Source organism: Camellia sinensis, chromosome 2, assembly GCF_055761805.1.
Source record: "Camellia sinensis isolate YWXY chromosome 2, ASM5576180v1, whole genome shotgun sequence".
Lineage (NCBI taxonomy): Eukaryota > Viridiplantae > Streptophyta > Magnoliopsida > Ericales > Theaceae > Camellia > Camellia sinensis.
Genome location: NC_138962.1, coordinates 143,847,003 through 143,919,091, shown reverse-complemented (window position 1 = coordinate 143,919,091; position 72,089 = coordinate 143,847,003). Strand labels below are relative to the sequence as shown.

Genomic DNA, 72,089 nt, shown 5'->3' with positions numbered 1-72,089 from the left:
AGTTTTGGAGCACGTTGAGTTTCTTCACCTTCTTTCCTTGAGCTCCGAATTTGAGGTAGGGATTCCTACTCACTCTTATGGGTTTTAACCTAGATTTTGAGCTTATTGTTTAAATGGTTGATTTTGGGACTTAGGGTTTCAAAATGTGTTAAAGAGGGTTTCGTGATTTTGGACTCATAAATTGTATTTTGGGTTTCAAAAGGGTGTTATTGATGTTGGTTGTTGATATTTAGACCATTGGGTCAATATTGGGAAATGGGGTAGAAAACCCTAATTGGTTGCATAAATTAATTGGTATGATTAATTTGGAAAAATTGTGGTTATATGGAATTGAGTTGAAATAATAAAATTGGTTCATTATATGGTTGAATAGCGAAGTTAGATTTATTAATCGCTTACCTTTGAAAACATTGATATTTTATCTATTGGAGCTTTTATTATCTGTTTAGAAATAATTGCTTGGGCTACCGGTGGGGGGTAGTTTTGATTGTTGTAGACAATGCATGATGATTAGGCAAACTAAAACTAATAAATTGGATATGTCATAGAGTATGACGGTTGATAGAATACATTAACGTTATGTACTGATTGATTGTGTATATGACCTTTGTGTATATACGTTGTGTGTGTGGAGGAGGAAATAGGGGATGTACTCCACGGTTTAGGGGAAGATAGGGGATGGACCTCTAAACCGGATGTTGTTTGGGAGGAGATAGGGGATGGACTCCACTGATACAGCTCATATGCTTGTCAGATAATGTGTTGATATAGCTCATATGCTTATCTTTGGAAATGTTGATACAGCTCATATGCTTATCATTGGAAGTGTTGATATAGCTAATATGCATATCTGTTGAAATGTGGATACAGCTTGTGTGCTTATCTGTTGAGATGTTGATACAACTAGTATGTTTATCTATTGTAAAAATGGGAAAGGTTTAATATGAGTCACTGTCTCATATAAGTAGTTGGCCAGGTTCTGAGCCATTGATGAAAATCGTGAAATTGATAAGAAATGGAAATTGAAATGAAACATGAACATGGTGGTCATGAAAATGGAAATGGGTTATGAATTGGTTTATGGAAATTGAACATTTATCAATTGATAACGTCCTAGTTATTGCTCATACTGTGTTTAGCATATCTCTGCTAGGCATTGGCTCACCCTTTATGGGACATTATTTTCAGGTACAGGTAGTATGCCACTTCTAAGGACATAGCTTGGATGATGATGAGAGTTGAAGACTCCTTTTGTTTATTTTGTTTGTATTACATGTATATCAAGCCAAGGGCTTATTTTGTGTAGAGTCAGTACTCTTCTTTTGTGTAACCAAGTGTTGACTTGGAAAGCTGTAAGCCCATAGGGCATTTGCTTTTGTTGTTAACATGTAATACAGTGTAAGAATTTTTATGATGAATAGAAATGGTTGGTTTCCGTTATATCAATGCATGTCTAAAGTGTTGGGTTTTATGTATTTTTTTTAGGGCGTTACACTTTTACTTGATTTCCATAGTTCAAAGACCAACTTCCTCATGTCACTTGGAATAAATTACAACCTATTTTCTGTTATTTTAATTGAATTTATTGTTATTCATTCCATTCTAAGGATTTCAGTATAGTTTGCAATAATTGAAGTTCAAAATAATTAGTGTTACCACTATAATTTCTGCTACTACAATGTTCACCAAATGCTTGATAAATTGTTTCTCTATTTGATGTGTTTGATGTGTTTATTAATTCACAAGGAATGGAAGGTGAGGGGGAGATTAATCAAATGATCAAACTTTTGGTTCAGGAAAAAGTTCTCATTTGCTAAACTTTTGACTGGGGTGAGGAAAAAGTTTCCCTTTGCTTGACTGGGTTGAGTTTATGAATTTATCTATTTTTTGGATAATGTTCTCTTTGCTAATTATTTTTATTATTATTTATTGTTTTTGGGAAAAACCAAAAAAATTAGCAGTTTTTTTATTTTTTGTTTGCATTATTTCTAAATAGGTTGAATGCTCTCAATTGGATCTCAGTTGTGAGTTTATGAAATCTTTCTTTTGAGATTGTGGTTTGAAGATTTTTGAAACGGATACTCCTTGCATTGTAGTGCCAAAGATATCTATGAAGGTTATCAAAGAAAAAGCGGGTGCATAAAATATTTGCTACATAGATTAAAAAATAGAGAGGGTGTGTGGGTGTGGGATGAGGGAGAGTAGAGATAGAGGGAGGCAAAAAGTGAAGATAAATGAATAAAATGGTGTGAGACAAATTGCATCTTGAAAAGTTATCTACCTATGTGCTGAATTCCATGTCTCTAAAAGATAGACATTCTCAATTTTAGGAATTAAATATATTTGCTGAATCATTAGTGCTTGATGATGAAAGGAGGCATTTATAAACATTAGGGCTTGATAATGTGTTTAAGAGCTAAAATCTAATAATGTGTTTAGAACTTTCAATTAGTGCTTGATGTTTTCAAATTGGTGTAATCCATAGACATATATGTTTGATTGGAGGGTTAGCTGATTACTCAAAGAGAGGTGGTTTTGTTGATTAAGGTTTAGTTTCTTCTAATTTTTTTTTTTTTTTGTTTGTTGATATTTACTTTCTATTTTTCTCTTTCTTTGTAATTAGCAAGAGAGAAATATAATATGAAGAGTCTGAGACTTAACCTTAAGAAAGTGAAATGAGTGTTGTAACTAACTAATACTACTGAGACTTAAGTGTAATATGTTAATGACTTTGCTAATCATACATTTTATTTAACTAATTGATACATTTTTCTTGCTACATTTTGGATTTTGATACACTTTAATTTGCACAATGGGGGTGAGTAGCAATGCACGATTTTTCTTTCCATGCCTTTTCTTTTTAGACATTACCTATCAATAATTGACATGAGAGATGGTTTGTTAATATTGCAATCACTAATATTATATTCTTTTTAAATGTTAGCCGAAATTCAAATGTGACAAACCTCTTCAATTAGAACAAGAAAGATTGATAGCTTGGGTAAGTATAACAGTGATGGTATAAGAAATGAATAATTTTTCTCTGAAATTATTTTATGAATAAATTTTTCAGGTACTACATAAAAGTTGGACAAGAAAATATTAATCTCAACATTATTTCCACTGTGTCTTTAAGCACGAGCATATACACTAGTAATATAATAAAATAAAATAAAATTGCACTACACACATGAGAATCTTTTTGGGGCAACCCCAACACCAAACCCAAGAGACGCTTGCACCTCGTGAAAATGAATTTTGTTTCCCATTGTGCCACTGGTTTGAGATTTCCCTCAAAGTTTAATCAGTTGCAAATTGCAATGTTATGACTTATAAAGTCAAGAGAGACAGAGAGACAGAGAGAGAACATAAACACTGCGAATTGATGCTGCTCAATTTTGAAGTGACTATTCTTACTCTTACTCTTATTTATTCTCTCACTAGTTATAGGATTGAAGTTGTTGCTAACCGATTCTGTGGGCTTTTGGACAGATTGTGATTGTGGACTTCTGTCACAATGGGGACTGTGATTAGTAAAACTGCAAATGGCATTGGAACTCTTTTATGCTATGTTTGGTTGGGAGATTTGGGAAGAGATTTGGAAAGGGAAATGGAAAAGGTAGGTGAAATGTGAATAAATCATGCTTATATTTCACATAGTTTCACGCACCTTTTTTCTTTTCTTTTCCAAATACCTCCCCAAATCCCCCAACCAAACACAGCATTAGGAAATGCCTTTGTAGTTCCATTAAAAGCTGTTTTTGGAGGATCTTGCGAGTAAGGATGTTTTTTTGCCCCTCAAGTTTTACTTCTATTGCTCTCCTTGACTAATGGCAAATATAATTCTCATTAGCATTGTAAAATAAATTGATGTATATTATTGATTGATGTCTGTTTTGATGTATTGTATGTACATTATATAGGAGATGGAGATGTGAAGTGGAGGTGGAGTGGTGGAGTAGGTGAAGTGGAGTGTGTAGTGGAGTAGGTGAAGTGGAGGTGGAGTGGTGTAGTGGGTTAGGTTTAGTGGAGTAGGTTTAGGTGTACATTAACAGCCCCCCTCAAACTCAAGGAGGATAGGAACTAACCAACTTGAGTTTGAAGAGAGTAACAAAACAGGAAAGTAAACTGATAAATAAAATAAAACAGGATAGGAGACACGGTATGGTCGTGTCAGACCGATGTAGCAGACAGTTTATGGGGTCATGTCGGACCGTTGTAGCAGATACTGTGTGGTCGTGTCAGACCGATGTAGAAGACAGTTTACGGGGTCGTGTCGGACCGTTGTAGAAGACAGTTTACGGGGTCATATCGGACCGTTGTAGCAGACACTGTGTGGTCGTGTCAGACCGATGTAGAAGACAGTTTACGGGGTCATGTCGGACCGTTGTAGAAGACAGTTTATGGGGTCATGTCGGACCGTTGTAGAAGACAGTTTATGGGGTCATGTCGGACCGTTGTAGAAGCTGACCGGAATCAATGTCGGGACAATTTATGAGGTCATGTCGGACCGTTGTAGAAGCTGACCGGAATCAATGTCGGGACAGTTTACGGGGTCATGTCGGACCGTAGTAGAAGCTGACCAGAATCAATGTCGGGACAATTTATGAGGTCATGTCGGACCGTTGTAGAAGCTTGTGGTGGTGCACCAAGGGGGCGACTTAGGGAGTACGCCATGGGGTGGCTTGGGTGGTTCCCATGGTGTGTAACCATGCTCACCATGATACATGATATATGTATAACCCCCCCTCAAACTCAAATAGGTGTGAAGATAGAAACCTATTTGAGGTTGAAACAAAGGGAGTGAGAAAGTTGACCGTTGTAGAAGAGTGTGTAAATAGGCTGCCCAAAAGAGATACATGTATATATACATCGAGCCCTCAAAAGTCGCGCCCTCAAAAGGTGTGCCCAATCTTTCAAAAGGCGTGCCATCAAAAGGCGTGCCCAATCCATAAAAAGGCGTGCCATCAAAAGACGTGCCATCAAAAGGCGCGCCCAAGTTGTCGGCGAGCACCGAGAGGCGCATGATGCGCGTGTCTGCCTCTTTATCATGGTCTTTATAAACCGAAGCGGAGGCTGAGGCTTGGAAGCATAACAAACCAGTTGAAACCTCTTCGTTCTCTGAGAGCTTGTCGCTAAGAGCTGCAAATCTTGAAACACTCTGTAAACACTCTGTAACCAACCCTTCTCTAAAACACTCAACAACCCATAACATGGCCTCGTCTTCCCGTTCAGCTACTCAGAATATGGCCTCTTCGTCCCGTGGTCTGCTCACTCTCTTTCCCGACCTCAACGAGTCAACAAGAGAGATAACTGGTGCGGTGGCCAGTGAACCTCAACCAAGCGCCTCTGGTTTTGCTCCGTTGAACTTTCCGATGCGATCGGTGGAGCAAAAAATGGCGGTGCAAACGGATATTGAGGCCAATCAGTATACTTTGAAGTCATGTGTGGAGACCATGACGGCGGTCACAAACCTGTCGCACCGGCTGCAGAGTAGGACAAATGAGGTGCAGCAGTTAAACGCCCAACTGGCTCTGCTCCAGCGCATGTATAAGGATGCGCAAGCAGAGATAAGTGTGCTAAAGGCGAAAAATAAGGAGCTGAAGCGGAAGGCCACCGTTATGTTCCGATTTGGAGGGCCGCCATATGCTGCAGTGGAGGAGCAGGGAGTAGTGATCATGCCCAGTGGAGTGGGAAACACGGAGGCAACACCGGCAAGGGCCGCCCAGGACGGAGGCAATAAGAAAAGACCAGCGGCAGAGTAGAGAAGAAAAATCCCGCCTCTGGATGAGGTGGTTGGGTGTGGGTGGTTTTTTTTTTTTTTTTTTTTGGTGTAAAATGGTGATCGGGGTGAGCCCCGACATGAATAAAATGAGTTTGGTGTGCAATTCGTCTTCTTCGTCTGCTGTTTGTTTTTTTTTTTTTTGTTTTTTTTTTGCAAAGAAATAAGAATGAAAAAAAAAGGTTTCGTGGCCCACGGTGTTGTGAAAACCTGCAATGGGTTTGGTATTTTTTATTTTTTATTTTTATTTTTATTTTTTTGGAAAAATAATAATAAGAATAGATTAAGGGCGAAAGCATGTGCCTAGGGGGATTGGAAAGTGAAAAAATGAGAGAGAGAAAGTGGGGTACATGATGAGGAGGATGAGAATAAGAATAAAACGAAAAAAAAAAAAAAAAAAAAAAAGAGGTTTGGGGTAAGGTGGTGGCTGTATTGGAAAGACAAAAGGTAGTGGAGGTAAATATTAAAAGAAAAAGAAAGGAAAAGAGAGGGTGTAAAGGGGGAGAGAGAGAAAAGAGATACATGTGCAAATCAATTTGTGTTTCGTGTGCTTTTCAAAAGATGGAGTAAAATAATAAAAAAAAAAGAAAAAGAAAGTTGAGTGGGCTCTCTCTCTGTAAACTGTGTGTGTGTGAATGCGCTAACCCAAAACTGCCGAGAGAGTGAGAGAACGCCTTCGACGAAGCAACCTGTCTTGCCGAGGACTGCGAGGGCGAAGCGGCGGCGCTGGAAGTCGTAGAAGATGCGGGCGTGGTGGCGAGAGATGTTCATGCCGCCGCCGAGGGAGGAGAAGTCGACGTCGACGGTGGATTTCTTGCTGTTGCGACCTAATACGATGGCGTGGAAGTCGCAGGTAGTACTCGAAGTCTTCGCCCTGGAGATCCGACAAGGGATGGTAATCGATGTGCTGTGCCAGACTGCACAAAGAGTGCACGAGGACGGACTGACTTTTGTGTCCGTCACGGTGGGAGCAAGCGATGCAAATCCGAAGGGTGTGGGAAGAGTGCACAAGGTAGCACTGATTTTTGCAAGGCACACGGAGGAGGTAAGAGATGCTTGTGGGGCCAGCCTGGCTCGGAATTTGGTCAAGGTGATGGACTCTGTAACTCGTTTGCTAGGGGAAAGACTGGGTTATGTACATCACACGGTGCTCTAGTGCAGGACAAACGAGTTCATAGGAAGCAGCAGTGGTGGGATTCCTTCATCAGAGAAGAGAGCAGCTATGGAATTTGTGGCAGCGGAGTGAAGGTACGTGCAGAGGTCCGGTGGACTAGGTTGAGGTCCGGCGGGCAGCTAAGGTGAGGTTGCCGCCCGCTGGGGAAGCGAAAATATTAGGTTCTAAACCTGCTCTGATACCATGTAAAATAAATTGATGTATATTATTGATTGATGTCTGTTTTGATGTATTGTATGTACATTATATAGGAGATGGAGATGTGAAGTGGAGGTGGAGTGGTGGAGTAGGTGAAATGGAGTGTGTAGTGGAGTAGGTGGAGTGGAGGTGGAGTGGTGTAGTGGGTTAGGTTTAGTGGAGTAGGTTTAGGTGTACATTAACAAGCATAATTGAGTGGCCAGTTAAAGATGTCAACACAATCACAATTCAAGCTCCATTGTGTGTGTATATTAGCTTATTTATTCCATCCATATGTGGTTAAGATGATGCAATTAATCCTGATTATAATGGCAAAACTAATTAACCATAAATCATATTCCCTTTTGTTTGAATACTTATCAACTACAAAATCCAGAAATTTTGGGTTAGTGAGCCGCATCTTATACATGTTTAAATTGTTCTTCGTATGCTTGCACTACAATGGCTTTAGATCACCACAAGTGGTGAATATGAAGAAGGTTTTCCCAGATTCTTGTGAGAATTGCATGAGAAATATCCCTAATGTTCACCTTTAATTGATCCCATGTTTGACCATGTTACTTTTTAGTCCAATATTGATCTAATAAATTCATGTACAATCAAGTCATTTCCAGGACTGTCGGGGTTGACATCTACTTTAATTAATCGTGATTTTCTGATGAAACTCATCTGCATCTGAATAAGATCCTAATGTTTTACCTACAAAACCATAATTTCCAAGGTTCATTTGAACATATATGGACCTATTATATTGACTGAAATTCAGAAATTGCTTTGACCAATCAATTCAATTCTGCAGGGGTGTTTGTTCAGGAACATGGGATGTAACTTGTTTTATCGAGCATATGTGCATCTCCCATCTGGTGAAACTGTTAATGGTTTTGGGGCTTTGTTACATAAGTAAGTTTTTCTTTGATCTTCTTCTTCTTCTTCTTTTTTCTTTTCCCTCTGATAGTAATTTAATTGTTGAAATTGTGCTCCAGTCATGATGCTGCTGGTTTAACGTGTGGTTATCTTAAATTTTCTTCTTATCAAAATTTTAATGTAAAAGGGTTTATTTTTTGTGAGTGCTGACCCAATTTATATTTGTTCAATGCTTTTCCCCATGTTTCTCTTCCAAAGCCATTACCAATGTGGTTATTTTGGTTTGGCTCATTCAAGAAACTTAGTTGATTTGTGGATCTTTAGGATAAAATATTTCTCCTGCAAGGTTATTGCTACAAGTCTAAATTAGTTTTCTAACTAGTGTACGTTTGTTTGATTGTTAATGATTGATTACTTATTTATTCTTTGTGCCCAGCTTTGATGTTCTTCTATCTAATGTTCGAGCTGGGGATATGCCAATGCATAGGAAGAAGCCTTTGCAAGATGTGTTGGGCTGCATGTGAAACATACTGGTTCGCATTGGAAGATTTCACCTGTTTTCTTTGTCATAAGTTAAAGAATGTCAAGCAGGTAAACCGTCGACACCGGCGCCAGCGCCGCTTTCATGATGTTGAGTTAGGGTGCTCTTCCAGTGAAGAGAGTACATCTCTAGATGTTGATCGAAGTGTCATTAGGAGGAGGAAGCTAATTAGGAAGAGAAAGGATAGACCGGAGAGCACTTTCTACCCTTTAAGACAGGGTCTCCACCACCACCACCACCACCATCACTTAAGGTTGAGGACCAGAGAAGTGTCTGTTCATGTTAAGGGCAGGTCTCAAGGAGCAAAGTACTCAAGACAGCTTCAAATGAGGAAGCTGAGTAATATTCGAAGAGAAGCAGTATTGTTCAAGAAGAGAAGGTTCAGGTGATGATCATAATATAGCAGTAGTTATATGGCCTTGTGTGTATGGAGTCTATGGACTGCAGGTATTATTGTCTGATTTGTGAGGAATGGATTGGTAAAAGAGGACATAACATATTTGATTGTACCTCTATTTAGGGTGTATATGAATGTTTCTATTCAAAGCGGAATGCAAATCTCAGGATTCAATTGTAATAATAGCTTGTAACTAGAAGATTTTTTGATATCATGTATCAATAGATGATGTTTAAACCTTTCCATTTAGTCATTTGCTCAAGTTTGTGTTGGTCAATGTGGTAAAGTTTTTATTGACAATCTTGCCATTTGTTGAAGAGCGGCTCCCAGTGATCTGTGATTTTATTTTTGTTTTTTCAAAGGGGGGGGGGGGGGAGCCTATTAATGACATAATTATCTGTAGTTTTTGTCATTATCTTTCTCATACCCAAGATCAAATCCAAACCATCCATTCTGCCCTGGCTTCCTCGTCATCATTTCAGAGAACTTGCAAGAGAGAGTAAGATTCTTTTTTAAAAAATTAGTCTAATAATGACATAATTATCTGTAGTTTTTGTCCTTTTCTTTCTCATACCCAAGATTAAATCCAAACCGTCCATTCTGCACTAATTCTCTATAAAGAAGCTTGCCCTTGTTCATTTTATAACACTTACAAGAGAGTGCGAGATTAAAGCCTCTGGGTATAGAGGTCATGTGAGATATTGAGTTTGCACTGGTGTTTGTATTCTGGCTTTATCAAGGTTTGGTTCCTCTTATATGCCATGAAGGCCTTTGGGTAACTACTTTACTTCTTCACAAGATGGTTAGGATGTTTTCTCCCATGTTCTTATTTAGAAAGTTTATTTTTTGTTCTTCCTCTTCTTTATTGCATATGCATTAAATGTCATGTATTTGAGTTCATGCTACTCTAACTCGGTCAAAATACTAAATTTCTTTTCTTATGACAATTTTTAGTTCTTTTTGTCTTGGAGAATAATTTTTTCAAATGTTCACAATAAAATTGCCAATAAATAAAGTGGATAGAAATGTTGGAGTTGTCGTATTTTGGATCATTTATGACCCTTTTGAGGAAAAAAGTGAAGAATAGTATTTAATCATGATGCATCCTCAAAGCAATGTAAAAAAAATAAAAAAATAAAAATAAAAATAAAAAAACGGAGGATTATGGTATTAATCTATAGATAAACGATCGAAAAGGTAATTTGGGTGGTTCCTTTCTGGCTATCTTGTATAGTTGGTTGTTGGGTGGGGTGACTCCCAGCCATGACCTTTTTTGGATTCTGTAGAGTTAATGCAAATGTACATGAGCTGCTTCCCTTTGATGCTTCTATTGATACTTATTCTTACTTAGCAACAGAGAGAAAAAATTAAAGGGCTTTGAGTGTGTACCTGAGGGATAGAAAGAGTAATTTAAGACTGCCTTAATGGGTTAGGTCTCATTTAAATATAAAATTTGAAATTGACTAGGAGTGGAGAGAGTAGTTATGATGGCTTTAATGAGTTTTAAGTGTCATCAAGTTATGAAGTTTGGAATTTACTGAGAGAGCTTTGCTACAAACACAAAAATGATGCATAGATTGGGTCACATACAAGATACAAAGGGTGGGTCCACATGTGGGTCCCACACAAGTGAGACCCGCCCTTTGTGTCTTTTCTATGACCCATTTTGTGCACCATTTCTGTGCACTTAGTTTTTCTCTTACTAAGATGAATAAGATTTTTCTTTAACGACAGCAAGTGTGGTAGCTCAAGTCCTGTGTAACAGTTTTTGGACGCACAAGTCCCAATTTGGAATGCAATTGGCGTTCCTACCCTTTTGATAGATCACATCAATTTGCAAGTCGAATGATGATCAGTTAATAAACTCATAAGCAATATGTAACAAAATCAAACCGAATATTGAAATCAAAACATCTCAAAATTGAGAATGTTGGATTTGAAATCTGAAGATCTGGTCTATAGGTAAGAACTGAGAATGTTCTCAATTTTAGAACTATGAATGATTTCAGTTTATAATTATCAAAACTAAGAAATTTCTCAATTTTTTTGGTATTAACTGAGAATATTATCAGTTTTGAGAAATTTCTCAATTTTTTTCATGGTTAAAATCGAGAATATTATCAATCTACTCTTACTCTCTCTCTCGTACCCGCACCTTCTCCTCCTTCCACACTTTCAAGATCTGGAAATCTCTAGATCTCGTTCGAGATAGGCATGACGAGGTCACGACGGTGAGAGGCGGTGATGGCAACGGTGAGCAGGGGGCGACCACGACAGCAAAAAGTGATGGGCGATGACATGGTTGGATTGTAGCAGGGGGTGAAGTGCAAGAGGGGCGAGAAGGTAGAAAGGCGACTGAGGGAGGTCGCCATTGGAGGAAGGAGATTGCTGGTGGGGTTTAGCGCCAAGGTCGCCGGTGGTAGTTTAGTGGTGGTGGCTGGAGAGGGCATGAGAGAGAGAGAGAGGAACAAAATGCTTTGTGTTTTTTAATTTGTAAGGGTAGATTGGTCATATAAAATTAACATAAGACTTATGGGTTTAAAGTTTTGTGAGTAGGACCTAAACTACCATTAATTGTCAAAACAGGGCTTGACTGTACATTACCCTTGTTTAATTAGGTGGTGGTTAGAATTTACTGAGATGAATGAGATTTTTGTTTAATTAGGTGGTGGTTAGAATTTACTGAGAAAGAGGTATGCCACATAGACACTCTATGTGGAGGATAGTTAAATAAGTATTTGTGTATGACAAATTAAGCCATAAGATTCATGGATTTACTGATTAGGCCCTTTTTTGGCTTCTTTTCTTTAATGAATTATTTGTTCACATGAGAGTGAATTCTATATTTTGCAAACCATTTATCGTTAAAGTTTCCTTATTAGTTATGAACAGATTACAGTTGTTTCCTAAATAGGTTTGTCCTATTGTTACATAATGGTTTGCTTGGAGTAAAGTCTTCCACATGGTTTTCTGGATAAAATACAATTATTATTTATCTGAGCATGTTTGTGGAGGCTTGTGGTGGTTGATAGGTGGATAGCATAGAAGATGTAGTCAGATTTTTCTCAAAATAACTTGCTAACTTTGTATTTGTTTGTTGTTTTCTTATTATTTTTCCATATGGGTAGATAGATGAAATGCATGCCAACCAAATTATAATCCCATGACTCATTTGCCAATTTTGATAACAAAACTAAACTCGCAGGTTTTGGTGGCTTTGGTGACATAGTTTTCAAGTTTTGTGGTGATCTGTGACCATTACCAACCAACAAAATCTCCCTTTATCAATAAGCTCTTCAACCCACAGGCATTCCTTGCTTGTTGAAATTACAATGACTAGTTACAGTCTTGGTGTACTCCTCTTTCTTGTACTCTTAAGCTTTTCTCTTGAGAGTCAGCAGCTTCATGGGCATTCATTCAAGTTATCATCAGAGGAAACAGGATCTCATCATGTTGGTACGAAGGGAACTAGATGGGCAGTTTTGGTTGCAGGCTCAAATGGTTACGAGAATTATAGGCATCAGGTGGCATTTAGCTCCCATTCTTTTATACCGTTTTTAAATTTGTTTGAATGAATTGGTAGATTTATAAGTAATAGTGACTTCTTTGAGTTTCTTTTAGGCTGATGTATGTCATGCCTATCAATTACTGAGGAAAGGTGGATTGAAAGATGAAAATATTATTGTTTTCATGTACGACGACATTGCATTCAATGTACAGAACCCTAGGCCTGGTATCATCATAAATAGGCCACAAGGTGAAGATGTTTATGAAGGAGTACCCAAGGTCCTGTTTCTCGATCTTGAATCTTAGCTTCTGAATATTTCTATGAAATTTTACTTCATATTCTTAATGTGTAAAATTTTATTCTTGTAGGATTATACTGGACATAATGCAAATGTCCATAACCTTTATGCTGTTATACTTGCGAACAAAACTGCTCTTACAGGAGGTAGTGGCAAGGTTTTGGATAGTGGTCCAGAGGATCATATTTTCATATATTATACTGATCATGGCGGTCCCGGGGTGCTTGGTTAGTAGCTCAATAATTTCTGTGAATTTGAATTAATGTTCATGATCTTGCAATATTACACAGTATGCCAAGGACTCTAAATGGATTTTCAACTTATTTGAAGTACAAAAAAACTAGTAATGTTTGACAGACATCATTTTAAAGCTACATTAGAACTATTCATCAAAGCTAAACTAGTGGTTTTGATGGTGTTATTTTTAATCAGTGATGCCTTACGGTGATTATGTTTATGCTAATGATCTCATTGATGTATTGAAGAAAAAGCACGAGTCCAATACCTTCAAAAGCATGGTACATCGTTCTTGCACTGTTATTAATTAACAGTATAGCTTACATAAGTTTTGGAGAGAGCTCTTACTTTGTAATGTGTTGTCTATTTATGAAACCTTAGGTATTCTATCTTGAAGCCTGTGAATCTGGGAGCATGTTTGAGGGCCTTCTTCCTGAAGGATTAAACATATATGCAACCACAGCAGCCAATGCAGTAGAGAACAGTTTTGTAACTTATTGTCCCGATGACTATCCTCATGTTGCCCCAGAATATGACACTTGCTTAGGTGACTTGTATAGTGTTTCTTGGATGGAAGACAGGTACGGTGGCCTTGTTTGGTTTGTGTTTCTCAAAAAAATTTGGGAAAAATTCTCTACAAATAAGTTTTCAAAAGTAATCAAACCAAACAAATTTTTCCAAAAATTTTTTCCAAAACTTGTTTGGTTTACAAGTTTTCTAAACAAATTTCTCTCTCATACACATCAAATCAATCACTTTTTCCAAAATTCTCTCTCAAAATAATTTTTCAAAACATCTTTTGAAAAAAACCAAACCAAACAAATTTTCGTACTTTTTATCTCAAAACATATTTCTCAAATACAAACCAAACAAGATCGGTAATTTTGAATATAGCCTCTTATGTTGTGTTTGGTTCACTGGAATGAAAATGGAATGGAATGCAATGCTCATTTTTTTCGCCTTCCAATGGAATGACCATTCACTTACAATGGTGAATGATGATTCCATTTGCAATGTATTTTTCATTATTTTTTTAGTACACAAAACATGAGAACGATAGTGGAATGCTCATTATACTTTATATTAATGAACCAAACACTACCTCAGAATTACTGTTTTGGATGCAAAGAAAACTGAGGCTCCTGGAAACCACCTTTTCTTTCTTTAACGTTTCACTTTTGAACCTGAAAGTGTTTCACTACTAATTCCTTTGCTTTCTGCTTATTATTCTGTATTTCATTATTTGGGCAGTGACAAGCATGATTTGCGTACTGAAACTCTGGAGCAACAATATGAAGTGGTAAAATGTCGAAGTTCTCATTGTATTGGAATTTTTTTAGAAGTTGAAAACAAACTAAATTATAAAAGAGAGAACTTTTGAAGTGTGCATGAAACTGAGTGGATATTCCAATGTACCATGAAGTATAGGAAACAAACCATTTACATAGTGTACTGGGCAGCAATCCTTCATATCCTTTAATATTTTGAATGGACTCCGCCAGTCCAAATGATTTATCATAATTGCATTCACAGGTGAGGAGGAGGACATCAAATGAGTATCCAGAAAACGGCTCCCATGTCATGCAGTATGGAAATTTGAGCCTTAGAAAGAAGTCTCTGTACGATTATTTGGGTACAAATCCTGCAAATGAGAACTATACTTTTATGAGACGCGATTCCTCGATATCAATTTCAAAGCCTGTTAGCCAACATGACGCTGACCTCCTTCATTTTTGGCACAAGGTCTCTTGTATTTTAATTATTTGCTTTATTATTTTAATATTTCATTAAGCTGAAAATTCCTGGTGTAAAAGGTTAAAAGTGGAGTACATGTGTCATTTCCCTATTTTTTTGTCTCTTCGATTCAAAACAAGTTATATTTATTTCTCCAGTTCCGCAAAGCTCCTAAAGGCTCTGAAAAGAAACTTGAGGCTCAGAAGCAATTAATTGATGAGTTAAATCAAAGGTTGCACATAGAACATATTATGATGTTTATTGGGAAGCTTCTGTTCGAATCTGAAAATGGGCTGCTGATACTGGAAACTGTTAGACCTGCAGGACAACCTCTTGTAGATGACTGGAACTGCTTGAAGACACTTGTGAGTTTTACTCATCTATTTCATGCTTTTGTATGTAAATGTTTATAGTGATTTGGTTTCAACTCTGTTTCATGCAGGTGAGGACTTATGAGGAACATTGTGGATCTCTGTCAAGGTATGGAATGACGTACATGCGTGCCATTGCTAACATGTGCAATGCTGGGGTGAAGATGGAGCAGATGGCCATGGCATCAGCTCAAGCTTGCGTGGGGACCAGCCTGATTCATGCAGCTCCCTCTGCAATGAATTAAATTAAGAGTCCTACTACATCAACTATATCTCTTTAATGTTCTTTGAACAGTCTGCGTGCATAAAAAATGAATTGTGAAGGCTATTTGCTTAGCTGTTTGATGATTTCTACCATGGATGAAGCTTTGATTTATGAATATTATTATCAGCTTAAATAAGCAGCATGTTTAGATTTGGTTGGTGTGAATGTTAGAATTGGTGAACACTTTGCAGATTGAGGAGTTGCCATTAAATTGTTACACCTACGGCTACGTCAATGTCACAATTGAGTTAATTATTTGTAGATTATTAGAAAAATTATTATTAATGTCATAGTTTTGTAAATGAGTGTGTAATTTGTGCGGCACTTATCACAAATTACACATATTAGAGTGTATAGATTCTGAATACATATACACATTATATATATGTAAATAAAGTTAATTATACTAAGACACTTCTCAAATATTAATGAATATCACCCTACCTCTCATCTATGAATCCCAATACATATTGACTCCCTCAACTAGTCGTCCAGTTTCTATTATGTCATTCTCATCTTAAAATTGTATTTACCTAGGAGTTATACCTTGATTCGGGTCTGGCCTACACCACAACCTCATCCAATAACCTTCTGTCATGTGACACTTCAATTCAAGATCATGCTATGTGGTTGACGTCCTAGACCCACGTGGCCCTACTTACAGATATGTTTTCACAATTTTTATCTTCTAAATTTCTATGAACATTTAAACAAAATATGAGCAATATTATTGTGAGTCATTTACCGTTTGTTTTCTCGTAAATATACTATTTTGAGGTTTCCCTATGACCTAGAGTATCAAAAAATAAAAAAATGCGAGATAAAAAAATAAAGCATAGAAAATAAAAGTAATATTCAACATACAAAATCATATATACAAAGAAATATATATTAATAACAAAGTCAAATTAAGACAACAGTTCTTGCTGGTACTCGTGTGAAAAATTAATCAATGATTGAGATTTTGCAATTCTTACCAATAAAAAAACAAGAATGAAAGAAAAATAAATTAAAAGAGAAAGAGTACAAATATGTTATCATAACATAAAGGAGATGAAGAATAATAACCAAACCAAACCAAACCTTAACTTCTATCAAATAAGGTCAACAGGAGATGAAGAATAATAAAGGAAATCAAGTGAACATGGGAAAAAATAATAATTTTATAGAAAAACAATTGAAATTAATTTTTATTATGTAAATTAAATTTGAGAGATTTGAGAGAAGAAGACAGAAAAAAGAGAAGAATTAAAGAAAATAAAAAGACACATGACATGACACACTAAGGTAGCATTTGGTTTAATTTTAGAATCATGATTCCAATCAAAAAATTTCAAAACTCAAAACTCTTTTCAAAACTCTATTTTTAAAACCAAAAAAAAAAAATTAAAAATATATATTCTTTAAAATTATTTTTTATTTTTTTCAGAATTTTTTTTTTATTTTTGAAGAAAAATATTTTTTGTTTATTTTTATTTTTTTGAAAAAAATATTTTGTTATTTTTTTTAAGTATTGGCCAAATAAATTGTTATGATTTAGATATATATATCAACAATCCATTTTTTTTTTTAATTTAGAAAAAAAACTTAAATATTTAAAAAAATTAAAACATTTAAGAAATAAAATAAAATATTTAAAATAAGAAAATATTTAAAATAAAATTATATATTTAAAATAAAAAATTAAATTTTCGAAAAATTTAAATATTTAAAAAATAAAGTGCATAGATGTAATAAATACAACGCACACAAAAAAGAATAAAAAAATATTTACAATAAAAAAATATTTATCCTAAAAATATTAATTTAAGTATTTTTTAAATATTTAAAAAAAAAAGCCCAAAACAATTTCAAAGTACAACTCAAAATTAAAAAAAAAAAAAAATTCAAAACTCATAACCCAATAAATTTTTTCTTTTCTAAACTCATTTTAAAATTTTATCTTTCAAAATATAACTCCACATTCAAACCATGATTTTAAACTAAATCAAACAAAAATTTTGTGAGTTATGTAAAGAGTCAATAACAAGTAGATAGGTGAAAAAAATTAAAAATATAAAAGATAATTTGTGAATACATTGATGACCTGTGGCAACTGTTTAGATAGTCACATTGCAAATTTTAGAGCATATTAATGAGAGGCACAATTTTATTTATTTATATTTATATGATGGTTGATTTCGTCATATCATATGATTATTTGACGATGTCAGCAATATTCATCAACAAAATTCTATTTACACACCACATTTATCTCCTTTCATTTTGAGAATTTTTTTTTTTCAATTTTACTTATATGTGAAATTACTTTTAAGGACAAAAGATAAAGATTAAATAGATTTAATTATCTCTTTACACCCATTATATTTCAATCTCTATTTCTTTTCTTCCTTTCTCATTTCTTCTTTTCTGCGATACATCTACTTTCAAAAAGTGAAAATCACAGTGTTTTGATCATAAAATAAAGTAATGGACGAATAAATAATGATGAATGACTACCAAAAAATTAAAATTGTGAGTTTTTTCCTTTGTTTTTTATATTTTCGTTTCGTTTTTTAAGAGGGTTGTTCGTTTTTTGTTCAGTATACCAGAACCGAACAAAATTAAATAGTCTAGAATCACACTGTCGAACAAAACTACATATCCGATAACCCATTGCTGAACAAAAAAGATTTGTTTAGTAACCTACAAAAACTATATCTGATAACCCACTGTTGAACAAAAAATATTTGTTCAGTAACTTACCGTCGAACAAAAAGTACATGTCCGGTAACTCACTACTAATCATTTCCAATTTCATTTTTCTAACATTTTTATTGCTTTCAATGATTATGCTTATATTAATTGTAGTAAAACTAATAGTGCATTGTTAATAGACTATAATCATGAATTCATTACAAACGAGTAGGGGTATGCGTTGTCACGACCCCAAACCGCCCCTAGTAAGATGGTACCGTGATGGCCAGTAATCCGAGATTACCGAAGGCCACTTACAAGATTCACACACAATCAGAGTATAATATATATGGGGCTCACAAGTGCGGAAACAAAATATACAAATCTAATTAGTCCATGAGAGCTGTGCGTAAGTCAAATGAAATGGCAAACATCTTCACATGGGTTACAACTTAGTACGAATGAAGTAAAGTACTTAATACATCTTGATCAAAAGGCTTCTCAAGCCGACGTGTGCAAATTACAAGTATTACAAGTCGAGAAGCATAATTTTCAAGACTGCCGACGTGAATACAAGTCAAGCCGACATAACCAAAAATCCAAAGCAAGCTCGTGAATCACATCTAGGCGTTACTGCCTTCTTGCTCATCACCTACATATATATAGAGAGGGTGAGCTTAGATACTCAGTGAATAGTACAAGTAACGAAGGGGTTTGCATGAATAATAGCCGAAGTCTTTTCAAAACGATACATATCAAAACTTTATATAACAAGGGATGGACCTCGTCCATCTAGCAAATCTTTAAAGTTTCAAGGGATGCTTACTAGCATCAACATATTACAAATGATGACATTCTGGACAAACAAACTCACGCGGTAAACCGTCAGTGGCAAAACAAGACAAAGCAAGGGAGATATCTCAAACAATGGTGCAGTTGCATTATAGTCCCCTGGCACTAAGGACTCTCAAAACAAGATGTGCAATTGCATTATAGTCCCCTGGCACTAAGGACTTCCAAAACAAGATGTGCAGTTGCATTATAGTCCCATAACACTAAGGACTTTTCCAAAACAAGATGTGCAGTTGCATTATAGTCCCCTAGCACTAAGGACTTTTCCAAGAATGTCATCAAAACAAGATAATACTTGATATACAAAATAGGGACAATCATTCATACTTAACAAATACTTTTCAAAACAAAGCAAAGCAAAGCTCATCGAAACATTGATAACATAGCTTTATTAAAAATACCACTCACATAGTTCTTCAAACGTCAGGGTCAAGGCAAAAGTCCGAGTCTTACAAACACATGGCAAAGTCTATTGAACGTACTTTCAAACAAGATTCATATGCAAACGGATGATCTCGGCGTTCATAAAAAACTAAGTTAAATCAAAACAAAACACTGTTTTTTCATCTCGGGGAAATATGCTGGGCATCAACCAGGTCTTGGCCGAGGTCCCACACCTTCTCGTCGAGGTGTGGTTCCGACGGCCATATTCAAAAGCGAAGTCGGGAAAATCTGAGTTTCCCTTTGAGGAACATGAAGAGCATGAAGATGGAGAAGATGGAGAACATGCATGCTAAAATCATAACTTGTTATTACAAAGTCTTAGATTTCGTGCTATGAGTTCGAAAACATGGACCTAGGCACCCATATTCAAAGGTCTTGTGAGAACAAACATAAAAACATGGTTCTAGATGCAAACTTTTGGATCAAAACAATACTTTTCTTCAAGAACACAAGAACACTATTTTCTCTTACTAAAATCGACTTTAAATCAATGCAAGGCGTACAGAATAGGTTCGATCATGCAATGCAGCTAGATGATCAATAAGAATAACAAGAGTAGATTAAGATTCTAACCTCAAACCCGAATCTAACGGTTCAAACTCCAACGATCAAGCTTGGAAGTTCACTCTCTTACTCAAAGGCTTCACATTTTTCTTCTTAGAGTCTCTCTCTCTAAGAGGCAAGATCTGATACAAAATGATATGTTTCTCTCGACAGTCACTGACTTAACCCTCTGCCGGGACACGTGGCATCGGCTGATTGGCTCTACTAAAAAAGGTGACTGGCTGACAAGACAAGACTATGACAAAGTGTATTCAACAAGCTAGACGGCAAGAGCACTCCGGCAAGTGATGATCTCGGCTAAGGGCAAAGCCTCGGCAAGTAGGGTGACAACAATATCGGCTTGGAAGGACAACACTTGACTAAGATGTGCCACACCTTAGCCTAGATGTGCCATACCTCGGTCTAGGTCATACCATTCCGGAAACAAAATCACTAAGTGCAAGGATCAGGGATCTAGAACGCCTAGATAACAGCATCTCGGCCTAGATGATGCACATCTCGGCCTAGGTGACGCACACCTCGGCCTAGATGATGACATCTCGGTCAATATGCCAGGGTGAAGGTGGAGGTCAACCGAAGTGGTTCCAAGATAGTTCTAAGTGTGGAAAGGTTCCAAGGTGTCTAGGCTTAAGATGACCTCGGCACCAGGCAAGAACACAGCATGCAAGCAACACTCAAGCAAAACAAGACAGGATTTGCAAATGCACATAACAAAACAAGATCATACATAAGTGTATGCAAGTATGACTAAGTTGAAGGGAGGGTTGCTACATGCGTGGTGCGATTCGGGTGGTTTGAGAGTAAAATTATATACCGTATGGCGGATTAGCGGATTGACAAATTGCAATTTGAGCGATTTTCGACAGATTGGTAGATTGAAGAATATTCTAATAAATTATTATCAAGTACTTGCATAATATATTTACATAATATTTTTTATTTATATATATATGTAACCCAAACAAATTTTACATAATACTTTTCATATATATAACTATTAATTTATAATAAATTTCACATATTAAATTTCTTTTGCACTTATTTTTATTTTGATATTTCATTATAGGTTAAAAAATATATATGTATTAACTATAGCGGAGCGAAACGATTTCAAAGGCGGTTTATAAATTTTAAAGTTTAAACCGTGATTAGCAGATAGAGTGGTGCAAATTGATGTGAATTTATGCGATTTTAGCAAATTGGGTGATATTTTGCACAACTCTATAAACGAAGTTTGTTAGATTTATTTGCTTCCTGATCATCCAGTATCTTCGAAAGTAAGTAATTGGATTCGTTTTCATCACTTATGTGCTGATGGATAGGAGAAAGCATATACTACCCGTATTGATAAACTTTGTACACTTGTCAACCTGATATAGTAACTACTGAAATTATTAACATAGATGAATTGTAATAATATCTCAGTGTATTTTTATATATATTTGTATTAATAAATTTGAAAATATTTGTATTGACAAATTTTGTGAATGTTTTTGTACACTTCATTTTTTATGGATGCTTGATGTTTTAAGGAAAGTGAATCTATAAACATGCGGCAACCGATGGCTAGACAAATCTAATTTGTTCGGTAATATGACACCGGAATAGTTCAAATTGTTGGGCAATGTACAACCAAACATGCCCATCATAAATTTAGAAAAAAAAAATGATGTTTTGAGGAAAGTGAATCTGTAAATATGCGACAACAGATGACTAAACAAATATAATTTGTTTGGTAACATAACACCAAAGTAATTCAAAAGGAATAGGTGTAATAAGAAAAATCTATAAGAGTTTTGAAAATGATTAATTTTGGTATTATAAATGGTGTACTGAGAATTTTAATTATTTCTTAAAGGTGTAATGAGAAAATAGGTGTAAATAGGTAAAATTGTGGTGTAAATAGAATTTCCCCACCATTAATTGGTTATTTTTTTTATTACAATAATGACCTTACATAAAATGACCAAAATAACCACAAAAAAATATCAATATACCCCCCCACACCACCACGCTCTGCCACTTGATTCTACCTCTGGGCACCATCACTGAAACCCAGCCACCATCGCAACCCCCACAACCTCCCTACCTCGCACGGCGACCTCTTTCCCCTATGCAAACCCTTCTCCCTCCTCCTATCAATGAACAACCTAGTCTCCCACTTCGGCCATGGCTCGTTTTTCTCCATTGCACATAGAGAGAGAGAAAGAGAGAGAGAGAGAGAGTCCTAGGGTTTTCAGATCTAGATCTAGAGCTTGTAGGAGTTCGATCGTGCAAACCAGATTCAATGCTTCAATCTAGGATTTCAAGCTCTGATTCGAAACTTTGCCGTTGTAGTTGTCTTCGGTGAGAAGCTCCTCTTCGATGGGTTGGGGAAGATCTCTGTAGAGAGAGGGTTGCGGTGGTGAAAGTAAGTTTGATGGTTTTTAGAGAGGGAAAAAGAAGTTGGATATGAGATGGTATGAGATGAGAGGTTGTAGCGGCAATGGTGAATAGGTGGTTGAGCCGGTGGTGGAGGGAGGAATGAGGTGGAAAAGGGTTTGGGAGTGTGGTTGGAAGTGGTAAGGCAGGGAGAGTGATGGATGGAGGAGTGAGGAAGAGGTTCGTCGAAGAAGAATGAGGGAGAGGCGATGGCCTGCGGCGAGTGGCGGCGGCTAGGGTTAGAGTTAGGGTTGGCGGGGTGATTGAAGAAGATGAAAATATTTTAGGTATATTTGAAAATGGATGGTGTGTATTGAGCAAAAATAATAAAGTTAAAAATTTTGTTTGGTGTGCATTAAGTAAGTGATGTGCCTTAAGACCAAATGTGATGTATAAATAGTGACACTCGAACTCAAGTTCTACAAAATTTTTATTTTCACGTATCATATTATCTTAATTTATGTATTTATTTTTATAATTTTAATTTAAATTAGGGATATTTACCAATAAATCTCATATCATAAATAAGTACTCTAATTAGTCCTAAGTTTTTTTCATTGATCTGTTAAGTCCTATTAGTAGAGAGTTTATTTCCGTGTGGTCATATTTTTTATTTTGGTAGTGTTTTAGTGGACAGTTATATATTTTTTTTTAATGTGACATGTATGATATAATGTTTCAATATGATAGGTATTAACATGACATTCCAACGATGTGACACTTTAAAAATACTAAAAATTTATTAGTGTATTTTTTTTAAATGTGACAACATGGCGGGTATGATACGACACTCAAAAACTTTTTATTTCAAAAAAACTAAAAATTCGTTAGTGTACTTTTTTTAAATATGGCAACGTGACGAGTATGATGTGACACTTCAAAAAAATAAATCTCCTTAGTGATTTGACACTCTAAAAAAATAAAAATATTTAGTGTACTTTTTGCAAACATGACAACGTGATAGATATGATCTGTCACTCTAAAAAAATAAAAACTTTTCAGTGTATTTGTACTTTTTGCAAACGTGACAACGTGACGGGTATAATGTGACACTCTAAAAAAAATAAAAACTCCTTAGTGTATTTTTTTTAAATGTAACAACGTGACGGATATGATGTGACACTAAAAAAAATTAAAAATTCTTTAGTGTATTTTTTCTCAAATGTAACACTCTAATGTGGCAGATATAATTTGATATTAAATTTTTTTTTAATGTACTTTTTTCAAATTTAACACATTAATATGAAGGACAAATAAGTTATTCATTTAAACAGACTAAATAGATAACCAAAAAAAAAATTTATATAAATTATAAGTCTAAAATATGAGATTTATTAATCAATATACCTTTAAACAATTTTATTTAAAAATCAATATAGACGAAGAACGCTCGGCCGAGCGATGCGCCTGCTGATTTTAAACCAAATAATTTTACTTTGAAATTGTTTTTTCAACTGATTTTGTTTTTTTTTTTAATTTTTTTTTTATAGAATATTTTGAAATTAATTTTAAAAAATAAAAAGCATATGAGAAAAATTCAAAGAAAAACTACATACAGGTAAGAATTAAAAATACTATTTTTTTTCGCGCAGTGATTGAGGGCCCGACGTTTCGGGGCTCGAATGCCCCGAAATTCCGTTTAAGGTAAAAAAAAAAAAAAAAAAAAAGGAAAAAAGAAAGAAAAAAAAAAACAGTTTCCAAAATTAGAAATTAGGGGCATTAGGGGCAAATTTTTTAGGGCCACCAATCATTTTTGTTTTTTTTCCCAACTTGTCAGATCAAAAAGCCCCTCCAAAGTCCAGCGTGGCGTCTCCTAATTAGCTTAGTGATGAAACACACACACAAAGTCTGATTGATAACTCAACTCAACCCGCTTCCTAAACAAAACCCTCATAAACGCGAAATCAAAGAACTGGAAGTGAAGTAACATAACAGAAGAGAAGAGAAGAGGAGCGAGAAGACTGAGAAAACGACTCTTCTCTCACACAACACAACAAACACACACACACAACCTGTTTCCTGATCTGTTTCTCTCTCGCATCACATCCAACTCCTTCCTCAATTCTCAATAAGATCACAAACCCTATTCACTCCTCGCTTTCGATTTTCCAGATCCCCAAATTCTCTCTGATTTTGGTTATGGCGTCGATAAAGGGGGTGAACAGATCGGCTTCGGTGGCGTTAGCGCCGGACGCGCCTTACCTGGCGGCGGGGACGATGGCTGGGGCGGTGGATCTGTCGTTCAGTTCGTCGGCGAGTCTGGAGATCTTCAAGCTCGATTTCCAGTCCGACGATCATGACCTCCCTCTGGTCGCTGAGTCCACTAGTTCCGAGCGCTTCAATCGCTTGTCTTGGGGCAAGAACCCCTCAGCCTCTGAGGAGTTCACTCTCGGTCTCATCGCGGGTGGTCTGGTCGATGGCAACATTGGGATTTGGAATCCTCTCGCTCTCATCAGGTACTCGTCTTCTTGTGATTTGTGTTTATGTGTTCAATCAATTGAATTGGATCGTTTATAGTGACTTAGTTTGAGGACTGTTTCTAGAAAATGAATTAAAAATACATAAACTGCAACCATTTTATATACCTTGTTATATGCTAATATCGAAATGGGTATTTTACATTCGGTCCAAATTTATGTTTTTTTGGTTTCAATTTTAATTAGTGAGAGGTGTAGACACTCACAGTCCATTTGGATTGAGGAATTTGGTGAGAAAAGAAAAGAAATATTGAGATATAGAACTCTCATCACTTGTTTGGATGATTAAAGATGTGGAAATAACGAGAGGTGGAGAGAAATAGTGACATAAATAAAGCTATTAAAACTCGTGTTTTGTTCTCACTAACATTGGTGACATTTGGCGAGAATCTTAAGTTGAATTATATATATACATTTTAGATGCTTAAATTTCCCATCAAAATATGAAGAATTAAAAATGAAAAGAACATGCATCTGTTCATCCAAACACAATGTTAACAAACCATAATCATTTATTTTATTTTCTCACCTAATTGAGAAGTCATAATCTTATCATTTCTTTTCTCACGTAATCTTATCATAGTCACTGAAGTATGATTTTTATTTAAATTGGTTGAACTAAACAACATTCTTTACCGTTTTCTCATTCATCTCTTGTTACTGGAGGGATCCTGGTGTGTTCTTTTGATAAGAAAACTCCTTACCATTGTAAATTTATTAAACCAACTTCTGTGCTTGGGAAATTTGCCTTTTTATCTGGTGACGCCTTTTATTAGGATATCTCTGCATTGTGTCGAAATTGGTAGTTGCTGTTTTTCTGTGTGGCTCCTTGTTGCCCATTGAGTCCCAACTAAAAAATTAACCTAAAAACTAATCATGTTGAGTTTAAGGAATTACTTGTAGTCTCAAGTGTGATAATGCAATTTAGTCTCTCTCTCTCTCTCTCTCTCTCTCTCTCTTCTTGGGTTATATAAATTTGAATCTAATTCTTGATAAAAGAAGATTTTGAATGGATTCTGTACTGCTCTCTTGTCAATAGGTGCTTTATGAATTCCGGATGAAAGTAATTAATGGTGCTTATTACTTCCTTGAAACCTTGATTTATGTATTATAATTTGTTCCCCTTCAGCTCTGCAGCAGGTGAAAATGCTCTCGTTTCGCAGCTTTCGAGGCATAAAGGGCCTGTAAGTTTCATCTTTATGCATTTTGGGATTGCTGGTTCATTTCTGGGGCATTTGATGATAGAATGATTTAGTTACTCTTACAATATCTCTCCTTTTCAGGTTCGTGGTCTTGAATTTAATGCACTTTCTCCTAACCATCTTGCTTCTGGAGCTGATGAAGGTGAAATCTGTATATGGGATATAGCAAATCCAACAGAACCTACTCATTTTCCGCCTCTCAAGGTATGTAGGAATTCAGCCATGCTCTCGAATATATTACACTTGATTTCCCAAAATATTTATCAAATAAACATGTGAAAAGTAAGTTTGTCTGTTCGCTAGAATGTGTCATGATGCTAACTATAGTACTATATCTCTACATCTCTATTGTAAAAAAATGTTGGGCCTTGATTTTCTTGTGAACATGTACAAAGCTCAAGTTTATTTTGTCATTGGTATATATTGTGATGCAAAGTATAGTACAATATCAATAGATAAGTGTTGGGTCTCAAGTTTGTTGTCATTAATATATATATATATATGTTGCAAAAACACTGAATTTTCTTGAAGAATTAAGGGTCAAAATATAACTTGCTTCTAGGGCTGTTCACGGGTCGGTTTGGATCGGGTTTACCATTGAACCGTGACTCAAACTGACAGCTTTGGGTTGAACAAAAGTTAACTCGATTTCGATCAAAGGTTAGTTCAAAACCGAACCGCACATCCCACTCGGCTTGCGGTGGTAGCGGTTGGGTGCTTCTAAACTGTTTGCTTCATTACAATAAACAGAGGAGAAAAGATAAAGTTGAAAAAAATGTTGAGACAAACGGGGATGAGATCAACTAAAACTCTTAAAAATTTTCGTGGGATCAAAGTCGTGATGCTTCAAGGGCTTGATGATGAGTGCAATGGTAGAGATCAGCAACAAGGGGGTCGAATGAAGGTTGGAGAGGCATTTTTCTGAGTGTTGTACTATCGCAATCCCACCACAAATAGCTGCTCCTATGTTGCTAAGGAGACCCACTCTGCCGGTTTGTTTTTGCCTCTGCTCATTGTTTAAGTGTGTGAGAGAGTAGGGAAAGTGTTAGGGCTTGTGATCTTGATTTGAGTGGAGAGAGGAGAGATTCGTTCAAAGTGAGTGAGTGAGAGAGGAAGAAAAAGGTTAGGGTTTGTGATCTTGATGAGAGAGGAGAGATTTGATTTTAATATCAACATTTTTTTTTGATATTCACATAATCAGACCTTGATTTTATGAGAGAGAATGTAAAGCTATTATGACATGGATAAAGATGTACCAATTTTTTTTTATTTTATGAGAGAGAATGTAGAGTCATAATGGCATGGATAGAGATGCAATCAGCCTTTTTTTTGTTTTTAATATATTTACAATCACATCTTGATTTGATGAAAGAGAGTGTAGAGACATAATGGTACAGATAAGATCTAAGTAAACTTTTCTTGATATTGATGCAATCAATTCTTGATTTGATGAGAGAGAGTGCAGAAAAACCCTGATAAAGATAAAATATATATTATATATGCAACATAATCTTGCCATCTGTATGGAAAAGATGTATGTAACTGTTAAAACTCGGTCGGTTCGGGTCAAACAGGTGACTTTCTCACAAACCCGGTAACCGACCGACCACTCGAAAATTTTATAAACTTGCACCTGCAACCAACTCGCTGGTGCTGCGAAACCGCCCGTTTCATCATTTTTCGGGTCAGTTTGGTCATGTTGGGCGGTTGATTTGGGTTTTTGAACACCCTTACTTGCTTCTTTAATCCTAAAGAGAACTCTCTCTCTCTCTCTCTCTCTCTCTCTCTCTCTCATGTAGTTTGAACTCATCTACCCATTGAATAGTAAGAAATAAGAACAGAGGTTGTGGATTAAGAGTTATTCATGTAAGCAAGATGCTCTAGTTTGGAATGGTTATGTATGCTACCTTGAGCGAGTTCGGAGTAGAGTTGCCTACATGTGGTGAGTTTAGGGCAAAAAGACTACTATATTTAGGGTTCTACAAATTAAAAGGCCTCTAGGGTTTTTAGATTAAAACAATGAGTTATGCTAGCATTTCTAGGGTTTTTAGATTAAAACAATGAGTTATGCTAGCATTTGTAGTGAGTTTAGGTCAAGAGAAGCTTCTACAGTTGGGGTTTTAGAAAACAAAAGAAAGCCTCTTGAGTTTTAGATGAAAAATGATGAGTTTTGGCTTGGTTTCAGTTTGTGATTTCTGGATTTTCGGAATTGCTTGTTGGACGTCTCTAGACAACTTAATTTAATTTTCATTTTTGTCCCTAATAGGTAAGTTAAGGAGACTGGAACTCGAGTTTATTTGGGTTAATGCGACATTGAAACAATTGGGCTGTCCTAGGACAAACTGTTTGGTTGAGTTTTTAGATTTTTATTTTTTTTTTTCAAAAACTAGTTTGGTGAAAAAATTAAATCATTCATTATTTTCATATGGTTCCTATTTTTTGTGGCGAAAATAATATTTGAAATTTCAAAAATATATTTTTTGCTGTTTATTTTTTTCAAACTAGTCTCTAATTCCCCCCCCCCCCCCAAAACAAGGAAAAAAAAAAAAAGTTATGAAAACTAAACCAAAGAAGTTATTTTTTTGGTGTGTATTAATAGCTGAAGGATAGGGGAAATTGTTGGTGGTGATTGCTTAATTAGGTAAGGATTTGGGGCTGAGATTGGCACTATTCTAGTGTTGTGTAGAGCAGCTCAAAATAGTGTTTTGTGATGAGTAGAAGAGGATAAACAGAGAAAACTTTAGGAATTGCACCTAGAACTTGTTAGAAATAACCCCCTAAGGTTAGACCACAATATTTTGTAACTTATGATGAATTCTCAAATTATTATCTCTGATAAATAGTTCTCATTAGTATTTATGGTTGACTGTGTTCCATAATTTTACTACAATTGCGACTCCAAAATAGGAAACTGCTTGACGTTGACTACCGAGTATATTTTAGACCTAATTAAGATTCTATAAGATTCAATAACATTATTTGATCTGCATGGAAACCCATGGGCCTATTCTATAGGTCATGTTGAGTAAATGTGAAAATTACCAACTACCCTTTTGTCCTTTAACTCCTAAAAACCTAATCATTGTAAATAAATCTTTGTAGCAACATTTTAACTTATATAAACAAATATTGTATACAAATTTTTAATTTTCCTTTTTCATTCTTACTGTCCCAGGGCTAATTTTCAATCTATAAAATTTTCTTGTAATGGTACTAAGTCCCAACACTTAGTCTTAGCCAATGTATGCAACTCATACACAGAAGTTAAATTTCTTCAAGCATACAAGTCAAGCAACACAACAATTATGGGAAAACCCAACCTTTATTATTGCACCAACAATTTACAAAGGAAAGCCAATTGTCAAACTCTCAAACACTTGATGATTTTGAGTTTGCATGACCATGCCTATATATAGGCTATAATTAGAACATTTGAAATTCAAACATGCCACAGAACATAAGGGACACATGCAATCTGGCACGGTAGTTGACACTTCCAACTGCCAAGGGTTTAACATAGATTTGAAACAAGCCTACAGAAATAACTGTCACCAATTGCTCATTTATTTCAGCCTTCCTTGTTCCTTGTTAGCATGTCTGGTTCTGTTCATAATAGCGCACAACTGCCCGTATATTTTAGGAAGTCTTTGTCTTGCCTAAGACAATTTCAAATTTCTCAAGCCACTAGCCAAACAGAGCCCAGAGTGCCATATGTTGGTCTTGGTCAAGTCTAACCGCCTTGCTACCTAGCCAAGTTGTGTACCATGCCTTGTTGTCTAGTCAAGTCAAGCCATCTGATTATGTTAAACCCCCAAGTATGCTGCAGCCTAGCATTAAGGTCATATTAATGCCTTGCACATGCCATGCTGCCCATACTTTGGCCAAGGGTTAAATGTTGCCGCCGAACAACACAACTGATTGCCCACCTTGTTGTTTTGGCATGCCTCTCTCATTTTGCAGTCCAGGCCTGACATAGGTGTAAGGTGCCACCAAGCGTCAGGCTGTTAGCTCCCAAATATCAAGTTTCTAACACTTACCATGCTTAGCATTGAAGGGATTGGTTGATATTTAGTTCAAGGTTCATCTTAAGCCTACCAAATTGCCAGTGTGTTGAATAGGTTTGATGTGATTATGATCTAAGTTTGTTTTTGGTGGGAAATGTAGGTTATTGTGATGTTTTTTTTTTTCTTTATTAATGAAGTTTCTTTTTGTTGGCAATAAAAAAAAAAAGGTGTGTTATTGTGCTTTGCAAGAGCGGAAGGAACATTGGGTTAATTGAGCATGGTTTTTTTTATTAATTTAGGTATGTGATTATGTGTTATTGTTAGATTTAGGTTATAATTTTTTATTTTATTTTATTTTATTTACAATTTAGATTTTGGTTATAAATTATAAATTATAATATCTTTTGTTAGGTTTATTTTCTTTATTTCCTGAGCCTTAAGGTACTATGTTAAGGAGGTGGTTGTCACTTGTCATTGAGGTGTTGCATGCACATGGTTTTTCACCTACTTGTATGATTTAAGATGGTTGTATGTAAATCACTTGACTTCCATGTCAGCCACTTATCAACTTCATTTTATTTAATTTCTACATGTCCACTGAACACCTTATTATCTAATTCCAATTTCAACCTTGTTCTAAGTGTTATTTGTTTTTTGATAAATAATCAAACTTTATTAGAAAAATATTAAGGCGATGTAAGGAATACAAAGAGAAATAAAACAGCCCACATCGGGCCCAACAAAAACTAATTAATCAAATCCTCTACAAAATTTACGAAAGTCAAAACATCAGGATCAACCGAACCTGTCACCCAAGTATGCAATATCATGAGAAGCCTACTTTCTAACCAAGGAACTCGAGCGGCACACGTCCTGAAAAACCCGCCTATTACGCTTCAACTAAACCAACCACACCAAATAATGGGAAGCAAGTAACCAAGCCTTCTGACGCCTCTTTCTCACCCTTTGCCCACGCCAACTATGAACCACACCCAACACAAACCCCAGTTGCACCCAAACCAATCCAAACAAAGCGATAATCAAACTCCAAAGCCGAGACACAACTGGGCAATGAATAAGCAAGTGATCTACTGCCTCTGCATCTCCACAACACATACAACACTAATTTACCAAAACGTGCTGCTGCCGGATTAGGTTGTCAATAGGCAGGATACGACTCAAGGCGGCTGTCCAAACGAAAAAAAACTACCTTAGGCGGTGATCTTGCCGCCCAAATACTCTTTCAAGGAGACACATCAATAGCACCCCCTGCTAACACACCATAAAATGAAGACACCGAGAAAACCCCTTTTGATTTTAGACAATCCCACATCAAAGAATCCGTCCCATTCCCCTTATGCTTCAACTCATACAAAAACCTCAAAAGGTCCACCAATTGGTCCATCTCCCAATCCTGCCCATCACATCAGAGATGAACATTCCAAACGAATGACTGCCCATATCTGTCCCTGACCAGAGCAACCACCTCCTCTACATCAATTACAATAGCATATATCAATAGAAACATGCGAGCTAAGACACCTCATCACACCACCTATCCTGCCAAAAACGAAATGGACCCAATCCCCAACCCCCACCTTAAACTGCACCCTATCCCAAAATTTCTTCCAACCCAACCAAATCACCTTCCATAAATCTTGGCCATGAGGTTGGCCCACCCTATTTGAACATTAACCCCCCCTCTCCATCCCATACTTAGCCCTACCACCCTTCTCCACAACCTTTCATTTTCCGCTGCAAAACGCTACAACCACTTCCCGAGAAGAGCTCTGTTAAACACAACCAACCTCCGAACACCCAAATCCCCTCTCCTTAGGAGTACAAATCCTGTCCCAAGACACCAAATGGTAATGAAACCCAACCCCTCCCCTCCCGTTGCCTCACCTCCCCTCCCCCACCCCATAAGAAATCCCGTTGTAACTTCTTCAATCGTTTTGCCACCGCCATAGGAATCACATGCGCTGACATAAAATACAACAGAATACTAGAGAGAACACTCTTGATCAGCCTAATTCGCCCACCTTTTAGACAAATACTGACGCTTTCACCCCGCCAACCGCCGCTGCATTCTATTGACCACCCCATCCCATGCCGATGCTTCCTTAAAAAGTAGCCCCTAAAGGCAGTCCCAAATAAGATTCCGGCCTTACAGCCTAGAATGGTTGCCAACATCGGAAGTTGCATCACTTCACCCATTGGAATCAATTCTAACTTTGCAGATTAACCTGGAGCCCTGACACTACCTCAAAACATAAAAACACACACCGTAAATGCCCAATTTGAACCGCATCCGCATCACAGAAAATTACCGCATCATCATTATAGAAGAGATGAGAAACCACCAACGATACAGGCCCCGTCCCCACATCAAAGCACAATAACAAACCTCCTCGGACAACTCTAGATAACAATCGGCTCAGAGCCTCCATAACCAGAATAAACAATAACGGAGATAGTGGGCCCCCTTGTCGCAAACCTCTCCATGTGGGAAAGAAACCCACCGGCGTCCCATTAACCAAGACCGCTATCTGCATAGTAGAAATACAAAATTGAACCCAACGCCTCCACCTCTCCCAAAACCCATCCTCTCTAGCACATATATCAGAAACTGCCAATTTACATTATCATAGGCCTTCTCAATGTCCAACTTGTAGATTATCCCCTCTTTTCCTTGTTGGAGCCGCGAGTCCACACACTCATTTGCCACAAGCACAACATCCAAAATCTGTCGGCCACCCACAAAAGCATTGGGTCTCTGACACCACCCCCTCTAAAACCCCCCCGAAGTCTATTATTAGCCAAGACTTTAGCCAATAACTTGTAAACACTACTCAATAGACTAATAGGCCAAAAATCTTGAATATTTTTTGCCCTTCCTTTCTTAGGAATCTATGCTATAAAAGTTGCATTAAGACTTTTCTCAAACTGCCTCGTTTGATGGAACTTCTCAAACATGGCAATCACCTCCACCTTCACCACCCCCCAGCACTGTTGAAAGAAGGCAATGAATGTGTACAGATAACTCAACACTGTCTTAAGTTGTTTTTTCTAAACCAAAAATCTCATTCTGATTTTCACTGCTTCAGTAAAGGAGGGAGTACGAGGGTAAGGCTTAAATCCTCATAGATTGGCCTCTAATATCCTTTATTCAAATACAATAAGAAATTTGATAGTGCGAGGAGTCAGCTGTTGGATTTAGATATGAATTTTTCTTCATTTATTTAGAATTGGATCTTTGATTATAATGTCAGTGGCTGGATTTGGATGAGAATTAATTTAATCTATTTAGTATTCTTTCTTGTTACAAAGGTTTTTCATTGTTTAATAGGAGCAAATGTTTTAATGGTGCATGAAGTAATTTAAATATAGTACCTATGTAGCACGGACACGGACACGCGACACGACACGGACACGACACGGACACGCAAAAACGCAAATTTTTAAAAAATAGGGGACACGACACGCTGGGGACACGTTTAATATATATATATATTTTTATATATTATATGTAAAATTAAAAAATATATACTATTTTTATTTATTTATTTTATTTATTATATGTAAAATTAAAAAATATATACTAATTTTATTTTTTTATTTTATTTATTATATATAAAATTAGAAAATAAATATATTATTTGTATTTATTTATATTAGTATTTATTTACAAAAGAAAGACATAAAAAAGAAAAAAAAGAATAAAGGGGGAGAGACAGACATGGTAATAAGAGGGAAGAGAAAATAGAAAAAAAAAAAAAAAAAAAGGACAAAGAGAGAGTCAGCAAAGACGAGAGCGAGAGAGAGTCAGAAAAGCAGAGACGAAAGGGAGGAGAAGAAGAGCAGAGACGAAATGGAGGAAGACGAAGAGAAGAAGAAGGAGATGATCACCTCAGCTTCTTCGATTGACAGGTTAGGCTTCTTTCTCCCTCAATCTCCTTCTCTCTTTCCCTCTTTCTCTGTCTCATCTCCTCCCTCGATCTCTCTCGCTCTCTGTCTCCTTCGATCTCTTTCTCTCTTTCTCTCTTTCTCTGCAACAGTTAGGGTTTCTCTCTTTCTTTGTCTCCATCGATCTCCTTCGCTCTTCCTCTGTCTCCTCTGCTGCAACAGTTAGGGCTTCTTTGATCCACTCACGCGTGTCTGGAGAGTGTCCCGGCGTGTCCATGGCGTGTCCGACTGGAAAATTTCAAAAAAAAAAAGGGGATACGTTAGAGAGAGTGTCGGACACGTGTCTACTGCGTGTCCGACGCGTGTCCGTGTCTGACACGTGTCCGACACTCGTACGTGAGGCCTAGGGACGTGTCGGTGCTTCATAGTATAGTACTTATTATAGAAGAAGTATAATATTTAGTACAGTAGTCTGTTTAGTATAATAGCATTCTCTCTTGTTACAAAGGTTTTTCATTGATTAATAGGAGGAAATGTTTTAATGGTGCATGAAATAATCTTAAATATAGTTCTTATAGAATAAGTGTGATATCTAGTACAGTAGTGTACCCACTGAATTATTATGTTGCGGGGATGGGATCTGACTCTAGTATTGGATAGGATTTGGGAATTGGATCTGACTCTAATACTGGATTGATGAATCTCATTTCTGTATGATTGCAATTGTATATATACCTTATTTGCTCTGACTCTAGTAGTGGATAGGATTTGGGGATGGGATCTGACTCTAATACTGGATAGGATTTGAAGAATCTGATTTCTGTATGATTGCACTTGTATATATACCTTATTTGCATGGAAGGATGGTCGTGCATCTGGTGTTCATTGTTTCTTGTTTTTTCAACAGCTTGGCGTCTAAAGCCATTCATTTGTGTTCTTGAATCTGTTATATTCTACTCTTGAAGGTGCCTATGTTTTAAAATCCTGGCTCTTACATCTGAAATATTACTCAAGAGAACTGTATGTGCGTTTATGTATAATGTGTACACATGTATGACTGTTTTGTTCGAATTTCATTGTACAGAATCTACTGAAAGCAACTAACACAGTTTATTGGACCTTTTTGCAGGGTAGTGGATCTGCTACTCAGGGTGAAATTTCATTTTTATCTTGGAATAGCAAGGTTCAACATATATTAGCATCCACTTCGTATAATGGGACAACTGGTGAGGAAAGAAATTATCTAATTATCTTAATTAGTCACTTAATTCATAATTCTCAGCGGGAAATAAAAGGTATTTTCTGTGGTTTCAGTGGTTTGGGACCTGAGGAAGCAAAAGCCGGTGATTAGGTAAATTGCTTTCAATAATGTGAAGCATGTTGGGTGCTTCTGCATGAGATAGTCATAACATAATAACCTAAGATTTCTGGTTTTTGTTGGCAGCTTTCAAGATTCAAATAGGAGGCGGTGCTCTGTTTTGCAATGGCATCCTGATGTGGCCACTCAACTTATTGTTGCTTCAGATGATGATAGTTCACCTGCTTTGAGGGTAATGACTACATTTTTTTGACTTACATGAGTAATATATGTTGTGTTCAATTATTTTGCTCTTGTTATTCACATTGAAATTTACTTGCAGCTTTGGGATATGCGTAATATAATGTCACCAGTGAGGGAGTTTGTGGGACACACTAAAGGTATATCATTCAGCAAATTCTTGCGTTATCTTCAAATTACTGATGTCTTTGAGTGTGAGATTTTGGACTATTCTATTTACTATGGAAATTAGGGATTTGTTGGGGTTCTCTCTCTTTTTCTGTCCGTGTCTAAAACATGCAGACAATGAATACTATTTTCAAATATGTGTTAGCCAGAATGGTAAAAGTATGGAAAGAGTTTAATAGACTTCTTTGTGCAATTCTATTACAATTAGACCTTATAATGTTTTGGTTTACTGATTTCCTCCCAAGTGAATGGAGAAATCATAAAAACTATGTATTTCTTTTATTGGTCTTTCATCAATTATATGTTCTTGTTAATTTGCTGTTTTATCTGTTGCTTCCTGCATATCTTTCACCAGGTGTGATTGCGATGTCTTGGTGTCCCAGTGACAGCTCCTATTTGCTTACTTGTGCCAAAGACAACCGCACAATTTGCTGGGATATTGTTTCAGGAGAGGTAGAGTAAGATGTCAATACCTCTTTCTTTTCTTTTATTCCCCCCTTCTCCCCCGCAATGGTAAATATATGTAAACAGGCTTTAGCCTCTTTCCTTGAATGTGTCACTTTTCTTTACCTTTTTTTTTTTTTTGTTTTTTTGTTTTTTTTTGTGATGAGTACATGTATTATAATGTATAGGGCCATAAACTCTGCCTATATATCTATGAAGATGTGCAAATCCCCCCAAAACTTTATAAAAGAATATAAATTTTAGGGAAAGTCATCCCTAAGCCAAAAATCATGGATGCCAACACTGTTCCTTCCAAGGCATCGCGAAAAGATCTACAATTCTTCTCTCTGCAAATGCACCACATGAGGCATAAAGAGCCACACCCCAAGCCTTCCTGTTATCTCTCCTCGGATATCCTCTTTTCTAGCAAGTGAAAAGACCTTTACCCGTCACTGGCATCACCCGGGCTATACTAGTAACTGATAATAACAAGCTCCATATCTCCCTGGCCATTGTACATTGCAACAAAATATGATTCATTTACTCCCTTGTGCATGTACACATATGACACCAATCAAGTGGGTGGGTATTCCACTGTCTATGTTTGCTTGTGATGTGATATGACATGGACCATGGTGACATTAGTTTTGATTTTGAATTTGCGGCAGATTGTCTCTGAATTGCCAGCTGGAACCAACTGGAATTTTGATGTGCATTGGTATCCAAAGATACCTGGGGTCATATCGGCATCTTCCTTTGATGGAAAAATTGGGATTTATAATATTGAGGTAAGCTCTTTTGCTTTTATGTTAATGAGTCTTTGTATGGTAAATGTTGTTACATGCTTTTCATGGAAAGTGTTATAATAAGTAAACAAAACACTGAATTTGGTTAACCTCTTTGTTTATTGTCACACGTCCTTTTACCCTGATAATTATACTTTTCATTTCAATGTCCAATAAGATGGGCATCCTTATAACATTGATGCATGTGCAAATCAGATGAACTCTTCACAAACTTAATTCATGGCACATAACTAGATAATTATATATTTGCCTAAAAAAGTAATTTTATTTAAATATTACTGTAATTTGACTCTGTGATGCCTAGATAAGAGTTTTTGTTGTAATGATATGTGTTAACTAGATATTACTGTAATTTTATTTTTGTATGCTAACCTGATGATCAAGGAAATACTTTTTTTGTTATCTTGTTGCATTTAAAAAATTTGATGTTTTTTCTGCAGGGTTGTAGCCGATTTGGAATCGGGGAGGGTTTTGGTGCAGGTGATGTACTTTTTAAATGTTGCAAATGTTGTATTGTCCAGTTATATCCGAAGTTTTTAGTGTTTAACATCAAGTAATAAGACTCATCTTTCTTTGCTGTAATTGGGCAATTCATGTACTTTTGTTTTTGTACTCCTGACTATGGTTGTGTACTTTTAGATGCCAGGGTTTATGTGTCAGAGCATATGCTGCATATAGTTTTGTTTTCTTGCATATATTTATTCCCTTCAGTTGTCTTTTTTGAAGTATGTAGTTAAGTATATTTGTAAAAAAGAGTTGTAAAACATTAATATTAGTGGAGATTACATGTACTATTGGGGGAAAATTTCTGGTTCCAGAACATGGTTACAAACTCAGACTTGGCGTAACCAGAAAATTCATCCAGTGGGGTTATTAACAAGTCATCATAAGTGTCATTATGTAAAAACTTCTAATTTTACATAATTTATAAAAAATCAACTTTCACATAATACATTAACTTTATATATTGTCAATCACATCGACCAAAACAATTTTAATGTCAAATCATATGCAAAAACAAAACTTGAGTCATTAATATTACTGTTTAAACATTGCTGCCTGTAACATGGTTTAGTGAAGTTTGTATTTCTCTCTCTCTCTCTCTAAAAACCTCCACCCCCGGGCCTCACTTTTGGCTGGCTGACTGCCGCCTTTGGCTATGGCAGTCGGCTGGCCCAGCTCTCTTGTGTTTGTGTGCTGGTTTCTGCTTTCAATAAACTTGATTCCCACAATTTCTTTCCACTTTGGTGTCCTTTTTTTGTTTCATCAGGGGGTGCTTCGGCTTGTTTATTTTGTATCATCAGGGGGTAGTTTATTTTGTTGTCTGTTTTTGTCTCAACCTTGGGGTTGCTTGTTTTGTTTCAACTGGGGGTGCTTGGTTTAAGTGTCAAAACAGAGTAGAAGGAGGTCGGTTTTGGACCGGAATCGAGGATGGTCAGATCTGGTTGGATCTTCATTCGGGCGCTCTTTTGCGAGTGGGAGTTTGAGGGATGAGTTCGGTTTCGTATCTATGGAGTTGCTTCGGTGCTTTGTTTGGAGGGAACAAGGGTGTTGTAGTTGATCCAGATCTGTCTAAGATTTCATTCGAGCGCTCTTTTTCGAGTGGGAGTTTGAGGGGTGAACTTCATCCAGCTGTATGGTGATGTCTCGGCGGTTGTTCGATGTTTTGGGTTGTCAAACCGGGGCTTTTGCAGTGGGCGTGTTCGGAGTTTGGAGCCGGAAAGCTGTGTCCGACCATGGAAGTGGAGATGGCAGTGGGTCTTGGTCGGCTGTGGTGATGGTTGTGAGTCTTGATCATCCTTGGGTGTGTTCGGTTGCAAGGAGTGCTCGGTCCCGACCATGGAAGTGGAGCTGGGTGTGGAGTTTCTCCAGCCTTGGAGCTGTTGGCTATGGAGTTTTCCGGCCAAGAAACTGTCTCGGTAGAGTGTTGTCAGGTGTGGGCTGCTGAAAAGCTTTGGTTTGGGTGGTGCAGAGTGCTTTTCATGCCTTGGTAGAGTGTTGTCAGGTGGGCTGTTGTAAAGATTTGATTTTGGTGGCGTGGGTCTTGGTTTTGGTGGGCAGCAGAATGGGTGAATAAAATATTCGGGTTGATTAGTAGTGTGTGGTTTGTTGTTAGGAGGAATTAGCTGCTTAGGTGTTGTTAAGAGGAGTGTAGCAGTTTGGGTGTTTGGTGTTGGTTTTTTGTTTTTTGGGTTGTGTGGGTTGTTTTTGTGGGGATTTTTTTTTTTTTTTTTTAGTTAAATCCTCAACTTTTTTGTTTAAAAGAAAAAATTGTGAGGCCAAGGGGTTGTTGTATGGGTGCGAGTAGCACTAGTAGGGTATTTTGTACTTTTCGAATCTCTCTCGATGCATGTCATCTTCCTGTACCTTTAATTTCATGCTGTTAATGAAATTTTTCTTTGCTGATAAAAAAAAAAATATTACTGTTTTAACAGCAATCAAGCAAAGAGTTACACTTTTTACCAGTTATGGTAAACTAAACTTCTGAAAATGCTTAATTCAGGCCAAACTGCAAATCTTCAAGACGTTGACCACCGATTAGTTGTTTTTTTTTTGTTGGTGAAGATGGTGACAAGAAGAGTCAGCATAAGGAAATGAAAATTGAGAGGAAGAGAGAACATTGCATGTTGGTTGCTGCAATCTTGATGGGTCAATTTCAGTGTTTGGTTCATTAGAATGAAACTGGAATGAAATAATCGTACTCCATTAGAATGTTCATTCATTGTCATGTTTAGCTTACTAAAAAAAATGATAAAAAAATGCATTGCAAGTAGTGGCATCATTTACCATTATGAAGGAATGGTTATTTCATAGAGAGGTCAAAAAAGATAACCATTTTGTTTCATTCGATTCCACCTTCCTTCTAGTGACCTAAACAATACCTTTATCCCTTGTTATATAGACATCTATTTTTCATTCCATTGGGGTCAATTTGTGAAATTTATAAAGTCACCCCCTCCCCCCCCCTCCCCCTCCCCCTCTAAATTCTATTGGGCTCATCTTGTAAAATCTCCAAAAGTTTTAGATAAAATCTACATATAGTTCAAAAACATTTCAACTCAGTGGTGTCACTTGACACCACTACCGTAGCTGTGGCTCTGCCGATGATCTGAGACATGGAGGCTTATATTGTTGCAATATGCCACTAGAATTAGACATGGGGTTTTATGTTTCCCTCCATGCATTCTGAATTCAGATTGTTGCGGTTATAAGAAATAAGATGTTCTTAGGCAGAATGATGATTAGGGAAACCAAAACGTACATAAGAAAGACAACTTGATTTTCTTGGGTGATGGAATAAAAGAGAGCCGATTGAAATGGTTTGGATAGATGTAATATCTGTTGAAAATGTTTACCTGAGATCGGCAAGGATGCGATGGAAGTACCAGGAGAAAAATTGAATACACAAAAATCCCTAAAAATTGTCTAATGAAGTAGTCACTTTGTCACTCTTTCTTGATCACCCACTTCTTGAACTTGCTCTATTTTTTCCTTAGTTTTTCAGTCATAATTTCTGTAGTGTTTTATACATAATACTATGTTACTTTATTTTGTCCCTAATTGTCACAACCCCGACCGTGCGTCAGGGAAATATCTGAGACTCTATGGGCTTTCATTTTGGTTGTTTTTCTGATATTTTATCTGTATGATGCAGCACCTTTGAGAGCCCCAAAATGGTATAAATGTAAAGCTGGGGTGTCTTTTGGTTTTGGAGGGAAGCTTGTTTCATGTTGCTCTAAGGATTCTGCTACTGGAGCTTCAGAGGTATGCTTAATGAGTTGTTCTGTGCTACTTGGTTCTTTTTCTGTGATCTTATTTGGTTGTTTCCTTTATACTTTTCCAGGTTTATGTGCATAACTTAGTTACAGAAAACAGTTTGGTGAGCCGCTCATCTGAATTTGAAGCTGCGATACAAAATGGGGAGAGATCTTCGCTAAGGCTTTTATGTGATAAAAAATCTCAGGAGTCTGAGTATGTTTTAAATATGAGGGAATGAAATTTTTGTATTTTCTCTCATTAAAGTAATGTTAACTGACATATTACTTCAAATCTATGGTTTCTATTGAATTGTCTGAGCAGATCTGAGGATGACAGAGAAACATGGGGCTTCTTGAAGGTTATGTTTGAAGATGATGGGACAGCAAGGACAAAACTGCTTAGCCATCTCGGTTTCAGCCTACCAATTGATGCAAAGGATACCTTGCAAGATGATCTATCTCAGGAAGCAGGTGCTATGGGTCTGGAAGAAAAAGTAGCAGTTAAAGGAGGATATGCAGCAGATAATGACGTTGCCACCTTTCCGTCAGATAATGGGGAAGATTTCTTTAACAATCTTCCAAGTCCTAAAGCTGAAACACCCGTGTCAAATTCTGGGGATAACTATACTGTTGGAGGCTCTGTTTCCAATGTGGACGAAATGCAACAAGAAATTGACGGACAAGAGGAGAGTGCTGATGAATCATTCAATGATGCCGTTCAACGTGCATTAGTTGTTGGGGACTACAAAGGGGCAGTTGCTCTGTGTATATCTGCAAATAAAGTGGCTGATGCGCTAGTTATTGCTCATGTTGGTGGTGCTTTGTTGTGGGAGAGCACACGGGATCAATACCTTAAGATGAGCCATTCTCCTTACTTGAAGGTAGATAAAATTTTGTTTTCTTTTCTTGGAAGTTGTCAAGCCATTTCTCTTCTTATCAGTAAGATATGGTTCTAATTGTGTGTAATGATTAAAGACTCATCCTATTCATATGGAATTATTAGATTAATGTTTGACTTTCAAGGATTCTACTGATTTTTTCTTTCATTATCAGGTTGTTTCTGCAATGGTAAACAATGATCTCATGAGCCTAGTGAACACCAGGCCCCTGAAAACCTGGAAAGAAACACTTGCTCTACTTTGTACTGTAAGTTTCTCAACCTAGAAGGATGAAAGTATAGCTTATGTGATAGTGCAATGTCATGTCAAATCCAACTTTAGATTTAGTTTAAAACGTCACTTATGCTTATATATTCTAAAAAGCACGGACACTTCTAAGAGGGTGGTGTGTCCTTGTCGGGCATGTGTTGGACATTGACACCCATCGGACACTTCCCAACACATGTCCAAACATTGCCTATTATTTTCATTTTTTTTAGATTTGGGTATACTTCAAACACTTGGGGGACACAAGTGTCTATTGCTTGGACACAAGTGTCTATTGCTTAGACACACATGAAACACATTACAATTTACAAATGTGAACAAAATAACTTCAAATCCAATGGTAAAAGAAAAATAGTTGTAGATTTATGCTATTAATCCTCCTTCATACTTAGAAATTGGTGATTGTATTTTTCGGTTATAGTTGAATGGCATTCATATGTATGACATGTAGTAAATATGTGAAACCACATATTTTTCTTGTATCCTCATGTGTCATGTCCTGTGTCTTTTGAAAATTGCTGTTGATATGTCATGTCGTGTGTCTATGTCCATGTTTCTTAGCTTGTGTTAAACATGAGGAGTGAAATTTAAACATTGTCCTTTTATTTAATTGTTGGGAGGAGTTTTAGTTTTATTTTCCTTTAGTTTGTTTGTGGAGAGGGGGTCTTTTCTGTACTTTTATATTTATATATACAAGTCCAGTTTCAATTTTTACATGCTGATTGATGATGCAAGTATTTCTAGCTTGGATGAGGGAACTAGAATCACTGGTACCCAATTTCTGTTGCAATTGCTTGCAAAAATGCTCTAGAATTTCTTGCTTTCCTTTGTGAAAATTTTGGTCAAAATTATGACAAGTGATTCAACAGTCCCTTGATATGGTTTCGAATGGAAGAATATCTTTGATTTTAGAGGATATGATCCCCTTAACTTGGTTCTGGCCGTGATATCTTTTCCAAAACATAGTAACATACACAGATCACACTCTTAATTTTTGCTAATGATGGAAATAAGAAGAAAAAATAGCAATACTCTTCCTTTGATTGCTCTCATTTAGAAAAATGTTTGTGTTAATCTTTATTATTTATCATCCAAGAACAGTTTGCACAGAGAGAGGAGTGGACTTTGCTATGTGATGCACTTGCTTCTAGGCTCATGGCTGCTGGTAACACACTAGCTGCGACTCTTTGTTATATATGTGCTGGAAATATTGACAAGGCGGTGGAAATTTGGTCACGGAATCTGACATCAGAGCATGAGAGGAAATCCTATGTTGACCTTCTTCAGGTAAGTACACTATCTTAGAATGTTTGTTCAAAATATTTGTTCTAGCTTGAGAGTTGACAATATTTATGTTTTTATTTCATCAGGATTTAATGGAAAAGACTATAGTCCTTGCTTTGGCATCCGGGCAGAAGCAATTTAGCGTTTCTTTGTGCAAGCTTGTTGAGAAATATGCTGAAATATTGGCAAGTCAGGGGCTATTATCCACAGCAATGGAATACTTAAAATTGATGGGAACTGATGAATTGTCTCCTGAGCTTACAATCTTACGAGATCGGATTGCGCAATCAACAGAAGTTGGTATGTGCTTTTGACTTTGTATGTGGGCTTTTTTTCTTTTTCTTTTTTTTCTTTCCTATATTCTGACTGTTGTGGTATATAAATAGGTGATGTCATCTCCGTTGTATTTAGTTTTAATTGAAGAATATAAAATATTGATTAGAGCTATACTTGCTCTGGTTCTCTTTCCATGCTTAGGTGTTTATCCCCAAGTGGGGATTTTTCTTCTCTCCAGATTTGATCATTGATTTGCATTTCAGTTGCATTAGGAAAGCTACCTTTGCATACTAGTACACCATGGGTGCAGAATCTGCAAACCATGAGTGCAATTGAAAATGATGCGCAACAAAAAATATACCGACCAAATGTGTAAGAGGCTAAAATTTTGAGCCATGCGGTGTGGAGTAAAAACTTCAGGTGGCCTTCCCTGTTATTTTTGGATTGTGGTGAAAGAGATTGGTGAGTCGTGAATGGATTGTTATTGTTTTTGGATATTTCATTTGGGAGGGATTCAAAGAATTTTGAGGTTGACAAGTTGGTAGGTTTGTGTGGAAGGTTGGTTATATCATATTTGAACATGGAGAATGATATGGATGTTTTCCAGTTTGTGGTGTTTTAAGGTGAAATCGCTTGATGGACCCTTGAGGGGAAGTTGGGAGTAGTCTTTTTGCCTTGGAAGTGATTTGGATGTCACAAGCATTTTCTAAGGTGCCTTTGTTTTATGGACTCTAGCTCATGGGAATGTTCTCACTTTAGACTCTGTGATCCTGAAGAAATATTGTTGTTAATTGGTGTTAAATCTGCAAGCAAGCAGGTAAATCTGTCAACCATCTACATATTGGGTGATGATTTCAGCTGCGTTTTTGTCTCAAAAAAATAAAAATAAAAAAATAAAAAAATAAAAAAATAAAAAATTCTTAGCTGTGTTTGGGGTTTAGTGGGTGTTTCTTGAGTAATATGCCTGGCTGTATTCCTAGTTCGAGGGGGTGAGGAGTTGGGACGAGGTGAAAGACGGCCGACTTTAAAATAAATTTTAGGCATTAGTGTTATGTTTATATATATGTGAGTTTTGAATAAGATATTCATATATATATGACATAATAAATATATAAAATTATATATTTTTCACGTGTTCCTCATGTGTTGTGTGTCCTATAAATTTTTTAAAATTATCTTGTTAGTGTGTCTGTGTTTGTCTTTTAGGTTCCTAGGAATGTGATGCAAACAAGGTAGTGGGTCAGTCAAGTTCTATTACTGTTTGATTATTGGAAGGGCAAGGAATCCTTTGCCTTCAAAGATCATTTGCAAATCTGGAGTACCAACAAAAGTAGCTTTTTTTTGTTTGGACAACTGTTTTATACTCTATTCTCACTATCGGCCACCTGCCGGTAAGGAATGATGTATTCTTTGACTATTTTTTATGTTCATTGGATGATGCTGGCTTTTGTTTCAAGTGACTGAAGTATTGTGGGATGAATGTTGGTTGAAGAGGAAGGAGAAAGCTTGGACGGTGGCTGCTTTGTGTGTAATGTAGTGCTCGTGAAGAGAAATGAATAAGCATACCTTTTGAAGACAGAGTTGGGTGTTCCAAACTATGTTACCAAAAAACGCTAATACCTTGGCGAATTACGTGATGGTATGCCCGTTCCAAAACATGGTACACTTTCGTTCCAAAACGGTAAATTTAGTGATCCAAAGCGATCCCTAAAGCTTTTTCTAATATATTTCCTTAAATGTTACCTTAAGAGGAAAAAAATCAAATATAATGAATTAAAATCTAAGTTGACTTAAGTTTTGACAAGACAAAAACTTCAAAAATGAAATATATATATATATATATATTATTGGATGCCCAATAGTTTAAAGAAAATTATTCTAGAAGTATCTTAAATTCTTAAGTGCGATATATACAGGTCTACCCCTATTGTACCACAGCTTAGAGCATGTGGTGTACCACGTTCCCGTTCCCGTTCCACGTACCGAAATGATCCATGTTCTAGGTAAACATAAGTTCAAAAGTTTAAAGATGTATTTATTGGATAGCTTTAATTTTTAGTGTAAAGGATTTATTTATTTTTTTAATTCTTTTTTGCTCTTGTAATTTTTATGAGAGAGCCAAACATTTGTGTTGAGCTTTTTTGAGTTTGCTTAGTTTTTTTGCAAATGTGCCCCTTTTGGTGTCTCCTGTAGTATACTTATTAAAAAAAATGTAGGTCTTGCTAACTGTTCTTTCTTTAATTCTCAAGCAAGTAAATCTGGGTTAGAATGTATTTTTTAGGCGTAATGAGTTTTGAGTTATGTTAAGCTTGTAACTTTGACTTCTGTTCTTAGATTAGATAGATTCTTCTTAAGAACTTCTAGGGGATATGGAGGAAGATATGAGAAGACTATTGAAATTCTCTTCGGAGGACCTGTGGCCCTCCTTGATCATCTTTGTATTTATTTTTTCATTTAGTTGTTATATTTTAAAATAAAATCCTCTTGGTGCAGCCATTCTAGCCCTTTGGCCACCAAGTCTCTCCTAGGGGGAGGTCTTGGGTTCCACTCCTAGGAGTGGAATGGGAAGCAAGACTTGAGTGCTTCCAAGGAGAGGGGGAGGGTGTGAGTTCAATTCCCTTCAGGTGCTAATCTAACAACCAACTATCGGCTTTCGCCGATTAAAAAAAAAAAATCTCTTGGTGCCAATTCAAAAGAGGTTTGGTGGGCCTCAAAAGGAAGTTCCTGTTTCTTTTGTTGATATCTAGCTGTAGCAGCCTCCTTTAGACCTTGTAGCAGTTAAACAATGGTCATGGGCTGTGAAGCCGCTTAAAGTCGATCTTGCTTCTTTTTATGTTATTCTGTTTTGTCTTTTTTGAGTGCAGTGCCCTACCTCTAGTTCCTCCTTTTGTACTATTATATGATTCAGAGAGTGGCTTGTTAACTTTTGATGCAGTTCCTAGTTGATTAGTTTTATATTATGGTGTGTGGACATATGGTTTATTGTTTTCTTGCTTTTAGTTGTCAAACTTGAAAAGTGAAATGAGCTTTTCTACTGCATGTTGAAGTAGGGGATATGTTGCTACTACTTTATTGCCAGATGATGATCTAGATTCACTGTGTGGCAGAGAAAGAAGTTCCCAAGTCTATGGCTTTTGAAAACTCTCAATTACAAACAGGACCCATATATGGTTCCAATCAATCCAATTTTGGTGCAGTTGAGGCCTCTCAACATTATTATCAGGTGCTTAATCCCTTATCTTTTCAACATGAGATAATATTTTTGTATCAGCTTTCTAACCGTAGAATCTTGTGCTTTGCTAATACTGACACATTTTAGTTGTTTGTACTTCCTTTATTGGGTAGGAAACAGCACCGTCACAACTGCAGCAGAGCATTCCAAACAATCCTTATGGTGAAAGTTACCAACATTCATTTAGGTCTTCATATGGTAAAGGATACGGTGCACCAGGCCCTTATCAGCCAGCACCACAACCTAACATGTTTCTTCCATCACAGGCACCTCAAGTTCCCCGGGTATTTAATTAATTGGGTTCTTGTCTACTAGGAAATAGTTTATTCATATTTATTGATCCATATTATATGAATCATACTTGTAATAATCATAGTATTCTTGATTTGCTGAGAGATGTTTATTCTTCCAGAAAGTTTATTGGCTGCGTAAAAATGCTTGGTTTAGTTATGTATCTTCCAGCTAGAAATGGACTTTTCAATTTGACGTATATCTAACTTATCTAAATGTCTGCTAGGATTTCTGACTTTTCAGACAGTCATGGAATATGAACCTGTTTGTTCATCAGTTTCACTTGGATAATATATTATTATTATTTTCTAATTTTATTAATTTAGTTATTTATTTTACCATTCTTTATAACTTTCTTGCCAAGGACATTATGCTGTAAAGTCTGATTGTATTAAGATTTCTTTTCTATTTAACATTTTTTTTTTGAAATGTTTTTTAATCAGATGGACTTTACTGCACCACCTGTTACCACTCAACCTACATTGAAACCCTTTGTTCCTGCTACTCCTCCTGTGTTGAGAAATGTGGAGCAATACCAGCAACCCACGTTGGGTTCTCAGTTGTATCCTGTATGTGTATCTTTCTTTTGAATTAAATTTATTTGGGTAAATTACACTGACCTCCCTTGAGGTTTAGAGAAAATACAGCAAGTCCCATAATTTTGCCATAATTACATTGACCTCCCGTTTAGTAAGGTTAAAAAGGCCAAAACTAATGTAATGCAGATGGTATGAAGATACAAAGATACACAAGGCAAAATATATATTTCAATGTAAAATAGATGATATCATTTTTTCATTCATATAGCTAATGAATTTTTTATGAAATAGGAGCCAATGTTATATGAATTAAAACCTTAAGGGAGCCTAGTGTAATTATGGCAAACTTGTGGGGCTTACTATATTTTCTTCAATAGTTGGGAGGTCTGTGTAATTTACCCAGTTTATTTTTCTTCAAATGCTTCAATGTGGTGGTTTTACTAACATTTGCTTTTCATATTTGTTAGGGGACTGGCAACCCAAATTATCAAGTGGGACCTCCTGGCAGTGGCTCACTTGGGCGTATTCCATCTCAAGCAGGTCCCATTCCTGGGCATAAGATGCCTGACGTTGTGGCTCCAACAGCATCTGGGGGATTTGTGCCTATTACTAGTTCGGTAGTTCAACGACCTGGGATGATGGGTCCAAAGCAACCATCCAGTCCTACTCAGCCAGCACAAGCCATAACTCCTGCAGCTCCCCCACCTACAGTACAGACAGTTGATACTTCAAGTGTACCTGGTAACTTTATTTCTTTTCTGTTTCTTTTTGCATTACTAGATTTTTAAATTTTTTTTTTTTATTTGTATGACAGATTAATCACTTGTTGTGTGGTTGACATTATCAGTTTTGTTAACATTTAAAAAGACCTAAGAAGCACAGGCACTTCTAGGATTGTGGCATGTCTGATGCCGACACTTGTTGGACATTTCTTGATAACTGTTGTACACACGTCCAAACCTGTTCTATTATTATTTTCGACCCGGATACACTTAGGGGACTCAAATGTCCAGTTTTGTGTGCTTGTTCAGTTTTGTTATTTGTTGACCTTGTTTGGAAGTCATCCCATTTAACAAAATGATTCTCTGCTGATTCACAGTTGATCTAATATGTTTTGCTTGGTCGATGTGCTCCAGCCCAGCAAAGGCCTGTTATCACAATGTTGACAAGACTCTTTAATGAGACATCAGAAGCACTGGGCGGTTCACGTGCAAATCCAGCTAAGAAGCGAGAAATAGAGGACAATTCAAGGAAAATAGGTGCCTTGTTTGCCAAACTTAACAGTGGTGACATATCTAAAAATGCAGCTGAAAAGCTTGTTCAGCTCTGCCAGGCTTTGGACAGCGGTGATTTCAGTGCTGCCCTCCAAATCCAGGTAATAACTCTTCATACCTCAAACATTTTATTCAACGAAGTGAGATGGGATTTTTTCAGTGCACTTTCTTCTTTCCATTTGTTTGTGTTTTCCTTGTTTTGGGTGTGCTTGAGAATTATGAGTTTCTTTTTGATCCTCTGTTGATCCTTGGTTTGGACAGGTGCAACTCACCACTAGTGACTGGGATGAGTGCAATTTCTGGCTTGCAACTCTCAAACGAATGATCAAGACTCGGCAGAATGTGAGATGAATTGAAAGGGTAAATTCCACCCACTGTCCAAGCGCCAATTCGCAATTCTTCCCTTGTGGGGATATGTCAGGGCACTTCCCTTTCTCTATGTACACAAGAACTCACATCTTCAGATAGGTGATGCAGGCTTTGGGTTTGTTCTTTTTTTAGTTCCATATGCTAATCTCTTATTGCTTCCAATTTCATGCTGTTTTTTGAAAGCAGTTAGAGAAGATAGTTACAAGGATATTAATGAACTCCATTTTTCGTTTATATTTTGTAGCATTGAGAAATAGAATTTGGGTTTGGGTTTTGGTTTTGGTTATATAATGATTTAGTTATTTTTTTGGTCTACACTCCATTCAGTGACTTTTGCTTTAAGTGATCAATATTGTGTCCCTTAGGTATTTGTGAGGCCATTGGTTTGTACTTCTAATGATGAAATATTTTTAATAAGATCAGTTATGGTTTTCTGCTTTTGTTGATGATGATTGACGTCAATTGGTCTATCCATCCAAAATGTAGTGTGTTTTCAATTTATGCAGTTTTACTCTACATCTAGGTTGTATAGAATTGGTTTCTCACGCAAACATACTAGTGTGTGTACTTATAAAAGGAATTTGTTAAATTCACCATTAGTATTCTTATTCTTCACATTGAATGACTTGGTTGTTTCATATAATTTGCAAATTGTGAATAAAATATGAATTATCCATAATCATAATGCAGTTTGTGCGCTTGACCATACCAAATCCAAGCCCATCTGTGTCCACAAGCCACAAGCTACAAGCTACTACCTGATTTTAGTGAGCTACAAACTACACAATTTACAGTCTTGACCCAACCACCTCCACAACGCTGTCCCTGCTAGCCACTGCCCTCAGCCATTCATGCTTGCAAACACTGTTTTGATCCACCATCCACCTTTCTGCCTCGAAACCTACCATCCACCTCCATCATCTACCAACGCAAGCACTTTTTCGATCACTCCCTATGCACAATTTTCTTCTCCCTCCCTCTCTCTCTCTCTCAAAGTGGTTGGTGCACAATTCTCCTCTCTCTCTCTCTGTCTCAGAGTGGTTGGTGCGTAGCTGACGCTATATCGGGTTGGAGTCCTGAGTTATGAGGGGTAGAATTAGAAATTTTATAGGGTTCAAGGTATGTTCATAAAAATAGTTTAGTTAATTTTGATACAGGACTAATTAAAAATAGAGAAATTAATGAAAAGTCATTTTAAATAGGGTGTAAGTCATTAGGACTCGTGACTAATTTTTTTTGGTGAGAAGTATCTGTTTGTGAGATATTGTGGTGAGAAGTACATTTTATTATTTTGAAGAACATTTTGTTTTCAATTTTACCTTTTAACCTATTTGTTGAAATTTTTTTATCTGTTTAATTTTTTCGAACCTATCTATTCAAATTTTTATCTATCTGTTCAATTTTTTTGAACCTATCTGTTTAATTATTTTTTCCTTATTTGTTCAATTTTCCCTATCTAAGTCTATTTTTTTCCCCCTATATGTTCAAATTTAGGTACAGATATGTACAAATTTGAACAGATAGGTTCAAAAAAATTAAACCTATCCAATAATTGGACAAACCCACTTCACGTTTCTAAAAAAAAATTAAAAAAAACCCACTTCTATTTTCTCTCTTTCTGTTTCTATCTCTACTTCTATTTTCTCTCTATTTGTCTGTATGTTTGTCTCTCTCTATCTGTTTCTTTGCCTACTCCGCCCTCTCGTCATATCTCTCCGGCTCCGGCGTCGGTGCTGACCCCCTATGCCAGTGGCTCTACCAGACCTACTAGTCTTCCAATTTCGATCCTAGCCTCATCGTTCTCTTATTCATCTCTTATATCTATCTTTAAGAGTCAAAATACAGAGAGCCAGTGTGCCTCTTTCTCTCTCTCATTTTCCTTTTTCTCTTCATTCTCTCTTTACTCTCTCTCTTTCTCTTCTTGCACCTTGTACGCTGATTTTAATTTTTCTATCTCCTCTCTTCCTCTTCATCTTCATCCTCCGTTGCCGCCATGCTTTCCTTAGCCGGATTTGAGGTCGCTCTCCTCTCTCTCTACGCCATCAAGACTAAATCACGTGCTAGCAAACCAGTCCTCGTCTTGATTCTTGATATATCTCAACCATCTCTTTACTACACCCCTTGAAACAAACTAAACCCTAACCTAACTCCTTAGATCTGGAGATGGCGATAACAATGAAGCGGTAGAATTCGATTGTCTGATCTATTGAATCTCGTGCGACGATTTTAGAAAGAGAGAGAGAGAGATGAGAAAGTAAGAGAAAATGAGGTGTTGTGATGAAGGAGGAGCTGTTGTGGCGGAGGACAATGGAAGAGGTGCTGCATTAACCTGGTTTCTAGAGAGAGTGTGAGTGTGAAATAAGAATGAGAGAAAAAAGTAAAGTTAATTTGAACAGATAGAGAGAAAGATGGAGGAGAGATGCGCGTGAATACAAACCGTGTAGATAAATGTATATAGGTAGTTTGGTCATTTTGTAGAAACATGTCCTTATGGACACAATATTTTAGTGCTTGGATATATGAACATACAATTTTATAAAATGGACCTTTGGACTGAAAGCTCTTGAAAATAATTCTTACATAAGTATTGTGAAAATAATATTTCATAAGAACAAATTTTAATAAGTCTAACAAGTCATTTCTTTTTCCTTTTCTTTTTCATTCTTTTTCAAAATTTTGAAAGAAAATAAAAAGTATACATACTTCTTTAATTTAAAAAACGAATTGACATATATCACTCGTATAAATAAAATCAACTCGATTAAGTCTATGCTATTAATAGAAAATTAGGGGAAATAATCATAAATATAGGGGAACTAATCTAATTTTTAAAATTTTAAACTATTTAAACAATTATTAAAACATTGAGCAAAAGAATAAATTAAAATACAAACAATTTTTTGAAGGGTTCTGTCTAGAATCTAGACTAGAAGTGTTGTCTGGTCCCTATTTGTATGATTTGAATTGTTTATTTTATAAGATTTTATGTGTTTATTATTTATGAAAAAAATAGATAAATTCGATAATTGTAACCTATTATTTTATCACACATGTTTAAAAAAAAAAAAAAATTTATTTTCAAACAAACTTATCATTCATTTTGTAAATAGCGAGTAAAAGTTTATCATAACTTTTTATCAGTCTTGATCATATGATTCATATTAAAAGAGATGCCCTACTGTATACTCGTCGTATTTTTTTATTTTTATTTTATTTTATTTTATTTTTTTAAAATCAAGCAAAAGCACAAAGGCACTGAGTACTTCTTTCAATCATTATACATATCAAAAGATAAAAGAGAAATTGCCCAAGAATGAAAAGAACCTAAGTAACTAGAAACGAGGAGAATAAAAAAGGAAAACCTACATATAGGTGGGAGTTGGGAAAAAAATTTCAAATACATGGAGATGTTAGTGTATCTGTTGTGAGGTGTAAATGAAAAGTTGTGGTGTATTGGTAATTTTTTTTCTCAACTCGCACCTACATGTAGTTCCCCCAATAAAAGTTCATAGTTATACGTATGGAAATTTTAAAAATAATTACCAAAACATGATAGAAATTATATTTTTACCCTGTAACACGTTTCTCTCTTCTCTTCATTTCTTCTCTTTTCCTTCTCCTTTCCCCACCATCCACAATCGTCGGCCACCATTCCTAGCCGCTGGTCACCTCTCTTCCACCATTCCCAACCACCTACAATTCCATCAACGCCTTCCTCGACCCCTTTCCACAACCATCGATGCCATCCCAACTCCTTTCTATAGCTCCGTCACTGTGATAATGCTGATCTCCGTAATATTCTATTACATTATTTCAATAAGCTTAATTACATGATTGTGTGTTTAGTTGTGTGATTACATGCTTAATTTCGAGATTATCGGTTGTTACATGGAATATCTGTTACTTAACGACTTAGAATCAGAAATTAGAAGCCCAAACGACTTCAGAAACTGAAATTGACTGGCCCAATAGACTAATTAGAATATTTAAAATTTTATGGTAACTTTAATTAAAATTTGATTTGGATCGAAATAATTAGAATAAAATAATTAGAATTAATCAAAATTGAGTGGGATTAATTCTTCTTAAGCAAACTTAATTAGCCTTAGCCAATCACACCCTATATAAGCCTAATTCATGTCTTGAACTCATACTTACAACACTTGAGCTGAGAATTCTAGAGAAAAGGAGAGTGAACTCAACACTTCAGAGGGAGGAATGAGAATTTGAATGAAATTGTGGAAGACTTGGAGAATTAAGCTAGAATATACTTGAATTCACACTCTAGGTATGAAATTTCTCCCTTATTGATTCTAATATTTCAATTGGTATCATATCTAGATTGTCATTGGTTCAAGTTGTGTGAGTGCGAATTTTTGGAGGTTGCTGAACTATGTCTATGGCTATGGCACAAAGGCTTGCTCAACTTGGAGAAGAAATCGAACGCGTCAAGAACCAGCTCCGCGTATGCCAGAGGCTCCTTTTTGCCTTTTGGCGATACCTACCAAAAGACCAAATAATAAAGGAAACCGAGCTCAGGATCCAAATGCTGCGAGCTGCACAGTACTCACTCATTCTCTCATTGGCATTGTGGTTTCGTGGTGGCCCAAGAAATTAGAAGAAATTAACACGTGCTTATCTTTTTGTGTTTTGTAATCAAGCAAGACACTTGCTTAAGAAATAGAATAATTGCACTTGTTTTTGGATGGAAGTAGTTTGTTTGTTGTCCTTTCTAGTCTAATGCAATCAATAACCATAAAAGCCTTTAGATCAACTAATAAGGAAACAATTTACCCTCTTCCTAGTAACTTACGTCAACAAACTCATGCAAAAAAAATGAAGAACAACATCTCGAATAAAAGAAGAGGCTGTTTATTTATTATTTTAGATTTTTTTGTTTTTTCTATTTGTTATAATCAATGATTTGTTGACCATCAGAAAATAGTCTCTCAAATATCATATCCGGACATCGCTACAACTGCGCTGGCTCCACTCCCACTTACCAGGACTTCAGAGGGAAAAACTCCTATTCCAGGAGTCTTTTAATTCACTTTCAGATGAATGAAAGATAGTCATTGAATTCACTAGCTCCGGCTGAATGAAGGGGCTGGATATATGCATTTTTACCCTCACATTTGTAGACACCCCATTTTGACTGGCCCTAAGACTTGAGCGTTTTCTTTTGATTACCCAATGATAACAATTAGAATATATTTCTCACAGAATCCTCAATAAGAGAGATGGAATATGAACTTTAATCCCAACCTTTACACATTTTTTTGGCCAAACTATTTTTGACCTTAAAACCTTCTTTTCAAAATATTTTTTCCAAATGTTTCTATGATGTTCCGAGGCTCCCATTTCGTTTAAAATATTGCACTTTTCAGTAAACTAAGTAAGGACAAAGTGGAAATAAATGGAAGGAAGGTGAACTCTTTGAAAAAATATTTAAAAACATCTTCTTTATAGGTTTGGATTTGAAGGAAATAGGAGGGGATGAAAGAAAACTAGTTTAGGAAAAGAATGAGCATCAAGTCATTAAGAAGGAAATGAACAACCTTTACGAAATTAGGCATATCTCTTTGTACACTTAGAATTTAAATGTGAGACCACTACCATTGGAAAGTATACTTCTGGGGCTTCAATTTAGATCCAAGAATCACCAAAAATCGAGTCCGAATAACAGAGGTATGCTCATTTGAAGTTGGGCTTAAGAGCAGATTTTGTTGACCTGACCTGAGGGAAATGAACAGCCTTCACTAAATTAGGCATATCTATTGGTACACTTGGAATTTAAATGTGAGATCACCACTATTGGAAACTAGACTTCTGGGGCTTCAATTTAGACCCAAGAATCACCCAAAGTTGAGTCTGGATAAGGGAGATATGCCTATTTGAAGTTGGGCTTAAGAGTAGATTTTGTTGAACCAGCCTAAAACAACATCAGACCCCTTTTTTTTATTTTATTTTATTTTGGTTCGGTTGGGACACCTCATTAACTCATTTTCTGATATATTCATCACCAAATATATACACTCAGCCTCCATTATCTAGTGCTTGATCCATTAGAGATAATGCTCCACTTTTGTCTCCCATTAGCTCAATTAATACTTCTTTAGCTTCATTAACTTCCTTTTGTCTTCCACCTTGTCTTCTACTATTTCTTTACTTGCTTAGCCTATATGTATACATCAGATTGTCGAGAGAAGCAAGATGATAGATTATGGAGACAGTTTCTAACCAAAATGCGTTTAGAGTATCTTCAATAGTAGCATATTTGTTATCTCTCCTTAGCTACAATATGCAGGCAAATATTCAAAATCTATCCAACAAGTTTCCTATCCCTAGAGAGTAAAAACTGTCTCTATCTTACAAATTACAATAGAGAGCATTTTTGTAATTCTCAATTAAAAAATAGCTACTTACTTTTAAAAAATATATGTTATTTTCCTCTGTAAAGCTTGACTTGCAGCGAACACACTATGCACATGAAACAATACATCATTTTTGAATTTATGTTAAAATTTTAAAATATCATAACTTTTGATCTACATACTCATGTTTTATAAAATTAGTATTTTTAGAATCTTCTCATTGAGATCTTTAAAAAAAAGATTCATATCGAATACGAAATTTTGAAGAAGAAATAAAATGAAATTTCATTGTGTTCATTGTTCTCAAATGGTGAAATTTTACCATTTCTCCAAAATTTTCATTTAAATCAGCACGAATTTCTAAGAATTTTCCTATGAAACCTTCAAGTATGAATCAAACTATAATTGACTTAAATAATTTAAGAATGGGAATTCTTTGCAATGTTTATGGGATTTGGTTTAATAATTTTCCATATTAAACCAACCGGAAAATTTTGATCTCTCAAGGAAAATTTAGCCACCTCATGGGTTACGCTGTCACAGTTCCTTGAAACAAAGAAGAAAAAAATCACATCCAGCAAATATAATAAGTACCTTAATTCCTAACCAATACCACACTCAAACAAAGGTTTATAGAAATAGAATAATAGTTTAATAAGTAATCACAATATATGTTTCTGGAATCTCACATTATACAAGAAGACCTGCCTGCCCTTCCATACTGACAGTTACAAAAATGCAGGACATGTGCGCTTGCGCTCTCCAGGTTATTAAACCAAACCAATAGAGACAACAGACAAATGGATAATACTCTCAGCAACAGCAGTAGTGTGTCATCATGTCCAGCCAGCCAGCTAGCTAGGTATTTGCCATATATCCATAGCTGCTGCTGCTACCTATCACTCACAGTTTGGCAAACCCCGACGCCAGTCCATTACTAGGAGGGTGGCAGCGTTATGAACAAGCGCTCCTGACACAACAAAAGCATGGAAAATCTGATGGCTGTGCCCTACAATATCAAATGCACCATGCTTCCATCGCTCTGGTATCCTACTCATATAGAAACTCGCTTCTACTGCGTATAAAACACCCATGACAAGCTCATATCTGAGGGCCAAAACCATATGTGGATGGCCCCAAAAGAGAACCACGACATGTGCTGCTGGAATCACCCCTGAGAAGCCCATGGCTAGAAAGAGGGAGGCCCTGAAGGACAGAGCAGGTGCAAGGAGGGTGATGATGACAAGGATACCAAGTAATGAAATAGAGGTCAGATAAAGGTATCGTGAATATGGATTGCAGGAGAAAGCATAGTAGATGTGAGCAAAGAAGGAGCAGACTATCATTAAGGAGATGCCAGCATACTCTAGGCACCAGAAAAACACATTCCAGCATAGTCTATCCAACATGTAAAAAAAATAAATAAAAAAATAAATTGCAGTTGACTGGTTGACCAGGTGGACGACCAGTAACATCCTAAGCCGAACGGACTATTTTCCAATATCACCTCCTCGCCTAGACTAACAATACTCTCGTCAAGGCCTATTGTAGTCTGAAGGAGACTACGAATCCGAAACTCCAAAACCACAACAAACATGAGACAATTCACTGTTCATCATTCACAGTCCGAAATAGACTATGAAATGGACTGTGATAGAGGAAAACAAATGGGACTTAAATCAATGGAGTGGTCTTATATTTGTGAGTGTTGCTATTCACTCCAACAACTCAACCCACTCTGATTTGTACGTAATGCTAAATCACATTGAGTTGGATTTAGAAGAGAATGCAGACTGTGTAACGCCCTCAAAATAACAACATTAAACCCATCAGATAAGACATGCATTTACATATAAACTAACCACATTCCTTTATTCATTAGAGATCCATTACATAAGTATTACATGTTAACATCATAACAAAATGCCCTACGGGCTTACAGCTTTCGAAGTTAACACTTGGTTACAACAAAAGAGTACTAACTCGTTTACACATAAAGCCCTTGGCTTGAAGTTACATGTAATACATCAAAAGTAAAAGAACAAAACATGTCCGCCTCTAGCATCTCAAGCTATGTCCTTGGAGGTGGCATGCTTCCTGCACCTGAAAATGATATTCCCATATAGGGTGAGCCACAGCCCAGTAGAAATACACTAAACCAACCATGGACAATGACTAAAATATTAGCAATTGATAGATGGTCAACACTGATACAATCACATAAATCACATATTTATGTCTTTCAACTTATGAGTCCAAGTTACCTTTCATTTTCCCTTTTTCAACAGATAAGCATGCTAGCTCTATCATCATTTCCACAGATATGTATAAAAACTATATCTCACATTCAGATAAGCATAAAAGCTATATCCACATTCTCAATAGATATGTATAACAACAATATCCCACATTCACAGATAAGCATATAAGCTGTATCCACACTTCACAAAGATAAGCATATGAGCTCTATCTTCACTTCTCTAGACAAGCATATGAGCTGTGTCTACGGAGTTCATCCCCTATCTCCTCCCAATACCTATTCGGTTTAGAGGTACATCCCCTATCTTCCCCTAAACCGCGGAGTACATCCCCTATCTCCTCCTCTACACATAACGTATACAAACACAATGGTTCTATATACAATCACCCAATACATACAATTAATGTATTCTATCAACCGTCAAGTTCCATGACACATTTCATTGATTAGTTTCAGTTTACCTAATCATCATGCATTGTCTACAACAATCACGACTATCCCCCACCGATAGCCCAAAGCAGTTATTTCTAAACAGAAAATAAATGCACAATGAATATTCAATCAACATTTCATTTCTTCATTCTTCTCAATTAATTATCCCAATTAATTAAGCAATGTAATTAGGTCAATTCCCATAATTAACATTTCAACCCTTAGGTCCCATTTTCATCAATGATTCAACAATCCTTCCATTTTTTTCATGCCAAACATGCATCTAGGTTTATTATGAATAAAACCCCAACTTTTGTAAAATTACACAAAAGCCCCAAACTTTCACAAAATTACCAAACCAAGCCCAACATCTCAAAATGCCAAAATTTAAAGACAAAACACATAGAGAGGAGTAGGATATCCCTACCTCAAATTCGGAGTCCCAAAGGAGAAGACGACAAAACCCAACGTGCTCCAAAACCCAAGATTTTCAGATTAAAATGAAGCCCTCGACGATCAACAACTTTTTTGTAAAGGCCAAAGGTGAGTAAATCACTCCTACTAGATCAAAACCTAGAGAGAAGGTAGAGTCTAGAGTGAGAGGCTCAACAATGGTGATTTTGGAAAAGTAAGAGAGAGAAGAGAAAGTGAAAAAGTGATTTGAAGAGTCACAAATTCGGGACTTTAACCCAGGTCTCCGCTCGAGCTCCCAACCCTACGCTCGAGCGTCCACTCACACAGATCCGCTCGAGCGGCCAACTCCACGCTCGAGCGTACAACACTGCACAACAAATACTGGATGGGTGTATTACCTGCTCAAGCGCCAACACCTCCGCTCGAGCGTACAGGCCAAAAAAATCTGGGCAACTAGTTTTGGTTTCTAAACTCAACCAACCTGAAACAAATCCGCCCAACACATCCTATAACTCAAATACGAAGTAAAAGGATGTAAACAAAATAATAAACAACTACCAACATCCACGGGCACATGTCCGGATCACGGTATAACAAGGGTAAACCCGGGATCGCTATAGACTGTTTATCCATTTTTCATGTTTTGTCACTAAGTGAAAGGTTAGGCAGTCGGGTTGATAGAAAGGTGACCTCTTTAAGTTGTAATTTAATTTTATTAATAAATTAATATTTGATAATCTTGAGAAAAAAAAAATTAAATTAACATCTATTGATTTATGCCCAAACACTGGCATATATTTTCCTGTTTCATGTCTTATTACGTAGAGGAGGGGAGGGAGGGAGGGAGGGAGGGAGAACAACTCACCGGGAAAAAAGAATTTGAGCCCTTGGCGTCTGTCTTCGTTGTCCATCATCATCATCATCCATGGTGTTTGAGGCGTAGGTTTGGTGTATCTCCCAACACAAGCTTAAGAAATGATTTTTCAATGGACAAAAAAGAACATTAAAAAATTATGATACTTGAAGAAACTCACGATCAAGCTTTCGTTATTATTCTTCTCCAACGAGCTCAACACGGTCAACGCAACAAATATAATAAACCCCCCCAAGTGCCTGCGAAAATTCAAATAATTCAAATTCAAACTCAAACTCAAACTAAAAAAGAAACTGATTTCAATTTCGATTTATGATTCATTCATGAGATTGAGTTGATTCGATTCGAACAACAACGAATGACTCATGTCCAGATGTTTAGGGTTTCGTTGTGCCAAGCGAAGACGCTGAACATCGTCTCCTTCAACGGCCATTTACACCGGTAATAGTCCAATATGAACTTGTTTTCCTTCAAGTACTCAGGCAAGCTCTCGTACTTCACCAATCGCCTCTCGAATACCTGCTTCATGTTTTGGATCGAGTCAACTCGGCCAGCTCTCTCCTCTTCGCCATTACCACCGAGCTTTGCACTGTTCTCGCCTCTCCATTTCATCTTCACCGAAAAATTCCCCAATGTTTCTCTGTTTCCGGCGAATAGCCGGAAATGTCTCTATTTTCCAACGCCTCTCTCTCTCTCACTCCCTCCCTCCCTCCTTCAATCTCAATCTATAATATGCAATTATTTCTGTTTGTACATATCTAGTAGCAGATAATATATGTATATATGTGTGTATGTAGGTCAAGTTGGTGCCAAGATTGGAGCTTCAGAGAATTTATAGCTAGCGAGGAACGTGTGATTGAATTAAATAGAAAATGATTTGTTTTTCTTTTTGTTTAAAATAATAATAATTAAAAAAGAAGAAGCAATTACTAGTAGAAATAAATAATCAGCTAGGTGAAAAAGATGAATGGCCACGTGTTAAAATTTGGTTGATTTGACTGTGGAATAAAAGTCAGTAAGTAAATGTATGTGACGTCGTTTTTGGTTTTTTAAAAATATTTTTTAGAAAATTTTATTTTATTATTTTTTGTATTTTTATATTTTTACTGATTTTTTTAATATTTTAAGTAATTTTTTTTAAATTTTTAGACACACGTAACATAAATACATATAAAAAGTATAATTTTTGTAAAAAAAATGTTTAAAATTTCACTAAATACCAAAAACGCAAAAACAATACGAAAATTCAGTATATTTTTCATATTTTTATGTATTTATTAATTTTTTAAAAATATTTTTTCACAAATTTTTTACTTTTTAGATACATCTAAGTAAGGTATATATAAAAAAGTAAAAAAAAAAATGCTTAAAATTTCAAAAATATTCACTAAAAACAAAAAACTCAATTTTTAAAAAACTTAATCCAAAAAATTCAAACCAAACACAGAGAATGGTAGACTCATGCTAGGGGGGTCTCCGATATTAACGCCATGTTTAATCTTTTTGCTTTGAGCGCTTGCTTGTTTCTAAATTTAAACATTTTAAATCAAATTTAGGCATTAAGGAAGGTGAAAAACATAATTTGAGTGATTGGATTTTGGATTGAACAAGTGGAAAAAGATTTCATGACGGGATACTCACATAGTTATCATGAACCCACATTTTAAGTTTGATACTATTAAATTAACACACACTTTCCCTTTCATTAGTTACTGGCAACAATCTTTGCACAAGGTTAGATTTTCTTGAGTTTGTTTCATTGAAATTTTGTTATTGGAATTGTGATTGTTATTAATTTTCAATATGATATAATATTTTAGGAAAAAAAATTAAACCAAAACAAACGTGATGGTAACATATTTGGAATAGTCGGATTAGATGGAATTGACATTTGAAAATGGAATTTGATTTGGTGGGATTTGGAATTAATAAAATCTTATGTAGTCTTATTACCCAAACTACACTCCACATCTTTGGTTTTGATCTAATCTTATCTAGTCTTATTGCTTGTTGTAGTGAAGCAAAAGCAGGCACTGAGGAACAGGGAAGTGGGATGCAATAAAACTATCATGCAATAATAATCACGTATCACGATGGGATAGAGTGACTAAAAATTGACATAAAAAGAAATCATAATAATAATAATAATAATAACCATTATATTTGATTTTAGTTTTTTAAATTCATTTTTTTAAAAATTAAATTTTTTATTTTTTTATATATTTGTTTTTAATGAATATTTTTAAATTTTAAGCACTTTTTTTTTTTTTTTTTTACTTTTATAGATGCACCTTACTTAGATGTATGTAAATAGTAAAATATTTGTTAAAAAATATTTAAAAAAATTAATAAATACATAAAAATACGAAAAACGTATTGAATTTTCATTTTTTTTTGTATTTTTATTATTTAATGAATTGTTTAAAGATTTTTTCATAAATATTATACTTTTTAAGTGTATTTACGTTAGGTGTGTCTAAAAAGTAAAAAAATTGCTTAAAATATTAAAAAAATTCATTGAAAAAAAAATGGAGAATTAAAAAATAGAATTTTCTAAAAAATATTTTCAGAAAATCAAAACCAAACAAGCAAGTAATCACACCAAATCTTGACTAGTGATTATGCCGTTTTTGTTTCTCTCACATGCTCTCATCTTCTTGTTGTAGTATCAAATAATGTTTCATATTACTCCTTAACTCTCTTTCTTTCTCTAAGACTCGTTGATCTTCACTTTTCGGATTCATTGATCACTCACTCTCATTGTAACGCCCTCAAAATATTATATAAATCAATCATTCATTAGATCTATAAACATGATAGAAAAGTTATATTTTCATTCATTAGAGTCTGTATTACAAAAGATATTACATGCATTACACTTTCATAAATATTCATTTCGAAACTATAGCATGTAACTCTAACTGCTAACAATAAAATAAGTGCCCTATGGGCTTACATCTTTCTAAGTTATCACTTGGTTACAACAAAAGAAGAGGCCTAGCTCTATACATATAAAACCATCGACTTGAATTTACACTTAACACAAAGAAAAAATAGCAAAATGGAGCCTTCAGCCCCTAAACCTCTCAAGCTATGTCCTTAGAGGCGGCATGTCACCTATACCTGAAAATGGTTTCTCAAGTAGGGTGAGCCAAAGCCCAGTAGAGATATGCTAAATAATATATGAGAATTAACTAAAATATCAGCATCAGATAAATGTTTAATACTTGTAAACCAATTTACACCGTTTCCATGACCAATCAATATTGACATCCATATTTTAGTCCATTTCCATTCATTTATCCAAATCAATTCATTGACATAGTTCGTTGTTATCCAAACAATTTAAAACGAGACTACAACTCATTTATTAACACTTCGATAACAAACATCATTCAAACACTTCCATTTTCTTGCCATTTTACGAAATCACATCCAAAGGAATCGACACCCAAATATATACAAGATTTCGGGACTTTCACCCTGGACACTCTGACCAACTTAATTATCAATGGAGTCCATCCCCTATCTCCTTCCAAACAATGGAGTACATCCCCTATCTCCTCTCAAACAATGATACATATACAATGTATTTAAACACGTTGTCATATACAATGACTAATCAAATCACATATTTAACAATTTAATCAACCCGTCATATTCAATGACATAACTCATATGACTAGTTTCAATTTAGCTAGTCTTCATGCAATTTCTACAACAATCATAACTATCCTCCACCGATAACCCAAAACAGATATTTCTAAACAGATAAACGAATCTATCAACAGATAAATTATCAACTTTTCATAGGTGTGTGATTTATCAAATCTAACTACACCATTCAATCACATATTTCCCTAATTTCATAATTCCCAAACTAATTTCGTTATTTACATAAAATAATTATTTAGTTCAAATTAGGGCAATCTTCCACATTTTCCAAATATTACACCCAAGACCAAATTTCACCAATTATACCCAAGCAATATCATGTTCAAGACCTCTCATACACATGGTACCAAATATGGAAAACCCCTCTTTCAAAAATCAAAACCCTAACCTTAACTTCACCCAAATCTCTCTAAATCCCACCATTTATACAAAATGACAAATATCTAGGTTAAAGCTCATATTAAAGAGTAGAATATCCCTACCTCAAAGCTAAGAGACCAAAGGAGACGATGGAGACACTTCAAACAAGCCGAAACCAAGATCTATTCGGATCAACACGGAGTCTTCAAGGTGCTCTACCTTTTTAACAAAGGCCTAAGGGTGAAGAAATCAATGGATGGAGGCAAAAATGTAGAGAGAGAGTGTTTTTTAGAGAGAGGAGTTGCCAGATTAGGGTTTTGGAATGAAAAGAAATCAAAAAGTGATGCAGAAAAGCTCTACTGCGAACTGATATACGTAGTCCTCGCTCGAGCGAAGGAGTCGTCGCTCGAGCGACCAGACACAATAGTGACCTCGTTTGAGCGCAAGAAACGTCGCTCAAGCGCACAATGCAAAGCTTCAGGTCTGCCACAAATGCAGACGCACGCTCAAGCGCAAGAAGTCTCGCTCGAGCGAAGCACTCTACCTTCCCAGAAAAGCTGCGTTTGGGAAAAAGACCTGAGGACTCTCAATCCTCGCTCGAGTGTAAAAAACCTTGTTCGAGCGAAGAAGCAAACTACTCAAGGCTCGCTCGAGTGCAAAAAGCCTCGCTCGAGCGAAGAGACCAAAATCTGGGCAACAACCATTTATACCAACTAACGACCAACCTGTTCCAAACTCACCAAATAAGTCCCAAAACTCAATTTCAAAGAATTAAAGGGAGGAAACAAGACATAGACAACAACATACAATCACAGAATCCGAGTCCGGAACACAACAAAGGTCGGGATAAAACTGGGATCGCTATACTCATCCCTTAGCGGTTCAGGTTGATCTTTCATGCTTTTTTTTTTTTGGTTATGTGTTTCGTTTTTATGTGTTTCATTTGTGGTGTTAAATAATGTCTCATACATACTTCTTAACTCAATCTATGAGACTCTTTGATCTCTAATTTGCTTATTGAATAAATTATATCAATAATATCAATAATTTCTAATGAATTATAGTTTAGTTCTTCTAATTTTGCATGTTTTATATTTGCTTCGAAAATATTAATGACAATTATTGAAAAACCATATTAACACCTGTAGCTTGACTTTCTTCGCGCCCCCTTCGAAGAACTCGAATTGATCCTACAATTCGGACTCCTGCCACGGTTCTGAATCTAATCTCACAAAGTGCAATGCAAGACTGATAAACACCAAAGAGTCCAATCCGACAAATCATTTTGGAAAATCGATTTTGAATCAAATAATGCCAAAACTGGACTGCTTTGCCTGATTACAGAGTCGCCACCTAAATATTTTGTTTTTGGGAAATTTATGAAACTTTGACTCGTGCCAAAGGCCACGTGTCCGTCATCACCAAAGTTGTCTCAGCTCGGGAACTTGGGTACGAGAGGGGAAGGTCCTAAAATGAGCACCCCCTCTCGCCCGATCAAAGATCGGCCTCTACTAATCATGATATGTTGTTTTATATACCTCATGTGTTCTTATTCCGGTTATTAGCTAACTTTACTATGTAGCGCACACAAGCAAGTATAGACTAAAATCGCAAGAATAGGAACAACTCAACTCATGTTTGCTTTTGAAAATGGTTTGAAGGTGCCACCCTCAAGTGGGCTAAAACGCGGATTTGCCGTCTCAAGTGGGCTTAAAACATGATTTGTCACTTCGCAAAGTGGGCTTAAAACTTATATTCGTTGAATTGTCCCAATTCAAGCAATCAAGCCTTTATCCACAGGCATTCATGCAGTTTAGCAAGTAAGCAAATAGCCTCATGGCAAGTATGCGAAACATGGCATTTAAGGCAATTACACTCATGCAATATGCTAAAGCGTAAAAGCTTACTGAGTACTCCAAGCCAAAACAAAAGCTAGTTAGAAATATGCATGATCCTAACTATGTTAAAATGCCTAATGCAACACGTGCAATAATGAAATTAATAGGCTCGACTACTAATATGGAATATATCTACAAAATTTGAGCTTTTTCATTGGTGGCTGGTCGGCCAGAAGTGTGTATTGTCGGCCACCAAAAATTTGCTTCCAGGCCTAACTTCATCACCAAGTAAGCAATCAGTGGCGCCCAAGTCTTTAGGGCGGTAAAAAATGGGGTGTCTACAACACCAAATTGAAATTGTGAGAGAAATGAATAAATTATATCAATAATCTAAATAACTTCATAGGAATCCTAGTTTAGTTCTTCTAATTTCCCATGTTTTATATTTCTTTTCAAAATATTAATGATAATTATTGAAAAACCATATTAACACCAAATTGAAAACTTGAGAGAAATGAATAAATTATATCAATAATCTCAATAACTTTGTGATCTCTCATTTTACAGATTCTCATCACTCGGTGGTTTGGATTGATCTCCTCCACCAACCACTTCAGAAGCGGCTCTCTCGCTACCATTTTGGTGAGGGATTTCAAATTTTTTTCTTTGTTATGTGCCACGTTTGTAGTAGAAAATAATGTCTCAAACTTCTTAACTGTATCTCTCATTTTGCAGATTCTCATCCCTTAGCGGTTCGAATTGATCTCCTCCACCAACCACTTCAGAAGCAGTTCTGTCATGACCCGAACCTGCCCCCCTATGGATTAAGGTCATAACCGGCCAGTAATCAAGGGATTACCTACGACCTCAGAAAATTCTCAGACATAGATTAAAACTTTGTCCATAGAACTGTACTTACATGATATAGCAAAATCATCTCAAAAATATTTCGTAATAGCCCACACATACCCATAGAGTTGATCTATATCCAGGAACTTTCAGTTATACAGTTAGTCAAACAAAACATATATACAAAGGTGACTCAACGTTTTCGTCCACATAGCAAAGAAATAATCAAAAGAACAAAAAGGGCAAAAACAAGCCTCATACGTGAGACGTTAGGGTTGACTTCCCAAAACTTTGACTGTTTCTCACATACTTCACTAAGGCTGGGTTTGAACATCTCTTGGCTCACCTACATACACATGAATGAGAGTGAGCGAAAGCCCAGTGAATAACATCAAGTAAAGAAGATACATGAATGAAGTTCGAAATAGATATACATATATCAGATGGCCTTGGGCCCATTTATGGATTTATCTAGTACATTACACGGCTTCAAGCTCGAACATATCAAATGGCCTCTGGCCCATTTCATTCATGTCCGACGGCCTTTGGCCCAATCAATTATGTTCGATGGCCTTTGGTCCAATCATTTGTGTTCGATGGCCTTTGGTCCAATCATTCATGTCTGACGGCCTTTGGCCCAATCATTTATGTCCGATGGCCTTTGGTCCAATCATTCATGTTTGACGGCCTTTGGCCTAATCAATTATGTCCGACAGCCTTTGGCCCAATCATTTATGTCCGACGGCCTTTAGCCCAATCAATCATGTCCGACGGCCTTTGGCCCAATCATTTATGGTATAACGAATATTTGTCCACAATTCAAACAAACTTATGAACTCAAATAGGAGTAAGTAATTGGAGAAATAACATACTTTAAAATATCTTTACTAAGATATTACTCACAGTGTCCTGTCGGTGGATCTGTCCTTGTGCTCGACCCTACCTAAATCATAACACATAATGGGTCACAAGCGATTCAATCCGTTCTTAATTTATTCATTCCTTTTAGGCCTCTTTCTTATATTCTTAATCCATTCACAATGCTCAATCCATGCCTAAGAGTGCGTAGAAGTGCAAGAGAACGGAAAACAAGCCATACAATACTCTTACAAAATTCCTGAAACAGGGCTTCCCGCTCAAGCGCATATTTTGCCGCTCGAGCAGACCCCTTTGGTCTGCAAAAGTACTGGTTGCCCCATTTTTGCGCTCGAGATCAACTTTGGACGCTCGAGCTGAGATGATTTTTCAATCTTAAGTCAGTAACATACCAAAATAGAATTCTAATTCTTGCGGTAACTTATCAATTTACCAATCATCTAGTTTGATCTCGAAGTAGTCAATAACTGCCTATCTTTTTAAGAGTACAGATGATAGGTTACAGATTTCAGATTCTAGATTTCAGGCTACCGATTTCAGATTATAGATTCCCATAAACAAATCCCTATTACACATAAAACTCATTCGACATCATCAATAATGCCCTCAGTTCCCCAGCAGAAGTTGTCAATAATTTTCTCAGTTCACGAAATCACATTGATTATATGCTGTTTCAGGGTTAATAATCAACTTTCAAACATAGCTAAAAGTAGGAAACCAAATCATACTCACTTAACTTTTTACACAATTCTAAGAGGGGTCACTATAGGCATAACTTCTTCTCACAACCAATTAGACTTAATGCAATTCAAACTATCATGCCAAAACACAGCTTATCAACATATCTAGACACAGTAACTTCTCAAAATCATAAGTCTAAACATTGCTATGGCAAGGAAAACATGACTATGTCGTAAAGTCGGAGCGTCATACATATCATTGCATTTGGTCTTAGAACATCCCATACTTAGAGTTTAATCACTTCATCGAAACAGATGTTAAAAAGCACAATCACGTTATCATCATTTTCCACAGATGACTATTAACCGATAACACACATTTCATTTAACGATTTACATATGAATTGTCTTACCAATCAGCTTGAACCCTCACCACGCTTCCGCAGCGCAATGTCGTTGTTTTAATCCCATCGCAGTTCATTTTACTTATGTTGTACAATTTTCCTTTCCATTTTGTCAAGCCAGGCGGGGGTAGTACCCTTCCGATCTTCCATCGTTATGCTCACTATGTTCTGCATCATAATCAATCACAATATACGCGAAGAATAGACAATAGACATTGATAATAACCATTGTGGTTAGAAGATATCATACACACAAGTATCGTTGCCATCAATCCTTTTTCATATGCGTTAAGGATGTCATGCATGATGCCTAAGTCTTTTCTAGACATCCTAAGGCTCAATGGATTCATGTGTGAGATAGCAACTCATACTCTGATACCACTTGTCACGCCCCAAACTCGCCCCTAAAAGTTTGGGCATGATCACTTCAGAAACGGACATAAAATTCAGTATACATATATATGGGGCCTGAACGGAAGCATTAAATATCATAACATGACATGAAATAAAAAGAAACTACATCCATTGAGCAACCACTATCATGCCAGGATCACAAACAGTGAATCAGATGATAAATAGTTACATACACATATACAACCCCGCCCCTGTTTGGGTGTATAACAGAAACATTGGAAACTTCAACATAGTATAGACAATCAGAATATAAGCCAAAACTTAGCAAAACTTCACAAAACGGGCAGGCTTCACCCAAATGCTTGGACACACAGAGGCTGACAAAGGGAGACGAGCATCGGGGTTATGGCTGACCTCCAGACTTATTACCTACAGAATCAGACAAAATACAGAGTGAGACAATCTCAGTGAATAATAGTACTTTAATAACTCAATGTTCAACTTGCATTATAATGCAGAGCAAAGCGTATATAATGTAAAAAAAAACAGGTAGTTAATCTAATTCTGTACTAATTTCAGAACGGCCTTAGGCCCCGTTTTAACCAGAATGGCCCTAAGCCCTTGAACAGAGTGGCATTGAGCCCTTTAACAGAACGACATTAAGCCCTTATCAGAATGGCATTGAGCCTTTATCAGAATCGCATACAGCCCTTATCAGAATGGCATTCAACCCTTTTCAGAATGGCATTAAGCCCTTATCAGAATGGTATACAGCCCTTTTCATGTATGTATGAATTCAAGAGGTGGCTCGCACGGATTCTAGAGGTGAGTCGCATGGCAGCACTTAGTTCCGTGCAGGATTTTGTTTCATACTAACAGATCATATAGAATGGCCATAGGCCCAGATGTCACAGATTGGCCATAGGCCTCACATATGTCACAGAACGGCCATAAGCCTCATAACTTTCACAAAACGGCCATAGGCCTCAGTTCACATATGTATGGACTCAAGAGGTGGCTCGTACGAATTCTAGAGGTGACTCGCATTGCAGCACTTAGTTCCGTACAACACTTTGTTCCATACCAGAAATCAATAGGTCGTTAAGACCGAACAATTCATATCACTTCACGGCATAAACGGAACGGTAAACAGAACATGATAAGTCCAGATAGCATTTGAACAGATTAGTCTTAGAGTTGTACCGAAGCACATAAGTTCTTTCATGCATTCATATGCGTTAACATAGTTATTTGCATATAACAGAGTGATAATGATAATTATTAGCAATACGTAAAGCGTGTTTTACAGATTGAACAATTCCAGAAATACAAAGGTCTTAGAATTCTACATTGCACATACGTTCCATTTATTCATCATAAATCAATACTTTTAACTTGCAAACAATAGAATGTTCTTATTAACTATCAATAGTAAGCAAAATGTACTACTACAGTGCTAATACTGTACGTAGATTTCCCCCATGGTTTATAATACGTCGACTTAGATGTTTTGCGACTAACAAAACATCATTAATAACGATTAACAGAAGGCAATGTATCACTGCTTTCACAAAGACAGAGTAATTCACATCATAATGACCTTGTCGGTTCACAACTTCACAGATTGGCCTTTGGCCTGATGGGTTCACACATTCACAAATTGGCCCTCGGCCTCATAGATTCATAACTTCACAAATTATCCCTTGGCCTCATAGATTCACAACTTCACAAATTGTTTCGATGTTTCCGTTATTTCACACTGTTTCCGAGTAGCATACATGTTAACATAATTTCTTGCGAAGAAACGTCAATAACAATACTTATTAATGATATTAAGGGTACATCGATAGTACTATTACTCACAGTGCGTTGATGGAGCGGTAGTCCCTCCCGGTAGGTGCCCTACACATGCATATCATTCAAGAATTAGTTTATTTCCTTTTTAAACTACTTCCTGACTCGTTTCACTTTGAATGAATTTACAAACATCCAAAAGGCATCACATACAGATTTCAAAAATATTAGAGGGTTTAACACGTAAAACGAAGCAGACGGATTTTTCTGGCATGGGCCGCACGTGCGGCTGTGAGCCCCGCACGTGTGGCAATTGGTCTCGCACGTGCGGCTGGAAGGTTCCGCACGTGCCTTTTTAGTAGAATGCAAAGTCGAATTTTCCCCTATTTCCCGCACGTGCGGCTGTGAGCCCTGCATGTGTGGCAGTACTTCCCGCACGTGCGGCTGTGAGCCCCGCACGTGCGGCGATTCTACTTCAATTCCAGTCCGAAATTCAGATAAAAACCCCATCTTTGGTGAGTTTTTACAAGGTTCCAAAGAGACTTATAAATTGCTAAACATGGTTCAAAAATCATATATTTGGGAGGTATTTAATCCTTAACCCATAAACATAACTCAAAGAATTCAATTCTATCACAATTCATTTCCTTCAAGATCTTAATACATCCCTATATACATCTCACACATAATTGGTGCAAGCATGGAGAATCAAGAATATGATGTAATCTCCTTTACATGGTTCAAATTAATCACAACAACAACATGATGAAAACACTTATTTAATTCTTTAGGTGATATAAACATACATAAGCCTTAATTTGCATGAATATCCAAGAAATTCTTCACCCATACACAAGAGAGGAGTCAATTAAAGCAAAGCCTCCATACCTTGAGCTTTAAATCTCTACAACCCCTTTCACTTCCCAAATTTCTTCCATAAAGAACCCTTCTTCCTCCCTAGCTTTCTTCTCTCAGGATATTTTTGAGTTCCAAATTCATAAGTCAACATTTAAGGGATAACTATATATATAAAGTGAATAAAACAAAAATCATTCAGTTTAATCATCCCAAATCAAATTTCTACACACATGCCTATTATTACTTAAAAATTATGCTGATTCCAAATATCAAATCAATTCCGGATTACCAAGTCTCTAGGTTCAAATCATAAGATCCATGTGCTTAAACTTCATTTCACATAAAATTTCACATTAAGCATTTAAATGCACAGAATTGGGGCCGACAATATGCCAGAAACAAATATGAGGGTCGGGTTATTACATGTCCCTAATCTAACCATGAAAAGCGATTAAGTAAAAGGGAGAATGACGTGGGGTTGGAAGACATACACGCACGCATGTACGCTTATTACAACATTACGCCCTTGCGAAGGAGGGTCCGAATGAAACTAGCTAAGCTACACTACTTAACTAATTATTACAACAGTTGAAATGAATTAACTAACTTTCCTAAGCTAATTAAATATTACAAAGCAAACTAATTAGCTAAATACTTAACTAATTAATTACAAAGCAACTAAGCTAATTAATTACAACATGAATTAATTAACTAATGTACTTAAATAATTACAACATTTGCATGAGTTAGCTACACCTAATTAACTAAGCAAATTAACTAAATGGCCTCGGGAAAAGAGGGATGCATGCATGCTTGGTTTTTTAAGCCGAAAAACATCCATTGTATGCCACTAATTGCCTCTGTTGCACAAAACTTACACTGTTTTCCTCCTCCAGATCAATACTACTCTGCTTCAGAAGCACAATACTGAATTTTTCACTGGTGGCCGGCTGGCCACAGATGAGGG

At 36.3% G+C, this 72,089-nt stretch overlaps 2 protein-coding genes and 1 pseudogene across 3 annotated transcripts; 2 read left to right on the top strand and 1 right to left on the bottom strand.

Moving 5' to 3' along the window:
- The first annotated feature begins 3,724 nt into the window (after positions 1-3,724).
- Positions 3,725-15,559, top strand: LOC114310631 (vacuolar-processing enzyme). 2 transcript variants are annotated; one of them, XM_082915708.1, is made up of 12 exons: positions 3,725-3,777; positions 7,954-8,054; positions 8,455-8,944; positions 12,162-12,480; positions 12,578-12,742; positions 12,833-12,989; positions 13,195-13,280; positions 13,381-13,580; positions 14,251-14,299; positions 14,533-14,742; positions 14,892-15,098; positions 15,176-15,559. In XM_082915708.1, exons 4-12 carry the CDS (start codon positions 12,289-12,291, stop codon positions 15,347-15,349), a joined length of 1,440 nt encoding a protein of 479 aa, XP_082771834.1. In that variant the 5' UTR covers positions 3,725-3,777; positions 7,954-8,054; positions 8,455-8,944; positions 12,162-12,288; the 3' UTR covers positions 15,350-15,559. The 2 variants fall into 2 exon arrangements, with proteins under 2 accessions (XP_082771834.1, XP_082771833.1); XM_082915707.1 differs by lacking the exon at positions 3,725-3,777 and having other exon boundaries at positions 7,920-8,054.
- An 8,551-nt stretch (positions 15,560-24,110) lies between these two features.
- On the top strand, positions 24,111-49,526 carry LOC114317153 (protein transport protein SEC31 homolog B). Its single transcript, XM_028263848.2, has 22 exons — positions 24,111-24,782; positions 25,933-25,987; positions 26,087-26,209; positions 35,045-35,141; positions 35,230-35,266; positions 35,360-35,465; positions 35,556-35,613; positions 35,997-36,094; positions 36,754-36,873; positions 37,332-37,371; positions 40,547-40,656; positions 40,736-40,863; positions 40,972-41,530; positions 41,703-41,795; positions 42,917-43,102; positions 43,186-43,399; positions 46,483-46,598; positions 46,721-46,891; positions 47,342-47,467; positions 47,905-48,178; positions 48,574-48,812; positions 48,973-49,526. Exons 1-22 carry the CDS (start codon positions 24,466-24,468, stop codon positions 49,060-49,062), a joined length of 3,357 nt encoding a protein of 1,118 aa, XP_028119649.2. The 5' UTR covers positions 24,111-24,465; the 3' UTR covers positions 49,063-49,526.
- Positions 49,527-56,083: 6,557 nt separating this feature from the next.
- LOC114317138 (heptahelical transmembrane protein 2 pseudogene) lies at positions 56,084-56,972 on the bottom strand (annotated as a pseudogene).
- Between the last annotated feature and the right edge of the window lie 15,117 nt (positions 56,973-72,089).

What these genes read in the sequence shown, in the direction of transcription:
- LOC114317153 (XM_028263848.2), top strand. Translation starts at nt 24,466, where the DNA reads ATGGCGTCGATAAAGGGGGTGAACAGATCGGCTTCGGTGGCGTTAGCG. An exon ending in CTGCTACTGGAGCTTCAGAG is followed by an intron (nt 40,657 to 40,735) that starts GTATGCTTAATG and finishes ATACTTTTCCAG; the next exon opens with GTTTATGTGCATAACTTAGT. An exon ending in GCCATTCTCCTTACTTGAAG is followed by an intron (nt 41,531 to 41,702) that starts GTAGATAAAATT and finishes TTTCATTATCAG; the next exon opens with GTTGTTTCTGCAATGGTAAA.
- LOC114310631 (XM_082915708.1), top strand. Translation starts at nt 12,289, where the DNA reads ATGACTAGTTACAGTCTTGGTGTACTCCTCTTTCTTGTACTCTTAAGC. An exon ending in TGGCGGTCCCGGGGTGCTTG is followed by an intron (nt 12,990 to 13,194) that starts GTTAGTAGCTCA and finishes ATTTTTAATCAG; the next exon opens with TGATGCCTTACGGTGATTAT. An exon ending in GGAACTGCTTGAAGACACTT is followed by an intron (nt 15,099 to 15,175) that starts GTGAGTTTTACT and finishes TGTTTCATGCAG; the next exon opens with GTGAGGACTTATGAGGAACA.